The sequence below is a fragment of the Lolium rigidum genome, chromosome 6, assembly GCF_022539505.1.
Source record: "Lolium rigidum isolate FL_2022 chromosome 6, APGP_CSIRO_Lrig_0.1, whole genome shotgun sequence".
NCBI classification, from domain to species: domain Eukaryota; kingdom Viridiplantae; phylum Streptophyta; class Magnoliopsida; order Poales; family Poaceae; genus Lolium; species Lolium rigidum.
This window is the reverse complement of record NC_061513.1, coordinates 11,610,469-11,679,867: the sequence shown is the minus strand read 5'-3', so window position 1 is coordinate 11,679,867 and position 69,399 is coordinate 11,610,469. Positions and strand designations below refer to the sequence as shown.

Here is a 69,399-nt window from a genome sequence, read left to right as displayed (position 1 = left end):
AAGTTGTCGTCACTGCCGCCTGTGGTAACAGGCGGCAAAGAAAATGTATATGAGTTAACAGAGGCAATAAAGAAGACACTCCAAGACAGGAGATGCCTGGTGGTGCTTGATGATGTGTGGGACAAAAAAGCATACACGCAGATGTGCAGTGCATTCCAGGGCGTCCAAGGAAGTCGTGTTATCATCACAACACGCAAGGAAGACGTTGCGTCTCTCGCTCCCCTGAGACGTCGCCTGCTACTCCAGCCATTGGGCAGAGCCGAGTCATTCAAGCTGTTCTGCTCTAGGGCTTTCCACAACATCCCTTATCGCAACTGCCCCCCAGAGCTCCAGACGGTGGCCGTTGCTGTTGTTGAGAGGTGCCATGGCCTGCCATTGGCCATTGTATCTTCAGGCAGCCTAATGTCCACGAAGCTACTGACGGGTGACGCCTGGAACCAGATGTACAATCGTCTCCAAAGCGAGCTGCGTGACAACGACCATGTGCAGGCTATACTTAACCTAAGCTACCATGACTTGCCAGGTGATCTCAGGAATTGCTTCCTGTACTGCAGCCTGTTCCCTGAAGACTATGCCATGCCGCGGGAGAGCCTGGTGCGGATGTGGGTTGCCGAAGGGTTTGCAACCCAGAAAGACAACAGCAGCACGCCCGAGGAAGTTGCCGAGTGGAATCTCATGGAGCTCATCGGCCGCAACATGCTGGAGGTTGTGGAGAGGGATGAGCTCAACAGGGTCAGCACCTGCAAGATGCATGACATTGTCCGCGACCTGGCTCTTGCCGTTGCTAAAGAGGAGAGGTTTGGATCCGCTAATGACCAGGGCGAAATGATGCGCATGGATAGAGAGGTCCGGCGGTTCTCAACATCTGGTTGGACAGACGGTAGCACGGCTGCTGCAGGAGTGGAATTCCCACGGCTCCGGACTGTCATCTCACTCAGCGCGGCTTCCTCCTCTGCCAACATGATTTCCTCGGTTCTGTCCGGATCCAACTACCTCACCGTTCTCGAGCTCCAAGACTCTGCAATCAACCAAGTGCCGGCGTCCATCGGGAATCTGTTCAATCTACGCTACATCGGCTTAAGGCGCACCAATGTTCAGTCACTGCCAGATACCGTCGAAAAGCTCTCTAACCTTCAGACACTAGACATCAAGCAGACGAGAATAGAGCATCTTCCACCAGGAATTGTCAAGGTCGACAAGCTACGTCACCTCTTGGCTGACAGGTTTGCTGACGAGAAGCAGACGGAGTTCCGCTACTTCATAGGAGTGGAAGCACCTGAAATGATCTCCAACTTGCAAGAGCTGCAGACTCTTGAGACCGCTCATGCCAGCAAAGACCTGTCCCTGCAGCTCAAGAAGATGAGTAAGCTGCAGACCGTCTGGATTGACAACATCAATGCATCCAACTGTAAAGACCTTTTCGATGCCCTGTCAAGTATGCCCCTACTCTCGAGCTTACTCCTTTCTGCATCTGATGAGAAGGAGATATTTAGCTTCCAAGCCCTCAAACCGGTTTCCAAGATGCTCCACAGGCTAATCATCCGAGGTGGCTGGGCCGATGGGACACTCAAGTGCCCGATATTTCAGGGCCATGGGAAGTATCTCAGGTATCTGGCTCTAAGTTGGTGTGATCTTGGGAAAGAAGACCCGCTGCAGCAGTTAGCATCTCATGTGCCAGATCTCACTTATCTCAGCCTTAACCGGGTGAGCAGTGCTGGCATATTGGTTCTTTCTGCAGACTGCTTTCCACAGCTCAAGACCCTCGTCTTAAAGAACATGCCCAATGTCCAGCAATTGGTGATTGAAAAGCGTGCCATTCCATGCATTGACGGGATCTACATGGTGTCACTCCAGGGGATGAGTATTGTCCCTCAAGGCATTGAATTCCTTAGATCCTTGAAGAAGCTCTGGATGCTGCATCTGCACAGGGACTTCATGGCTCAGTGGATTCAGAACCAGATGCACTACAGGATGAAGCATGTTCCAGAGCTCCGTATCTAGCCTAGGAGCGGCAGTCTACAGTCCCTTGTATTTTACATATTGTTGGTGTGCATGCTTTGAGCTATTTGTAATAAGCCTTATGGTATTGTGATAGTAACTCTTTTGTTTTGTCAACTACATCTTTTCATGAGTTAATGTTTGTTGTTCCTGAATACAAATAATCCTGAAACATTGGCATTTCTCGCCATCAGGAAATGGAATGAGTGAGTTTGTTTTCTCATATATAAAAGCTATCACTGCTTGTTTTGCTTCAAGCCATGTACAGGCCAATTACTACCAAATCATTTATTATCCCTTCTCTATGCTTCTAGCTAGCGCACTGCATTACTACCTGTTTGGAGCCCGTCATGAGTAGAGTCTCAATTCATTTTTTTTAATGAAATAGCAAAGCTTGGCATGGTTTATCCCCGAATTGCTTGCAGAAAGTGGTTCAAGATGAATGCTTCTCCATCCTCTTAATATTAGAAACACAGAGCACCAAATATATCCTTAGCTAAACTCACACAACTGAGCTAATACAGAACCAAACCAAGTACTGATATCGATGCCCCTTCAGTAGCAGTTGCCATTTCGTACAACAACAAAGGATCGCCGATAGCAAATCTAGAATTACACATCAAAAAAACAGTATGCAAAACTCCATTATGATTCAATGAGCTGCACTGCAAAACATTAAAAAATGCAAGCAAGCGGTTATGACAAAACTGAATCTCCTGTGCAAGAATGTTACCATAACAGCAAACGATCTGGTCGAATAGCGAGAACACCAGTCACCTCCTTGTAAATGTTGTCCGCAACACATAACCACACAGTAGGAAGGAAACAAGATATCACATTGATGCAATTAATTAGGTGAGAACCCGCCGCATCCATTCCTTCAACCCAGCCTGGAAGGTACAAAATGATCAAGTGTCAGGGACATGATCCTAGTAGTTGGCAGTGGGGAACGAGCCAACATGACTTCATGACATCCAGCGAAAGCAGCGCTAGGAAGATCTCGCTTCAGGCCATCTCCAGCGGCGCGACGCATTTCGGACGCTCAAAAGTGGTCGTGAGCGTCCGTTTGTGTCGCCCCGCGGACGCCAAAATGATCGCGAGGGGCGAAATGTCTGTTTGCGTCGGGGCTACCTCCAGCCGGTCCGACACATTTTGGACATGCAACTGTTTTTTTTTTTTTGTGCTACTTCTTTTCAATTTAGTTGAATGATCAAATTTTAAACGCAAAAAAGATGTACTCATGATGTCATGTTGGTCCAATCGAATAGACTATAGCCTAAACAATTAACCGGATACGTCAATCGACTAGATTCAAACATATTTAACATACAAATAAGAAGAAATTTAAAAACATATAAACTAAAACTATTTTTTGGTCTTCTTGTTCGAAGGTCCTGCGTCGTCGTCGTCGTGGAAACTCCTCCGCCTCTTGCTTGTCACCTCGTCGTCGGAACTGGAGGACGACGCGCCCGTCGAGGACTTGAAACTGGAAGAAATGGCGTCTTCTTCGTCGTCGTCGGTGAACGTACGACGACGCGCCGCCCGCGCCAGCGCCCTGGACTTCTTCCTTGCCGCCGCCTTGTCGTCTGCCGCCTCATGCGCCTCCAATCGGGCGAACTTGCTGTCGGAGTCCTCCTCCTCCTCCTGGCCCTCCTCCTCGTCGTCGGCGTCGGCCGGCGGCGCCGCCTCCGTCCTCCTCCTGGCCTTCGCTGCCATTGCCGCCTCCCTCCTCCTCGTCCTCAGTCGGTGTGGAGGTAGGGTAGCTGGGCGTGGAGCCCGAATCGCTTGGCATCGCCGGCGATTCCCACCAATGCAGCCCTCGCTCTCCGAGTCGGACGGCAGCGTGTAGTCACTCATGACGTGCCGGTGTTGGAGAAGAAGAAGAGGAAGAAGAAGGAGGCGGTTGAACTTGAATTACCGTAGACGCGGGGGTTATAATGTGCGCGGATTAACGGCGGAGCGTAAAACGAAGAGGCCAGCGGTTGCTCTTCCGCGGCGGTTCGGCGCTCCATTGCGGCGGTTGGTCGCCGCGGTTGCCACACCGGCGCGCGTTGTGAATTCGAGGCCGATCGAACCTAGGTCGCTGCCATGATGGCCCGTGGGGACGCGAGCGGACATTCCGTGCGACCGCCGAGCGTCCGCGGAGACGCAAACCTGACTCATATTTGGGCCAGGTTTGCGTCTCCGCGGACGGCCCGGTCACTTTGCGTCGCCCCGCTGGAACAGGCCCCAGACGCATTTCCGGTCACGGCGGACACAAACGGTCGCTCAGCGTCCATTTGCGTCGCGCCGCTGGAGATGCCCTCACTTGCTGGCTGGTACCTTGATGCCGATCTCTCAAAAAAACAAAAACAAAAAAAAACTTGATTGTGCTGCTATTTTTTGACATTGATCTGAAAACACCTGAATTAGACACACGGATCCAAGTACTTTTTCTGCTTCCTGTTTTGTAGAACCAGAGGATGTCAAGAAGATACGGCAGAATGTAGCTATCATCCAAGACAGCCGATTCTTTATGACTGTATCCATGTCTAGCTTGATTTGTAGTATGAGTCCGATTTCACTAATGAACTCCTCTACAGGCACAGAGGTGAACCTCGTTAGGGTGTCGACAACCAGCCAGGGAAGCTGACTCTCCAGCAGCATTACTGGAGGCAGCTTCTAAACCAGTCATTGTGGATACAAGCTTGGTTAGAGTGGAAGCAAGACACCAACGACTGGAGGCAGCTTCTGATGGTTCGTGCAAGCAAACATATACTGTAGCCGTGTAGATTCCTACTGCCTCCCCTGGAAAGAAACAGCTACCACCGTAGTGTTTTTTTCTAGGCATCAGATAACATGCTTGCCACAGCTAGCAAGCCATTTCTCTCAGGTCTTGCTATTGACACTAGCCAAGTCCTGTCAAATAGTACTAGTCCATTTTAGTTCATTTCATAAAAACAGAATCTACTTGACAATATATATTATAATCTACAGGTATCAATATCGTAACTTACTAACTTTTCATTTGCGTGCATCTGACAAACTAGCTCCACCATGTAATTAAAAGAAATGTCAACTTAATTATACAAAATCAGATGCAATGTTAATTTGCAGTCTGGATTATCGTCCGTTATCTATGGCTGGTCATAAAATACACAAATAGGATTTACACAGATAGAACATTTTAAACTGGAATGAAGAACCTCCTCCAACAACATCACAGAACCACACACAGCAAATACAGGATTACATGTGAAAACAATGCAAAACGAGGCTCCAATGTGAATCAAACAAAGCAGCAGAACAAATATTAGACAAGTTGAACCCCCATGTAGATCTTGTCACCCGGCACATAACCAAACAAGCGTCATGAAACGCTTAAAATTAATTTCTTGGTTTAGGTATCCAGAAACCTCTTATTACAAAAAATACAATAGAAGAAACTTTGGTAGCCTAAGGCATGTATCCGGTGGGTTCATCCACATAACATATAAAAACTGCCGGCAATGTTGATGCAACTAATTCGGTGACATTTCCCCTCACGCCAACCTGGAGGAAACAAAAATAACCAATCTGTGAGTGCACGATCCTAGTAAGTAGCACATATGCTGCATACATGTTTTAATTGAAGAACAATATTACTCTGACACAAACCCATGGTCAGCTACTCATCAAACAGCAAAATAAAGAGTCCAGTATTCATGCCAATACCACATAGGATTAATGATGACAGCAAACTAGAACCCTGAAGCATTTCAACGACGCCATTCCATTTGTGAGAGGGAAAAAAGCGCAACACCGCACCCACTGTTTGTAACAACAAAACGTGTTACCAGAATTCATCTCAGGAAGAATAGCTGGCTAGGACAGTCAGGAAAGAGAACTCTAGGTATATGACCAGACATAGAGAGCCAAAACAAGGAGCCATGATTTGGAGGTACCACACCCTCCGAAATTACAGATCGAAACAACCGCAATAACTTGAGCATACAGGCGCTAAGGAGAGGACGAAATGGTGCGTAGGATAGCACGGCATTTTAATGGCATGAGCTGCTACATATCCACACAAAACATAGGTAGGTATCTGCACTCGAACGGTGAAGCCATAGGGGTCAACACAAACAAAGCAATTGCAGATCCTAGTTGAGTCTTGCCTCGTTTAACCTCGGCGTATCATCATTCGCGTGGCAGTACGAGATCTAGCCTGGCAAAACCCGACCGGAATCAGGCAGGAGGGGGACGGCGCTGGATCAAATCGGATTTACGCGAGGACCTAATTAGGCACCGGATCGGGGTTGAGAGGCGGGGTAGGGAGGCAGGCTGACCTGAGTTCTCAGCGCTTGTGCTCCTGGACGAACTTGGAGTTCTTGAGGTCCTCCTCGGTGAAGCCGGCGGTGAGCTTGGTGATGAGGATGCCGGTGACGGCGAAGCCGGCGAGGAAGGGCCAGTTGCGGCCCCACTCCCGCTTGAAGAACACGGGCCACGGATCGAACTTGGCCATCTCCGATCCGCTCTCCGGCGATTTCTCGCTCTCCTGCTGCTGCTCCGCTCGTCGGGATCGAGGTCTGGTTGTTGCGGCGACCGTAGGAATGGGGACGGAGATGGAGGAGGGTGTGGGGTTGTGCGGGTGGTTGGGCTGACCTAGTCTATCTGCTCGGACAGGGCCGGGCCGGGCCGGACGTCCTGTACTATGCGGGCCTAAAACTGGCCTTGTAACCTTCTTTCTAAGCTAACTGTGCTTTTTTTTTTTTTGTCTTCAGAGATTTCTTTTGCTGAAAACATTCGACATTACTTGATGAGAAAAACGAAATTCATGGTAGGGATGTCCTACGTGCAGTAGTGGCTAGAACTAGGAGAATAGCAGATTTCTAGGGGCAGCCTTTAGGGAGCGAGATTTCGAGTAGGGCCGTGGCAAGCTCAACGGTGGCTGAGCAGCTCCTCAGAGATAGTGTGATGTTGTGGAGTGTGAGAAAAGTTTTTCAGCAGCACGATTTTTAAATCCTTTATTTCTTGTTGGTGATCTGCTTCCTCCACTACATGTGACCCGGGTTAAAAACTGGTGGCATCCTTCATATGGTTATTCAGTGCAATCGACACAAAGTGAGCACTGATTTTATTGTCGTAATTGCAAAACTTATGTTGATTTTTCATTCCCCAACTGTCTCTCTATTTAGTTCTAGCCACCATTCAGCGACTACATGAGTTTCTTTATGTTTGATTCAAGTAATTGCACCCAGATGTACTCTTACATGATGAAGTTTAATGGTGGTAATGATACGTGTTTTCCTTGTTGTGCTTTGTGTAGAACTTACTTTGAAAAGAAAAGCGTGAAATCTAGATGCATGTACATCACTAATTGTTCACCCGAACCACATATTTATGAGTGATCCAACTGTTGCAGAAACATATTGGAAAAACTACACTTGCGTATATGTTTTTGAATTTGCAACCTTGCAACAAGTGTCGTGGGGATAGAGTGACTAATCTACCGATTCAAAAAATTTGTGCATATACTATTTGAGATTTCCTATTATATGTTCAAGTTTCTAATAAACTTATCTATGCATATATCCAGATTGTATGTCTTGTGTCACATCCAAATTCGTCCTGATGACCGTGGGCCCAATATTATGACTAAACGTTGGTGCCCTTTAGTTGTATTAGGTTATCTATGAGCAACATTTAAATAATAAATTATGTTGCAAGAATAAAAAGGATACACCCATACATAAGAGGGGTGATGAAGATGGTAATTTATCAATTTTTGAATTGAGTGCTATCTTTGTACACCTAAGATGTTGGCATTCATTCGTTCATTGTTCTTAGTAAATCCATCGGTTAGGTAGTCATGTTCGATTTTTTTCTTACAACCCAGAATGGTAGGATGGTTATACGCTGCTTGTTTGCAAAGGGTATCATGTTTGCAGCAGTTGGCAAATACATACGACAAGTGACACCACTCACGTTGGATTCCTCTTTGGTTAGTGATATTATCCATAGTGTACGCAACTGAAACAATGACAATGATGTTTGATGATGCCAAGTAATGCGTTCTTTTAAATGAAGAAATGGGAGGAAGATGAGACACTCACGTCCAGTCGTCACATTTATGAAATCGTGAGATCATCAAAGTTTTCATGCAAGATAACTAAAGTTAAGCACTCTTCAATAAAACAAGTCCTTAATACTTTTATGTTCCGTGGAAACGTAGGGGCATTTTAAAGATGATATTGGTAGGGATAACAACAAACAAAGGGATGATGTAGTGACCGCCAGTAGAATTTGAGGTATAGCCCATTGGAGTACACAACTTTTGTTGGAGAGGAAGGTGATAGGAAAATGAAACCGATGTATGATGAGAGGCGCGGTCAAACAACAATTTTCCATGCTCTTACATGTACATTTTATGGCCCGAGAGTAAGGTGGTAGGAGAAAGACATTGATGCGGTGCAACAAAAACAACAATATTGCATGCTCTTGCATGTAACATTTAGAAAACTAGAACGATACCCCGTGCGTTGCAGCGGATATCTCTTTAAAAAATCTAATAAAACACATAAAACTTGGTTTATAGAATATGCAATATTTAGTTGGCCATAGTAGTTGAGACACTAAATTTAATAGCCACGAAATGGATAGGTATTTGAAAATTTAAAGATCGTTATATTTCAGAGGTATACGTGATTGATTTAGATAAGGTAAAGAACCAAATGATATTGATGGCTTGCATGAAAAATGCATGCACATTGCTACATGTTTTTAAAAATGTCATATATGGTTACATATAAGAGCACAAAATTACCATTGAGTTTAATTCGTAAAGAGTTCATTTGGTTGCCAAATGATACGTCTCAAACGTATCTATAATTTCTTATGTTCCATGCTACTTTTAAGATGATACTCACATGTTTTATACACATTATATGTCATTATTATGCATTTTCCGACACTAACCTATTGACGAGATGCCGAAGAGCCAGTTGCTGTTTTCTGCTGTTTTTGGTTTCAGAAATCCTAGTAAGGAAATATTCTCGGAATTGGACGAAATTCACGCCCAGGGTCTTATTTTTCCACAAAGCTTCCAGAAGACCGAAAGGGAAACGAAGAGGGGCGACGAGGCGCCGACACAACAGGGCGGCGCGACCCAGGCCCTGGCCGCGCGGCCCTGGCGTGTGGGGCCCTCGTGTCGCCCCTAAACCTACCCTTCCGCCTACTTAAAGCCTTCGTCGCGAAACCCCCAGTACCGAGAGCCACGATACGGAAAACCTTTCAGAGACGCCGCCGCCAATCCCATCTCGGGGGATTCAGGAGATTGCCTCCGGCACCCTGCCGGAGAGGGGAATCATCTCCCGGAGGACTCTTCATCACCATGATCGCCTCCGGATCGATGTGTGAGTAGTTCACCCTCGGACTATGGGTCCATAGCAGTAGCTAGATGGTTGTCTTCTCCTCATTGTGCTATCAGTTTAGATCTTGTGAGCTGCCTATCATGATCAAGATCATCTATTTGTAATGCTACATGTTGTGTTTGTTGGGATCCGATGAATATTGAATACTATGTCAAGTTGATTATCAATCTATCATATGTGTTGTTTATGTTCTTGCATGCTCTCCGTTGCTAGTAGAGGCTCGGCCAAGTTGATACTTGTAACTCCAAGAGGGAGTATTTATGCTCGATAGTGGGTTCATGCCTCCATTGAATCGCGGGACAGTGATGAGAAAGTTCTAAGGTTGTGGATGTGCTGTTGCCACTAGGGATAAACCATCAATGCTTTGTCTAAAGATATTTGTGTTGATTACATTACGCACCATACTTAATGCAATTGTCTGTTGTTGGCAACTTAATACTGGAAGGTTTTCGGATAATAACCTGAAGGTGGACTTTTTAGGCATAGATGCATGATGGATAGCGGTCTATGTACTTTGTCGTAATGCCCTGATTAAATCTCATAGTACTCATCATGATATATGTATGTGCATTGTTATGCCTTCTTTATTTGTCAATTGCCCAACTGTAATTTGTTCACCCAACATGCTATTTATCTTATGGGAGAGACACCACTAGTGAACTGTGGACCCCGGTCCATTCTTTACATCCGAAATACAATCTACTGCAATTGTTCTTTACTGTTCTTCGCAAACAAACATCATCTTCCACACTATACATTTAATCCTTTGTTTACAGCAAGCCGGTGAGATTGACAACCTCGTTGGGGCAAAGTACTTTGATTGTGTTGTGCAGGTTTCACGTTGGCGCCGGAATCCCTGGTGTTGCGTCGCACTACACTCCGTCACCAACGACCTTCACGTGATCGTTGACTCCTACTGGTTCGATAAACCTTGGTTTCTTACTGAGGGAAACTTGCTGCTGTACGCATCATACCTTCCACTTGGGGTTCCCAACGGGCGTGTGCTTTACGCGTATCACCAAACTATCTCGGTGTTCAAGTTGCACATGACTTAACTATGTAATTATATAACAGGAGCGTGCGATATTATCAATCGAGCGGAAAAAAAGATGATATTGCTAGTTTAATGGTTAAAAATAGGTAATATAAATATCTTGCTTGTAGAGATAGATAATAAATAAAAACTATTAGTGGGATGAGGTGGACAAATGATTGGCTAAGGGAATAGGTGATGTGGTCAATTATCGATTTCTTTATATTTTCTTAGTCCGTAGCAACTCATGTGTATTCAGCTAATTGTTTCCAAAAATAGGCAAACACACTCTTAAACGAACATTGGATATACTTGTTTGGCATTTTTCCGTTTCTACTTATTTTAGTATTTATCAAGTTTAGCATAAATACGTTAGCACATCTTTATGGCGAATCCGCCTATCGAACAAAGCCCTCCCAAAGCAGGGACATGGTACGCAAAAATTCGAAGGAGTTTTCCCTGAGGCGATTGTCACTTAGACATCCACCTCGCATCTGCGCAAAGTAAATGGATAGGCGAAGCTGGACCACTCGAATGCCAAGACCATGGGTGTTCCTAAGACCTATATGCGCCTCTTTAAGCCACCCCAAACCTCGGGGGCTGCTGACGGGATATGGAAAACCCACCACCCCTCGAATCTAGATAAAGGTAACTTAGATGGCATGCTGGAAACCTTCAGACCCTAGCCAACATGGACATGCGGCAACTAGATGCCCAAACTACCACAATTTGGTCAGGATCCCTCTAGCCCAGTCAGGACCGGCCCAGGTCCTCCAAGTCGGGCGGGTAATTAGATAATAAAAAACAAACATACGCGACCTGCGACCAAACAGATGGCCACATCAAGATGTGACCATTCGACATGGCTACACCCTATAAATACCTCACCTCTTCCTCTAGGAGAAGGGACCGATCATTCTCACACGTGGAGATTATAGTCATTTTGCTCTCTTTCAACCCCCGGCATAAGAGAGATAGCCTAGAGGCCAACTAAAATCACTAGTTGGCGATCCTTTTGTAGCACCGAGCACCTTATGTTGGTTGAATATATATATCCCACCCGATGTAAGTCTATTACCGGGGATATACCTTGGGGCATATATAATAAGACTATATAATATTTTTGTACCTAAGGTTATTAGCCCATCTTATTGTGGCCACACCCTACGTACTAAAAGATCACTCGATCAGAGTCAAAACCCCGATATTGACCACAAGGTTTAATTAGGGAGCGGAGAACAAAATCTTACGTGTACCGGACTCCATCCTTGCCCTAACTTGACAGAGGATGAACAATGAGGTAGCGTTGGTGGGTAAATGCCCAAGCCCCGCGAAAATCATTGAGTATGAGAAACTGAGGATGGAGAAGAGTCTCGAAAATCGATGGGGGTGAAGATTGGTGGGTCAAGAAGCGCTCTAGGCAGTGCTAAATACCTAGCTAGTTAATAATTTGATGTATTGGTACTAGTTATCTTCTTCGTCATGTGCCAAGTATTCGGAAACATTTTCCTTCTTGTTCTTTGCTAACTATCTTCATTATACTACACTTAAATTCCCCACGAAGTTGAATGTGGCTACTATTCTACAACATCTAGCCTTAATTTTTTTTTACAATATTGCTCTTTTGCATGCCCCTCACCTTTTAACAATAATACCCACCCACACTGTTTGGGCCGATGAATGATTTTGGTTCCCCAACAACTAATCTTAGCCACTGCATGCTAGTGCGGGTGTGTGTGTGTATGGAGGGGGGGGGGGTTTCCAGAGGCATTGACGACGAATGATCAAGCCCTTGCATAGCCCAAGTCTATGTGAAGGTGACATATGAAAGCGATCACCTACTATAGCGTGACTAAGTGTTACCTAGGCACGCCGACACCAATGTTGCAAACAAAAAATAGGTTGAACCAAGAAAATACATGAAAAAACTCAAGAAAGGAAAAAAATAGAAAAAATTGTTCTTGAGAGTGGAACTTCAAAAACGTATTTTTGGAAAAAATGATATTCCCTTCATCTATGAACACTGCAACTCAAACCTCCTGAATGAGTTGGTCGAAGCTTGCCATGACTTTAGCTTGATGGCAATCGATAGTGCATAGTCTAGAGAGGTAAAGTGGGGTGGCATAAGACAAAGTTCATGGAGATCTTCCTAATGGCGGCCTGAACATTTGGAAGGAAAGGAATACTCTTATGTTCAATGGTGTCATACCGGATGTAAGCTCTTGGCGACGAATATTCAAAGAGGACTTCCTACTCCTAGTTCAAAAAACTAGAGAGCAGCTTCATCTTTTTATTTCCGAGTTCACGTAAGCCCTATAACTTTACCCTAGAGTATTTCCTCTATGTCTCTCCGTACATATGTAACCTTGTTTATATGCTAATACATTAAGAGGCAGTAGAAACCTTTCCTACTGTGACCGCCTTAAAAAACCCCGCCTAAATGAGCCAGAAAGAAGAGCGTTGGAACCAGCCAATCTCGTCGGCCGGGTCGTCTTCTTCCTCAAACGGCTAGGCTCGACTCGAGCCCGATTCTCATCAAAGGCGATGTTAACATTAGAGATCTGGTGAAGAATGTCGATGAATGGAGCTAGTTGCGCAACGTGGAAGCTTGGCCATTACATGAGAACACGGGAGAGTGGCGGTTTCCCGATGCATGGACAGCGAAGTGATCTAGTCCTTCCATAGCTCGCATCCGTGCCAAGGTGATGGATGAAGCCAGTCACCTACTGCAGCGCGGGCGGGAGAGTGTTTTCTCGACCGACACCAACGAAGAATTGACTGTAAAACCAAGAAAAGACATGGGAACATAAATAAAGAAAGAGAAAATAAAATAGGAACAGTATATAGAAAAATATATACTCCTTATGAACTGTATACCATAGCAGATAGTGTTGGAACCAGCTAGCTAGGTAGGGTGGGGTCGTCTTCTTCTTCCTCAGACGGGCAGGACCATCCCCCCACGGAACCACCTTCCTCCGATTCGAATCCCTGGAATCACAGCGAAGCAGCAGCATACGAGAGACACAAAACTGACACTGCCAGCCCCAGCCCCGAATGCTCCGGGCCTTCCTAGGGTTTCGCCACCCATCGGAGATCTCGCCCAGATGCCGCTCCACGAGGCGCCCTCCAAGCGGGTCACCAGCTCCCGCCACCACGCCGGCGCGGGCGCGCCCGGCGGCGTGGGGCAGCCCCCGCAGCAGCGCCCGCCGCGCTCCATGTCCGCCGTCCCCTCCTTCTCCGCCGCGCGGAAGCCGCCCGAGCCGCTGCGCCGGGCCGTCGCCGACTGCCTCTCGCCGCCCGCCCCGCACTCCCACGGGCCCGCCGCCGCCGCCGCGTCAGCCGCCACCGAGGCCTCCCGCACACTCCGGGTCAGTCAGTCCCCCCACACGCGCGATCTCCTCCCTTTAAATCCTCATCACATCCTCCGGTTGTTGGTACTACATCTAGTCACACAACGACCCGGCTCACTTATAGCTCCGGATCATCTGCCCCTGCCGAACCAACCGCGAAATGTTAGATTCGGTAGTGGTGCTCGACGACGCTAGGTGCTGCTCTGAATCCCCAGTTGCAGAGCAACCAGCAGCAGCTTATATTTTTGGTTCAGCTGTCTTCTCCTATATCTCATGACAGTAGTACCTAGCGTGATGCGTCGACTGATACACAAAAATGGAGCCTACATTATTATTAATTCGAAGCATTTTCCGACTTATGTCGGTGACACTGAGAAACGGTTCATCTCCAGCCTCCACGTGCTTGCAGCGTGCCGGCTTATAGCTCCGCGTCACGCTGGTTTGATCTGCCCCTGCTAAGAGAATTGCGAATGGTTAGATTTGGTAACGTCGTTCGGTGCTAGTTGCTGTTCTGGATCCCAAATTGCAGAGTCATCAACAACTTACATTTGGTTCAGTTGTCTTCTTGTATTTTACGGTAGTACGGACTACGTAGCATAATGGATTGAGTGGTACACGGAATTGGCGCCTATAGTATTAATTGAAGCGTGTTCTGACTTGCTTCAGTGGCACCGCGATGTAATTGTGAATGGTTAGGTTTGGCAATGGTGCGCTATTTGCCGTTCTGGAGCCCCAATTGCGGTGTGTCCAGCAACTTATCTGGTTAGATTGTCTTGTTATATGTCGCAGTAGCAAGTACTAAATTGCATAATGCATTACATGAAATTGGCGTCGATTGTAAGCGTGTCCTGCGACTTATTTAGTCGATGGATGACGTCGCTGTGGCATCCGTGCTGGCAACGCCCCCAACTTATAACAAGACGTGTCCTACATCACTCCGATTCCCCCCTCCCGCCAAGAGAATCGCAAATGGATAGATTAGGCAATGCTGCTCTGGCGATACTTGCTGTTCTGAACCCCCAATTGCAGAGCAACCAACGACTTCTATCTGGTTCACTTGTCTTCTCCTATGCCACGTCGCGTAATAAGGCATTGAATGATAAGCAAAATTGGCGCCTATCGTATCTATTGAACCGTGTTCCGACTTATTCCTGTACACGTGTGATGTCACTGCGTAATTTATCATGATCACGTTCTGGTGTGTATAGCTCCATGATTGATGAATGAAACACGTGTCACTTAAGACCACCGCTCGAAATAAAAGGGTGTTACCGGCTTACTCCATTGTTTTTGTGGATGATAGATACACATGTTGACTAGTCTGTTCGCCAGGCTACCTATATGAGGTATACCCAAGGTGTTTGCCAAAGAAACTAGATGGAAGGTTTGCTTATTCTTTGGCACATCATGGCACGCAAGTTACACAAATATTATGTCGTGACATTTTATTTATCAATGCGCATCCCTAATGACATGCACGTCATCCAATCTGAAGTTTCTTTTGCAAGTAGAGAATTATCAAGTCCTTTTGACAGTTTGTTAATATCGATGTTTGGTTGCTCAATTTGTTAATTGTTTGATATATCTGCATAGTTTTTATAGCCCGCTATAGCCCCTCTATAGCTCCGCTATAGCTGTTTAAGCATGTTGCCGCTAAATAAAATCATGTACAATTGTCTGCTATAGCTTCATTTAGCTTCGAGCTTCGCTATAGCTGTTTTGGAGGGCTGCCCTAAGTTTCCATAGCCAGGTATTTAAAACATTGATATCTGTCATGATTTATCGCTGCCCATCATGTTTAGCTTCTCTGCTTTCGCTGTTACCACTGTTCGTGTTGTTAGTGTTGCACTATTGGTAGCAAACAAAGTTTTGTAAAGCAACACGATTATTTTACCTTTGTTATCACCTCAACACAACTATTTCATATATATGTCATTTCTTAATGAGGTGATCATACGCTGGCAGGATTATATAGCCAACCCATCAACCATCGATATGGCTTACAATGTCCTGATTGACCATGCGCTTGCAGAAAGAGATCGCAGGTATGCTTTTAGCTTCCATATTTCAATTCCTTTCCTGGCTCTTTTCCCATTTCCAGGTCAGAAGGGGTAAAGAACTTCTGATTGTTCAGCATAATGTTTTATGTATCTAGCTGCAGTGTTATTCTTGACAAACTTATCTAGCCCGTCTATCACAAGCTACACATCTTTCGCTTTTTTCTATACGACATACAGTAAGTAATTAAGTAGGAATGAGGATATTGAATACTCGAAATTATGGACCATTTCCTTGGTGCATCTTAATTTCTAGAGCTGTGTTCTCTACAGTGCCCCTTAACATTGAATATTATGATTTTTCAACCTGTTCCTAACGCTGACGATCTTTACAACCAGCCCAGCAGTTGTCCCAAGATGTGTGGCGTTGTTAAAGAGATATCTTATCCGGTAAGCTGAGTGTCACTTGTCAGCGTCTCGTACTTATTCTTGAAACTTGCTTGCACTAACACTAATACCCTATACAACTTTGCATTGTAAGGTATATCCCAAAGGTGCAAACACTACGTCAAATCGATATCTTTTGTGCAAACACGATAGCAAAGTATGACCCAGGGGCAAGTCACAGAGCATCGTCATTTGGCCAGAACTTTGGATCATCAGCAGCTTTGCCAAATTCCTCTCTTGTTGCCCCACCAATATCGAACTTTGCTTCAGCATCTCTTGTGAAGTCTTTGAACTATGTCCGCTCGTTAGTCGCAAGGCACATTCCAAAGAAGTTGCCATTCCACCCAATTCATCAACCTATTTCATCAACCTCTACAAAACAGTCACTTCCTTCTCTTTCATCGTTTTTAAGTAGGTCCCTAATTCCTCCATTGAATCCAGAAGTTGCTACCAATAGAGATCATCTTGAATCAAAGGAAAGCCATACTGCGCCTGATTTAATATCATCAGTAAGTGAAAAGGTTGACGGGGGAGAGCATGGATATGATATCAAGTATATATCCTTCGACATTCTAAATTGGAGATGGCATGTATACGGTGAACGGCAAGCATCAGGTTCTGCCAAAGAAAGGTATTTCTTTTGTGAACAACAAACATCAAGTTCTGCCAAAGAAAGAATGTTTTGCCAGTAGAAAGTGCAATGTGTGCTGCACCTGTGTTTTTGTCATGCTGGAGCATCCCAGTCATTCTGGCTGGAATGGAATTAAAACGTATCATACTAATAGTCTTGCAAACACTGACTGCTTTGTTTGTTTCCTTTCTCACCAGCAGTGATTTTGCGGGCCTTCAAGATTTTCATACACAGGGTTTTCTTGAAGTTGGTGCTGCAGCTCTTCTAGTAGGGGATATGGAGGCAAAGATCAATGATCAACAATGGAAATATTCTGTTATACAGGAATTTCCTGATATCGATTTGTTGCAACCTTCAACTTCTACAGCTAGCACTTTTGCATCATCACAGGGTCATCTGAAAGCAATAACTGCCTCAAAACGCATGAAATCGGGCCCAAGCCAAGTTTGGTAAGCTCTTTTTTTCTTTGGGTTATTATGTCTATCAGTGCTACATTGTGGTGAAACCATATGTTTCGTTTCATGCATCATTTTAGTATTTCTTGTGAATCACATTCTACTCCCCTTCCCTGCATTTCATTTCCAGTTTCACTGAGAAACAGTGTTCGGCATCTGTGCTGACGTTTACCATTTCATTGCGAACCAGCTCATTATTTTTTCTAGATTTTTTTGTTAAGATTATTGATATCAATAGTTCAAAAGGGTCTTATGTGTGGAAACATGTACTTTTTGTGTAGGATGAACATACCTGCAAACACATTCCAGCCTCGAGCACGTCCCCTTTTTCAGTATAGACACTACAGGTATTCCCTTGTTTCATTTAAGTACTTTGCGTATGATCTAGCATAGTTTTTTCTACAGGAACGTTGTTGTACTTTTTAAGGTCACTGTTGCATGAAATATCCAAAGTTGATTGTGGCTGGATATTTTTCTATCACCATATCAAAACAAGATGAAAATAAGTAGACATGCAATTTGATGGGATTCTGACTAACATTACTTGTTTGCCAAAGCCATGGAGCGATTCCAAATTGTAATTTGGGAAGTAACTCTCATTCGCTTCGATGTTAAACATTTTCCTATTTATAGTATATCATACATTAATGCTCCTGTAGTCCTGTGTAAACCATATGGCTAAATAACACCGTAATTCAGTTTGAATTTCACATGCCTTTTGAATGTGTTGCATCATGCCTAACGATGTGCTCACTTGCATCTACTGTTCTTTTTGGTACCCTCTTTCAATAGTGAGCAGCAACCATTACGATTGAATCCTGCTGAAATTTCTGAAGTCATTGCTGAAGTTTGTTCAGAAACAACTTCAAATCAGTCCAATGCTCCATCAAGATTGACCACCCAGAGTCGGCAACCTTCAGCAGATGTGGCATTCAGTGTCCTCATTAAGCTTGTCATTGACATGTATATGATCTTACACCCTTTTTATTCTTTTGCCCTCCGGTTCATACATTGTGTTTGCAAATCTTTTGAGATTTTTTTTTCTACTGCTGGCTCCATTATTGGTGGTATGGTTGCAGCGTGACTCTGTACTTTTATACCTGATATTGATATCAGGCCTGAACAACCTTTAATTAACTGACAGTATATTTTCTATACTAATGGCTGCATTTCATGAGCAAAACATATGCTTTAATGCCAAGTATTTTAGTACATGACTATCTTTGTGATCTGACCTGCCACATTCTCATTATTGATCTGAATTGCCTATTGTTCTGCTACTTTTTTTTTTTCCTTTTATAACCATGTCTCTTTTACTTGGTTGTCAGCAGGCTGCACGCTTTGCTTCTATGAAATGTACTTGTAGGCTGATGCATGCATACTAAATTTCCATGTTTGTCGTATTTCTTTTATCACATTAGTAGTTTGAGTAATGAGTTATGCGGCGTGAGGCTGCGTGCATCAAAGAACAATGATTGCAAATGTGAGCAAATATTTGTTAAAAAATGGAACTACACTTATTTTAGGCTTGGTGCTAATCCCTAAAGCTTTCCTTTGAAACCATAGAACTACAATTATTTAGCGTTTTGATGTTTTCATTTCTTTTCTTTGGTCCAGGTATATGATGGACTCTGAGGCTGCTGCTCCTCTGACACTTTATATGCTTGAGGTGTTATACTCTGCTCAGCTGTATCCGAACAGAACATGTGAACTATCTCTAACATTTATTTACGTGTCAGGGCATGTTAAGTTCTCAGAAATCACCTGCCAGAACGAAGGCTTTTGATCTGATTCTAAACCTTGGGATACATGCACATCTGCTGGAGCCTATGATAGTTGAAGATGCACCACCTGTTGAAAAAAGTGAAACTGCAAGCAACTCTTATTTGAACAATGAGTATGGACCAAGTATGGATGAACAGAAGGCAACAGAACCTGTAGAAGAGCAGAGAATTAGTCCTGCTATTGATCAGTTTGAGTCATGGCTTCTGAAAATACTATTCGAAGTTCTCCTTCTTTTAGTTCAGGTGGTTACTTACAGAATATTGAACTTGATATGCATTTTGGTAGTAATGTGGATCCTCATCTTAAGACCAGGGCAAATGTGTGTGCATTATATATTCATCTATGTGCATGTGGAAGCATCTTTACACTAAACATGTATGAAGACTGCTCGTTTTATGCTAGGCTGATACACATGATAGTTATTTGATATTGTCTTGTAGATGGAGGAGCGGCAGGAGATTGTGTGGGCGTCAGCTTTAAGTTGTCTATTTTACTTTGTCTGCGATGGAGGGAAAATCATCAGGAGCAGACTTGGAGGTTTGGACATAAGGGTAAAGACGTGTCTTTGTTCATTTATTCATTAATTTAGTGTGCTTGGACTATATTTGCAACATTGCCAATCCTTTATTCATGTGCCTTTGCACTATGTAACAGTGTTGAAGACTTCACTTTTAATATAGGAGTTGTAGTTGAAGTTGTACACCTATGTGTCCTATTAGTGCTAAGCATATATGAGTTGGGCATGTAGTATGAATTTCTGATTACTAGGCAAGATGTGCATGTTATTATTATTTTGTATTCACAAATGTAAAGTGTAAAAAAAATAGCAGATAGCAGCGCTGCTGAAAAGGTTGAATTTACAGGTTTGAGTATATTGCTGTAGGTGTTGATGTGTTTCTAATGTAGGGGTTTAGCCTGTTTGACAATGTAGGGGTTTAGCCTGTTTGACATTCATCTGGCATAGTTTTTTTAGCATATAGTCTGTTTCCTAGTTTAGTGCAGCTTATGTACATTGTGCTTTCTCCTGCTTACAAAGAAGGGTCTGAGAACCACTTGTGCATTTTAAAAATCCTGAACAGGTTGTGAAGACTCTTCTTGAGATTAGTGTGGAACACTCATGGGCAAAAGTAGTGCACAACAAGCTCATTTGCATGCTGGCAAATATGCTGTACCAAGTACCAGATGGAACTCAGAGTGGTGCACTTGATACACATTTTGTTCCTGAGCGGATTGATCTTCTTGGTGGAGTTGACTATATTTGTCTTGAGGTTAGTGTTACTCTTATGTTTAGAGAGACTATGCTGCTTCATGCATGGCTATTGATGACCGTTAACAACTGATTTTCTGTCTATGACTGCGATATCGTAGTATCTTAGTATGCACAAAGTACCAAGTAGATCGCTCAGTAGGTAAATAAACCCACTAGTGCATCAGCTGTCACGTAGTTATGTAGATTGTTTCCAGGGACGGTCCTGAGATTTCGGGGGCCCGGGGCGAATTTAGGATCCAGGGCTCACAATATAACCATTACAATAATAATTAATAGTTTTTGTGTATACTATTTAAATCTTACTAATAAATATTTCAAGTGCATTCTAGCACATTCTTCGATATACTGTAATAGATATTACATTAAATTATCGATAAATATCTATGTGGCCCAATCAACTCTTTTTTAATTTCACAGCCGGGTTATTATTTAACGACCATGAAGAAATTTGTGAAGCCTAGACGGGCAGATGGTTGATGAAACTGAACTAACGATTTGTTATTTTTCCTTATTCTGGGCAATGGACAAATAACAAACCTTATCCTTCTTTAATTCATGCCCTATAATAAGCATAAAAATAATAATTTTATGCTATATGGAATTTTACCAATAAATACTTAAAGTGCATACAAAAAATATTGCTATCAAATAATTTGTACGAACAAATATTGAATATTTCTTCTAATATCATGTCAACTTTGCCTGGAATCGCCTTGGGCTCTTGTTTAAAAGACGATGAAACAGTGTCGCACACGGTGCCTTGTAGATGGGAAGCTAGACTCTACCATTAGAGAGATCAACACGCCATGGAAAAAGAAAGTGTGTTGACAGTCAACTGTGCGCTGCAGTTCCTTTTTTTAAGCATTGGCTGCTGCCTTTCCTGGAACGCCATGGTCTAACTACTTTACCCCAGCCCACTTAATCATTGTGCCTAGCTAAATGAAAACAAAAAATCCAATCTTACCAGAGAAAAGGCCCAAAGCTAACCAAAGGACAAAAAGGCTCAAGCACCAGCACAGCAGAAGCAGCCTAGTGCTTCATCCATAACGTTTCGTCCCTGTACCTGTCAACTGTACCAAAGAAGTTTCTGACCTGCTCTAATGGTGATGTACATGAGTTCATCTGCAGCATAGCTGCTTGGGAATTCGGGGCCCCTTGATTTCGGGGGCCCACGTCGGCCGCTCCACCTGCCCACCCTTAGGGCTGGCCCTGCTTGTTTCCATCTGAAGTAAATCTTACCTATTCCATTCTGTTACTGCTGGAATGTCCCATTCCGTTCAATAAAACTGCCTATCAAAGACTCCATTTCATTTTGTCTCAAAATACTGGTCAATGTCGTCCAGGCTGAACGATCAGTGCATAGTCAGTACTGAGTGGCGAGTGGCGACTTCAACCTTAAGCTGATTTTCTTTTCTTGTAGTTCTAGGTTCACACGGAACCCCAAATCAGCATATTGCTATGCCCATTATTCCGAAATCCCGGTACCTCAGACAATACTTCAAGATAGATTGGATTTAATGTTTATCTGCATCTATTTTTCCTCAGTGTGGAGTGTGGACGACAGGATGGGTAAGCCAGAAAAACTGGTCAGGCGTTGCGTCCTTTATCTGATACCAAAGTTCAGTCAGTCATAAGTCCTTAATATGTGTGCCAATGGTCACTACTACCTCAGACATACAAATCTTACGAGATAACAGATGGTCCTTGTAGGCTTTTGGGGAAATTGCGGATGGGTTGGTCACTTGGACCTCCACACCCTCTCATATATATAGCTCAACTTAGGCTTACATGTTAACTCATACACTAGAATAGTCTAGACACTACTACTATACTAACACTCCCTAAAATACTCTAGACTTTGCTAATAAACTAACTTAGATTCTAGCACACTCACTGGAATATTCTAGACTTTCCTAGGAGACTACTAATCTCCAATTCCCCTAGAGCATTCTAGACTCTACTAGAGTACTATTACACTAATCTTAGATTCCAACACTCGCCCCTCAAGATGGGCGATGGATATCTATCATTCCCATCTTGTTACATGCCAACAAACATTCCTTACTACCTAATCCTTTGGTTAGACAATCGCTATTTGTTCTCTAGAGGTTACATGGCTTAACTTCAAGGTTCCTTCGTCAAGCCGTTCTTTAATGAAGAATCGATCTATTTCCACATGCTTTGTTTGGTCATGCCGAACGGGATTGTTAGCAATGTTTATTGCCGACTTGTTGTCGCACCAAAGATTCAATGGCCCTCTCCGCAGTAGCTTCAATTCCGATAAGAGGCCTTTCATCCATAACATCTCACACAAACACACCGCCATTGCTCTATACTGCGCTTCTGCAGCTTGATCTTGAGACCACATGCTCTGCGTCTTGCTCCTCCAAGATACCAAGTTTCCTCCTACGAAGACACAAAAGCCCGATGTTGACCTTCGTCATCAAGGCAACTTGCCCAATCAACGTCACAATATCCCTCCACACTCAAGTGCCCATTGGCCTTGAACCATAGACCTTTTCCAGGACTTCCTTTCGGATAGCGTAAAATTCTATAAGTCTGCCTCTAGATGTCCACTTCTTGGGTCATGCATGTAGCGGCTCACCACACTCACGGCATAAGATATATCGGGTCTCGTATGGCATAAATAGATAAGTCGACCAACAAGCCGTTGGTAGCGCTCTTTATTAACCTGGATCTCCCGACTCGAGCACATAGCCGGTGATTTTGCTCAATAGGAGTTGAAGCAAGCCGACACCCAAGCATACCGGCCTCATTGAGTAGATCCAACACATATTTCCGTTGAGATAACTATTCCTTTAGGAGATCTCGCAATCTCAATACCCAAGAAATACTTGAGTTGTCCTAGATCCTTAACCTCAAATTCCGTGCTCAATCTCATCTTCGATCGGCTTATTTCATCATTATCGTCTCCAAGTGATAACAATGTTATCCACATAAACTGCAAGGATGGTAATACGACGCCTCGAATGCCTATAGAACACGGTATGATCCCTATTACATTGCTTGTAACCCATATTGCGCATGGCTCTCCGGAACCTATCAAACCATGCCCTTGGTGACCGCTTGAGACCATATAAAGACTTCTTCAATCCGCACACCTTCCCCGGGTGTTGGAGTTACTAAAGCCGGTGGAATGTCCATATAAACTTCTTCCCGGAGATCTCCATGCAAGAAAGCATTCTTGACATCCAAGTCGATGCAAGGGCCAACCAAAGTTAGCAGCACAAGAAATAAGAGTTCTTATAGTACTCATCTTTGCAACAGGCGCAAAAGTCTCGTCATAGTCAATCCCATATGTTTGACTGTAACCCCTTGCCACCAACCTTGCCTTGTAACCCATATTGCGCATGGCTCTCCGGAACCTATCAAACCATGCCCTTGGTGACTGCTTGAGACCATATAAAGACTTCTTCAATCTGCACACCTTCCCCTGGGTGTTGGAGTTACTAAAGCCAGTGGAATGTCCATATAAACTTCTTCCCGGAGATCTCCATGCAAGAAAGCATTCTTGACATCCAATCGATGCAAGGGCCAACCAAAGTTAGCAACACAAGAAATAAGAGTTCTTATAGTACTCATCTTTGCAACAGCGCAAAGGTCTCGTCATAGTCAATCCCATATGTTTGACTCGTAACCCCTTGCCACCAACCTTGCCTTGTATCGTTCTATTTTCCCTTCGGGGATTGCTTCACGGAATACACCCATTTGCAAGTAACTGGACGTTTTCCAGCTGGAAGAGTAACAAGATCCCATGTATTGTTCTTCTCAAGAGCTTTCATTTCTTCCAACATGGCCTCGTACCACTTTGGGTCTTGTTTTGCTTCTTTTCAATCTCTTGGGATCACCACAGATTGCAATGATGCGATGAAGGCCCTGTAGTTCGTAGATAGAGATGCATATGATACATAATTAGCAATGTCATGCTCCTCCCGGTACCAATTTGGAGGTTTTCTAGCTGCAGCTCGGGTTCCTTTTCTTAAGGCAATGGGCAAGTCCATTGAATCCCTCGTAATAGATGGACCTGCGTCATCGGACAATTCATCGGTTTCAACACCTGTTGGAGCATGTTGCTCCCCCGCACTCCGTGTGTCACTTGTCGTGGGAACTCGTTGTTGCACATGTTGCTCCCCCGCACTCGTGTGTCACTTGTCGTGGGAACCTGTTGTTGCTGCTGCTCATGCTGCGATTTTCTCCGTGTATACACTTTCAAGTTCTCTTCCTCGTTTGGCTTTCTCCATCTCTCTTTACTTGTAGCTTGTCTCCTTGTAGACACCCTTAGATTTTCTTCCTCATTTGGCTTTGTCCATCTCTCTTCACTCGTAGGAGATGGAATTGAACCAACAACAACTCTGGATGGTTCATGTTCCTTTGTCCTCAAAAGTTCACTCTCCCCTCTCGACTAGCTTGATTGTGCTAGGAGAGTCAAAGTCAAACAACGAGCCGAGGTCCGTCTTCTCTCCATAGAACGGCTCGGACTCTCTAAATGTCATATCCATGTCGACAAATGTTCTCCGCTCACTAGGGCTCCAACACTTGTAGCCTTTTTGTCCGAGATGGGTATCCAATGAAGATGCACTTCACAAAGACGAGGATCCAATTTTCCCACCTGAAGGTCTATGGTCTCTAACAAAGCAAGTACACCCAAACACCTTTGGCGGAACGATGAACTCATTTTGGCCATAGATCATTTCATATGGAGTCTTCATCCCAAGCACTCTTGAGGGCATCCGGTTGATGAGATAAGTAGCTGATCATAACCGCTTCACTCCACAAGAATTTGGGCACATTCATGGTAAACATAAGTGATCGAGCCACCTCCAGCAGATGACGATTCTTCCTTTCAGCTACTCCATTCCGTGGAGAAGTATCGGGACATGAAGTTTGATGAAGTATTCCTTTTTGGGAAAGAAAATTGCCAAATTCATTGTTCACATACTCCGTCCCATTATCTGTCCTGATAATTTGAATACTAGCGTTGAAGCGATTTTGGACATATGCATAGAAGTCCTTGAAGCATGTAAGCACCTCACTTTTATGTTTCGGAAGATATATCCAAGTCATTCGGGAGTAGCAATCAATGAAGGTGACAAAATACTTCATCCCGCTAACGAGACCACCTGGGAAGTCCATACATCGAGTGAATCAGTACAAAGGGCAACGTGCTCCGCAGTCCACGACTCACATATGATGTCCTGGTGTGTTTTCCAAACTCACATGCATCACACACAAGTTTTTCTTTGTCCACCTTCTTCATTTCTTCGGGAATATCTTACTCATAGTATCAAAGGACATATGGCCCAATCGACAATGTTGGAGTATCAACCTTGCCTCATCATCATTGGTAACAACTGTGAGAGCAAGTGCACAACGCTTCATCGGTTTCCCTTCTATCCAAGTACCACAATCCCTTATGTCTCACACCTATCCCAAGCCTCCTTCCAGTCTTCCTCTCTTCAATTATACAATTATATCGATCGGCAATTATTCGACAATCAATATCATCAACCAAAGAGCTCATAGACACCAAACTCACTGGAAACGATGGAGCATATAATACCGAAGACAATGTAATGGACGGAGTGCATTTCACTGTGCCGACCCCTTTCACAGGTTGATAAGTTCCATCGGCTGTTTGGATTGTCTCTTTATGCATGGGTGGATGTGGAGTATATGATGCTCCCGAATCCAGAATCCAATTTGAACAAGTTCCATTTAATGCAGGGGCCTGACTTGAGATTGCTTCTTCTGTTTGTGCAAGATTCACACAATTTCCTAGGACAGTTGTTTTTCCACTTTGTTTTGGAATTTCTGCACTCTCCCTTGATTGTCTCAACTTCTCAATCCCCTTGAGCAATTGAGTCATTTTCTCAAGTAGCTTCTCAATTGTTTGATTCTCCCCCATTGTTGAATATTGCTGAAAATCACCAACAAACCAGCTTATGTGCTTCTTCTCTTCTCTGCTATATTTGACCTACTCTTGCAGATCTCTCGACCCCTCTGGATCTTTCTTCTGGCTGCACACGCAGCTTAGGTCTCTCCTCCGTCCTCTACTCGCACACGCGAAAATCAGCACCTTTGCTTCTCCCTCTTCACCTTGCAAGCCACAAGCAGCTGCACCTCACCCAGCTGCTCCCTTCACCACCACACCGAACTTTGCAAGATTCACCACCACTCCGAACGCTGCAGACGGTTGGCTCCGCACCTCTGCATAAGCTCACATCAACACTTCTACCTGGGCAGCACTCCACTCCTCTGCCCGTCTGTTGTATTTCCCCTGGATTTTGCGGAACTCCACCTCACTCCACCGAAGGCAGCCCGTAGCACACACCATCACTGCCTCTAGCTCTGATACCATGTAGGCTTTTGGGGAAATTGTGGATGGGTTGGTCACTTGGACCTCCACACCCTCTCATATATATAGCTCAACTTAGGCTTACATGTTAACTCATACACTAGAATAGTCTAGACACTACTACTATACTAACACTCCCTAGAATACTCTAGACTTTGCTAATAAACTAACTTAGATTCTAGCACACTACTGGAATATTCTAGACTTTCCTAGGAGACTACTAATCTCCAATTCCCCTAGAGCATTCTAGACTCTACTAGAGTACTATTACACTAATCTTAGATTCCAACAGTCCTTAAATCTTAATCTTAATCATTATCATGCAATGCTAATCCATTTTAGAATTTGTTCCTTTTTTTTCGAGAAAACACTAAGGAATCTTTGTGTTTCATTTCATTGACGAGATAGAGTTTGTTACATGCCTCCTAAGAGGTTTACACATATTATTATTACAGAATTCTTTCCTACTAGTAATGCTGTTATTTTTCTTCGCCTTAATTGATCAGTTTTCGGTTATGCTATTTTGTTACGTGTACTGTATTATATGTAAGTGCAGCTAATTTATCTGTATCACCTTTTCATTAACAGTATTCACGAGCCAACTCAAAGGAAGAGAAGCGGGATTTGTTTTTTGTTCTTTTTGACTATGTAGTGCATCAAATAAATGAGACATGCTTGTCTGGTGGCCTTTCAGCATATACTTATGATGATGCTCAACCCCTCGCTTCCCTTCTTGCATCTGCTGATGCTCCAGAGGCATTCTATATATCTGTGAAGCATGGTGTTGAAGGTGTTGGGGACATGCTTACAAAAGCTATATCAGCGTCATTATCACAGTCAGCAGAATACGAGCAATTAAGTGTGGTAATGTCTTCTACCCCCTGGTTGTCCTTCAATAAGGACAACTATCTATTTTTACAAAGCTAATAGCAGACAGTGTGTTGTACGTCAGAGTAGACAGTGTTAAGAGTCAAATTAGTAGTTAGTACAGCTGTGGAGCCTTTATTGATTGGTCTTTTTGTGCCACAAAATAGAACACATGTAAAACATCATGTTCGAATTTGCGCATAGTAAGTTGTATCCACAACATTGAGGGCTCCTGCAATCAACTCTGTAGTGTGTATCTCATGTGATGGTCCATACATGTGCACATAAGTAGCAAGTAGTCATCACCTAGAATCCCCATTCTAATTTTAATTAACTGCTAGATCATGCAACATGTTACAATTTGTATTTATCATGCTCTTTTGACTTCGTTCCACGATAAACAGTATGCAATATATGTCAAGATTCCCTTCTCTAAAGCAGCACGGGAATTTGCATTTTTTCATTGAAATACTGTTTACTTTATTGTTTCTGATAAAAAATTCAATATTTGTAGCTTCTGGACAAGGTTATCAGGAAACTTGATGGAACTGTCAGCACATTTTCAAGGATTGACAGCGAGTTTACTTATATGATCCAAGTAACAAAATCCTTCAAGGGTTTCAGCAGCATTAAAGATGGATCTGAAGATGGTGATGTTGCATGTAGAGCAAGGTTTTGCTGGGCTACTTTGCACTCACTTCTTCACTCGCAAATTTCATCATATAGGCACCATGGATATATTTGGTTAGTTGAATTGCTCCTCTCGGAAATCAGTGAAGAAACCGATGGTTCTGTTTGGTCTAAAATCCAAACGCTCCAAGAGGAAATTAAAGATGCCGGAAGCCAAGATATCTCATGTTCAGAAGTTTCACTGCCCGTTTGTCTGCTATGTGGGCTTCTGAAATCAAAATACAACTACATTCGTTGGGGATTTCTATATGTTTTAGAGAAATTTCTGATGCGCTGCAAGTTATTATTGGATGACAGTGATATGCAAGAACACTCAGTTGCTTATCATAGCAAAAACCGCCTGGACAAAGCTTTCGCGGTTATAGATATTATGAGTACTGCTTTGCTACTTGTGGTTCAAAATAACGAGACAGACCATATCAACATCTTAAAGGTAATTTTCTTTCACCCAAGTGCAAGCATTTGACCTTTGTGCTACCAGCTAGCACTATTTCTGAATGTTGAAGTTCCTTTCTTGAAAGTTAGTAGCGACAAACGAAAGGTTTACATAAAGTAACCTATGGCATTAAATCAAGTACTATTAATATCATGATGTGTCTTGATCATTGACAAATGATAGACCCTCTTTGTTTTCTTTGTGTTAGACATCTTACAATTGATAGCAATGAACTTGCCTGGTTCTAAAGCTTATGCGGTTCCATAGAAATTAGGATTGCTGTGTAAATGTTCTTACATTTAAGAACTTCACAAATGTTTCCTGTGAATCTCATTTTAAGGTACTCACGGGTAATTGAAACTGTACATCAAGCCTTAAAGTTAGATCTTGCAAAATTTGATGTTAATTTTGTACCTGACTCTCCTGATTAAAGATTATAGTGCTTTCTACATCCAATTAACTATGATCTACAATCATTTTTTAATTTCTGAAGATAGTCCTTGGATCCCCTGTTTAATGACATATGCCATGTTTAAATCAACCATTCTTCTTCTTGATTTTTATGTTTTTATCCTCTCTAATTCGAACTTTCCTCATACAGATGTGTGACATGTTGTTTTCACAATTATGTCTGAGGCTTCCGTCCACAAATGTGATGCAACTAGGAGGCCTTCAATCCCTTGGTCAACTTTTTGGTTGTACAACTAAGAACATGGAGAGCCATTTGGAGACCCAGGCACCACACCAAACTGTAGGAACCAAGAATTTTTGCAGGAGTGAGACATTGCAAGATACAAGCATGAATCAATCTACTCAATCGACTTTGCTTTGCGAAACATCAATGGCAGCACTACTTCTGAAAGGTCTCGCGATAGCTCCGATGCAGCTTGTAGCCCGTGTGCCAACTTCGTTATTTTTCTGGCCGTTGATGCAACTTGAAGGCGCTGCCAGTGACGATATTGCACTGGGTATTGCTGTCGGTAGCACAGGAAGAGGCAATATTCCTGGTGCTACATCAGATATTCGAGCGGCGCTTCTTTTGCTTTTGATTGGTAAATGCACGGCTGATCAGGAAGCACTTACCGAAGTAGAAGGCAATGAGTTCTTCAGGTAATCTTTTGTAAGCTGCATACCTTCTTTGTTTAAAGTGTGGCCCATAGCTAATGCTCGATGCTTGTCCCTTTTCCACTCGACACCAATAGGGGGCTTCTGGATGATACAGACTCAAGGGTAGCATATTATTCTGCAGCTTTTCTCTTGAAGGTATGCACTCGTTGCACTTGTTGATTCCTTGCTGATAGTTCCGTTGCACTTGGCCTTAATAAAATTTGGCTTTACAGAGGATGATGACAGAGGAACCAGAGATGTACCAAAGGATGCTTCAAAGTCTCATTTCAAAAGCTCAACAGGTTGATGCCCCTTTCCTTTCTCCTCTTTTCTGGGTTTAAATTTAAATATACAGGGATATTGTTTGTATGCAGCTGTTATCTAGATAAGTTCCTTTTGTTTTTTAACTGAAAACTTAGAGAGGCCACAAACAGTATTTTTTTTTTGAAACCCTTACTGTAGGGGAAACCCCTACGGTGTAATCAAACAGTAATTTAGACTAGTAGGCAGTGCAAGTCTGACAGTAAATTTAAGTTGGCACTGACATTTTAATTTTATGTTGTCTCCAGTGTAACAATGAGAAACTTCTGGAGAACCCATACCTTCAAATGCGAGGAATATTGCAGTTGTCAAATGATCTAGGAGTTCAATAGTCACCACCGGTTTGACATTCCAGTGTACAAAGCTTTCAGTGAGAATTGGTACCATCAATCATGTTTGTTGCAGAAGAAACTGTATGTGTATTCCTCTGCTCCTAACAATGAAAAGGTGCATGCTGTTAACCCCCCTTCCCATCTTCACTCACCCGTTCCGCACAATTTTTCTCCTACTTTGAGGTGGTAACAACTTTTGATAACTTTACAGGTGTTTTTTGAGTGGACCATGTAAATTACTGCTTCTCCCAGACGCATGACCATGCTTCTGAATTTCTTTATTCTTTATTAGATCTGAACCATTGGATCAATATCCATCTTGGGGTCACACTGTCATTTGCAAGATGAGTTGAAGATCATCTGGTTTCCTACCCTTGTGGCTATTTCAGCGAGGCGACGACTGAGTTAGGATGAGATGGTGTTTCATACACATGACAAATTGACAGCTGCAGTTTTCCAAAGCAGCATTGAGACCGAGCCGGCGCAACTTTTTTTGTGAGGCATGCTCGGTCCAATAATCGTAGTTCATAGTCTATGTGTGTTTACTTTGCCTGCCTCTCAATAACGGAAGGCATAGAATGTTTGTATGCTAGTGTAATTGCTATCTGGTAGTAAACTGACTGGAAACTTCTAGACAACTGTTGTTCTGGATTCATAATAGATTTGTATCGGGATAAGTGTAAATTGTAGGGTGAACAAAAAAGATTTAACGTTAATTTGATAGCATCTCTTTTAATTACTCCTTGATGGTTCTGAAACACCCTTCTCAAATTTTTGGAGTATAACATCTTCCTGAACTTTAACTTTACTACTCTGTACATGTTCTAGGTACAAAATGGCGTTGGTTCTGGAATATTCTGATCAAACTTTTTTTGGGTGATCTTTCTTGAAAACTTCCATTCTTTGGCTTGGCGTCCTCTCTATCCTTGCCCAAAACTCTGTGCTTCTCCTAACCAGCCTGGAGACCACCATTATCCTGATACCCCCATTTGGGAAGATATAGCTGCTGGGCTCGATGCCTTCCGTTCTGTCTCCAAGGATGTTGTTGTTGGGAATGGCTGGTTTGACCTTTAGCTCGGATCTACCCTCTCCATGTCCGCTCTTCCTGCCTCTTCTTCCACTCCAACCACCCTCGGGTCAATCAGGTTAATGTTGCTACCATCCTCCACTCTGGCCTTCATGTGGCCCTTGGATCGCGCCTTTTGATCGCTGCTGTGAGCTCCGTGTCTTTACCTCCGAGCTTAGCTCCTTGGAGATCTACGATAACCTGGATTTTCGCGATAGCCGTCTCTCTAACAAAAAACTTTCAAACAAAAATTTCTATGACAATTCTTTCAGGCATTTGCAAACTGTTGAGCTGGCCACGGCGATCTGGAGGAGCGCTGCCCCTCTGAAGTGCAAAGTTTTCTACTGGCTTGCTAGGCGCTGGTGTCTCCCAACCAATGAGCGACGGTTCCGGCACAACCTCTCCCCCTCCGCCACCTGCCTCTCATGCCCCGAAGACGGAGACATCGATCACCTACTGCTCTTATGCCCTCGAGCCAAGGAAGTTTGGAACTTCTTCCACTAGGACTTCGACACCCGCGTGCTCGCCTACTTTGCGGATATCTAGCTCGCGCACGACCATACCTACGAGGAAGCTACGATCAACACCGCCATCACTTGGACTATCTGGAAAAGGCGAAACACTCTCACATTTAATGGAATTGCGGAAGACCTCCCGCTGCATTGAGGATACCAGGCTTTGGGCCAACGTTGTAACACTCCCTCCTCTACCTATGCTCTTAATTATTGGTGTAACTATGAGCCCCGTGATCACTTCCTCACTTTCTTTCCCTCCACCCTCTAAAATTGTTATAATGTTCCCCTGTTTCACTCCTTTTTGGAGAGCTTTAATATAATCGTTCAGCCTGGAAAAAACTTCCATTAGTAGTTAGTAATTACCAGTAGTCCCCACATAAGCATATTCCGTCCCTAAAATGATGAAACCTTTTCTTGTCCCCAACCACAATCTCCCTCCCTGTCACCTTGGAGATGAGCTTAGCGGCATTGTGGCAGTCATATTGCACATCCTGCTGTTCTTGAACACCCTCACCATCGTCGTCCCGACCGTCCTCAGCAGCCCGAACGTGATGGCCTGCTTCTCGCTGTGCCATCGCAGCACCTCCACCTTTTCTTCCTCCTCCAGCTCGTGGAGCACAACTGAGGTGTCAGGAACGTATCAGATCTCTCGGATCCTTTGTTCGAGACCGTGCCACATCCTCCTTACCTCGTCCATCTCAGGGAAGTTCTCTCCGGCGACGAAGCTAGAACATATAGAAATCTTGAGGGTGAAACTATGTACCCATCTTTATCGTTGATATAATTTTCATGTGCATAATATTTGTCTTCTGTTTTTTTTCAATGGGCAAAACGTTTACACATGCATCCTTGCAGCTTACTTCCAGCTGCGCGCGGCCAGCCTGCAAATCTGTTGTAGTCTTCTTGGTAAACTCACATGCCGAGTAGTAATTACGTGGAAGCAAGCATGCGGCGTGAAGGCAGTGGCGGACCCAGAACATCAACCATGTGTAGTCATGTTAAAGTTGTGCAGTCAAATACATGTATTTGTATAAATTTATAATTATTTTTACACATTTTAAGCTTGTATCGCCAAGAAACTGTGTAGTCAAGTGACTACACAGCCTTAATGTGGCTCCGCCACTGCGTGAAGGCGACGATGAGATAATTGATGACACATGTACGTTTAGGACAGTTAAACCGGGCGAAATTTATTTAATTTGGGGCGCACATATGCATGATCTGCTGCAGATGCAGAGCAGGGGCACACATACATAGGCCCTCGATCAGGGCAGCGTTACATGGTGGTAGCAGGCGACCAGTGGATGGTCGACCATCTAGCAGGTGCAGCAGGAGCAGCCGCAGCTGGTGCCGCAGTTGCACTTGCTGCAGGTGCAGCCGCCGTTCTCCGCCTCTACCGCCATCTCCATCCCGCCGGCGCTCCTGCATCCCAATAAGACAGTTAGTATGGATCAACATAATTAACTAATGGAACTAGCTAGCTAGATTAACATATCCGGTGCTTGATTCAGGATGCATAGATTGATGAGCAAGGACGTACGCCTTGTGGGTGGCGGCGGCGACGAGGAGGACGTTGCCGTTGCTGGCGGCCTCGACGTCGGGGTACATGCCGCAGCCGTTGCAGCCGCTGCCGCACTTGCAGGCGTCGCCGCAGCCGCACTTTCCTGAGCAGCACGACATCTTCGGTTCGAGCTTGGGACTGGATGACCCGAGATGGAGATGGAGGCTTTGATTGGATTCTTGATTGCTTGCTGGCTTGAGGAACTATGGCAACGCAGCGAGGACTATTTATAGGCCGGAGGAAGAAGAAGAGATTAGGAGATCGAGTTGAGAGATGCTGCACGGAGACGCGCACTTTGGCAAAAGGATGGAGGGGAGCGACCTAGGGACCACCGCACAAGAGCGCTTTGGAAAGCAGAATAAGGATAGGCTCAATTTGATTCCTTTTGTTTCTTCTGCTAGCTCTACTTTTTTTTACAATCAATACAATGTATAATTTTTTTGAGAGAATACAATGTATATTTAAAGTAGAATATTATGGTATAAGTACATGAGCAGTCTCCATCTATTACAAAATAAACCCTAAAAGAAATGACTAAATCTTCTTTTAAGATATAATCTTGTACTTTTAAAAGGCACTTGTAGAAAAATGACACCAAATCTGTTAAGCTTCATGCACTAGCCACTTGAACCAAAAGTCCGAACTGATGGAAAGGGCTAGGCAATCTACTTGTACACTTCACAACACCCCCACTTGCGTGTGACGGGAGAAGAGAAAGTCAACACGTGAAAGAAGAAGAGCACACAAACAGATGGTGGCTAAAGAGGGAGCAACAACAATTTTTAGGCTTAATTGCGAAAACCATGTAAGAGGGGGCAACAGCAATTTTTAGGCTTAATTGCGAAAACCATGTGAAAGCCAGGATTTGAACTCGAGACCTGGGGCTCTGATACCATGTTAAGCTTCATGCACTAGCCACTTGAACCAAAAGTACGAACTGATGAAAAGGGCTAGGCAATCTACTTGTACACTTCACAACAAAATCAACCACTTATTAATACTAGTAGAATGCCCGTGCTTCGCCACGGCCCTTTAACGTAGTGTCAAATGCATAAACGTGTAAATAATGCATGCAAATATTAATTCTTCAACGCAGTTTCTTGGAGGTGCTCATAGGGGTAGGGTGTGCGTGTGCGTTCATAGGGGTGAGTGTGTGCGCGTATGTATGAGCGTCTTTGATTGTACTGTGTTTATTAAAGTATATAAAATAAATATATAATACTTATTTAAAGATCCACTTCGCACAATTCATTTTGTAGAAGAGAAATGACTGAATGCACTATTTATTAAAGTCATGGTCCGTTGACGCGTCTAAGGTATTCTCGCACGATCTCAGGAATGTTGTCTTCAACTTCATTAGCCAGATACTTGAGTATGTGTATCAAAAACTTTTTCCTTAGCTCGTAACCATCCTGCACAATTGGTATATCATGTTAACATGAAGTTTTCTTCCCACAAAAAATATAAGATTGTGAATATAGAGTACTCACACTGCAAACTGGATGAACAAATCTTTTACCATCCCATGAAAGCATAAAACTAAATACTAAGTATCCAGACAATTTTCTGCAAATAAATGGAACATATCATTATCTTGGTCATTAGAACTTCCGAATAAAATAAGCTGCTTGTAAAGTTAACTGAGAAAAATCACCTGTCGGGGCTTGTTGGTATTGGGATATTGTGAGGATATTTACGTGGCCAGAAATAAATATTGGAACCAGGCAGGTTGCGCTATCTCAAGAGCATCATTTAGATAGAATGAACACCTTTGTAATTTTAGTTGGTACCTCTCTTCTGATAGAGTTTCAGAACATGGGTCTAAAATACATACACGACACTCATGTTTGTCGATGGTGAACAAGATGAAGTGGCCAAGAAATGCGTGTGGCAAAAAAATCTGCAAGTGGTGAGCATTAAAACACATAAATCATGTTAATAATGGAAAAGAGACTAACTTACCATGTTGCATGATGATATATTATGGTCTATCCCAGGCCAGCTATGAAAAAATGTTGCCAACTCCTTAATATCTGGCTTAACACGCCAAAGTGGATGTTTTCTACCATGGAGTATCGCCGACTGAAATGAAAAAAAGGTTTAGAACCATAACAGTGACAATAAATATGCGATTATAATAACTTACACAAAATCTTAAGTCCATATTGTGCACGGGAGGCTCTATCAAAAATTGTATCTCATCACATGCCACTATGCGCACAGCCATGTTGTAACAATCCTTGTCCATTGGCTGGTCCATCCTGAGTATTTCTCCAAACTGTTTCCTTAATGGAGTTTTCAGCCACCCTGAAGGCATTGCTAATGCTGTTCTTGACAATGTATGCCAACGATTATATCAACATATTTGTTTGATCATGAGCAATCATACACCTATGAGCACCAGTACAACTTGCTCCTGGGCCTTGCTGCCAGGCTTCTGGTAGGCATGACCTTGCTGCAAATTTTATAAGTTGATAGATCTGAACTGTGCTTATGTGTTTTTGTTTTACCTTGAAATAATAGAAATGTGGATTCTGTGATTGCGCTATTCCGTGTTGATTCCAGTGGTAGGGGTGAACTTGCAGAGCGTCAGGTATTCTAGTGTAGCTACCTAACTACGTCAAAAGATCAAGCAACTTATGAAACTGTATGTGCTCTGGAACTACAGCAAAAAACTGGCTCAGATGCTGAGAAGTTCAATGTTGCAGTGTACATCACCAACCAAAGTGTGCTTTCTATTGTGATTGCGGATGGATTAAAATTGTGAAAATGGATTAAAATTGTGGACATGACGAGGAACCTAACTGTATAAGACGGAACCGATGCGAGGAAGTTCTCCTTGCTTTGATGAAGATGATGGCCGTGAGTGACGAAGACGGTGGCGAGCATCGACTTTGGTCAGGGTGATGAAGACAATCGAGGTTATAGAGACGGCTCCTGATGCGAGGCAGTGGCGGCCAAGGTCCCCTTGCTCGATGAATACTATGGTTGTGAGTGTTCTCCTGGTGAAGACGGTGGCCGGCAGCGTCTTTGGAGAAGGCGATGAAGACGATGACCGGCATCAGACTTTGGTCAGTGTTATGTCAGGGTCTTTGCTACGCCTAGTCAGCGGGTTGTTTTTTTAAATGTTGTTGTGAAACATCCGGAACGCATGTTTGCTGTTAGTTGTGCAAAAAAAGTAGCGAGCTAGCGGGATGCTTTTTTGAAATGTTGTTGAGAAATGCCTCTTAGTTGTTGAGAAATAATAGGATCCGGACGTTTTTTGAAATGTTGTTGAGAATGTGTAGGAGTGGTGCGTCAAGTTGAGAGTAGGGCCAGTTTGTTGAGAAAATTATGTAATACTGGTGCGTGAAGTTGAGAACCGTAGAGCTGGTTTGTTGTGCCATTTGAAATTTTGAACAGCTAGGCCTAATGGCGTGGATGGGTTGTTTTGTTAGTTGCGTTTTCTTCGTGACGTGGGGGGTATTATTGTCCATCCTGAAAATGTGACACCAGACATTCACCAGTTTGCTCTTAATAGTAGAGACAAATGAGGGCTCTCTCGTAATTTTTTAACTCAAACCACAATGCTAAGGCTACGTGCACATTAAATTAATCAACCAACATGGCTAGAGCACAAACAACAATATTCTAAGACAAAAGCACCCGAACATGCTGGTTGGTGTTGTCGGGAGCCAAGAATACGAATGGCATTATCGAGGACGTAGCATCCATGAGTAATATTATTCATCCATTGGAGTCGAGAATACTATTCATCCGCTGGAGCGAGCCCTATTTGAAATCTGACCCTACGACGTCGATGACGCTTCCCGCAACACCGAGCGACGAGGAATGCTCATCAAAAGGCGCGAGGTCGATGCAACCGAGAGTAGAATTTCAGTAAGGCATGATGCCGATGTGAAAGGCTGCTAGCGGGAAGATCATGCGAGTCATTTAATAGAAACAGATAAACGGTGCGAACATCGCATTTCGAACGAAATCATAAAATAGCAGAAATATATGACGACCAAAAAATTCACCAACAATTTGAAATAAAAATATTTAAGATGATGCAAAGAAAAAGGAACGATGAAGATAAAGTAATCGCCGCAAAAGCATTACACACGATCCAGCCTTCGTTTTCCGTGTGAGATGACATGCGACAAGGATGATGGTTTTACAATCTTTCGGCCGTGTGTGATACTCACACAAGATTCCAGGATGCTTCAGTGTGTCATGTACCCACGGAGAAGCCTGCTTAGGCCACGTACAGACAGTCGAATTTTTGGAGCGTCAAATGTTTTTACACCGCACATGGAAAGGACCTTCCGTGTGCAATGGGGACTGAAAAGGCCTGATATGTAAGCATACATATGCCATGAATAGTAGCTAGCTCAGCTTAGTATGCCTATTAAATTTTGAACCGGGTACTGTTGGATCTGTCTCCTATATATATATATATATATATATTTCTGTGTGTGGTTGAATCCGTATTTGAAACTTTTGTGTCAGACATGGTGTGTATGAATCATGTTGGCGTTTTTGTTTTCATATTCGTAGAAGAATTTTAAGTTTTTTTTTTGGTTGCTGCAATTATGCAATTGCAGCACAAGTAGCTTGAAAAGGATTCTTCCATCAGATGTATGCATGTCGTTGTCTACTGAGGACTTTTCATTTGTGCAGATCTTCGAATTTGGCAATGCTACTGGTCATTTCCTAATTATTTGTACGCATGGAGGACGTGGGCATAGCCCAGTGGTTGGAGTCGTAGTGGCGCTATGTCCGACGACCAGGAGTTCGAATCCTGTCGAGACGAATTTCGGAATTCTCACGCCGAGGTCCCGCTTCTACTATACTCCCTCCTTCTCAGGGCATAAGGCGTAATATTTTTTTCAAATTTTCGCCATAGCATAAGGCGTATGGCTGGTTTATCCCAATTCTTCCAAGACTACCCCTGGTGGTTGTTAGCCGAACCTAAATAATCGGGAAAGAGGAGCTAATTCAGGCGATGGGCATTGGTTGTGGGTGGTGCATGCAGCCTGAGGTGCAGTTATTGCACGTTGGGAATGAAAAAATTAAAGACATGCATGCCATGCGGGGAGAGAGAGAACCAATGACTGTTTCCATTGAAAAGAAACCGTAGCAATTAATCTCAGCGTTAGTAGGGGCATGCTGGGAAAGAATTTCAATCGCTGGCCTTTCTTAATCTACGAGCCCAAATTTTTACGCCTTAATCCTTGGTATGGAGGGAGTATCATTTAGTGTCTAGTTCCTCCTAGCACTAATTCATTTTTTTTTTATTATTTGTACGCATGGGAAGTATCCATGAATCCATTACTAGTAGCTGCTTTAACTTTCAGTCAGCTTTTTTCACAAGAATTAAATTATTTTGCCTGAGCTCTGAAGCAGGTGACACTCTGCGGTCTGCGCTGTTCAACTCTCACGTGCTTCGATCGTTTCTTACATCTCAAATTAAGATCGACATGAAGATGATTAAGACGTACGTACTGTAGTATGTAGTTAAACCGGGGGAATTTTATTTAGGCATACAAATCATGCGAAAACATGCAGGGGCGTACAGACAGGTCTAGCATGTGTAGCTTAGACCTAGATCGATCAGGTAGCAGTGCATGGTTGTAGTTAACGTAGACGGCCAGATCAACTCGATGGTTGACGGTCTAGCAGGTGCAGCAGGAGCAGCCGCAGCTGGTGCCGCAGTTGCACTTGCTGCAGGTGCAGCCGCCGTTCTCCGCCTCCGCGGCCATCTCCATCCCGCCGGCGCTACTGCATCCCAATCAAGACAGTCAACATGGATCAGCATAATTAACTACTGGAACTAGCTAGCTATATGTATATGATCTGTGCTTGACTGCATGATGCATGAGGATTGATAAACATGGACGTACGCCTTGTGGGTGGCGGCGGCGACGAGGAAGACGCTGCCAGTGCTGGCGGCCTCGACGTCGGGGTACATGCCGCAGCCGTTGCAGCCGCTGCCGCACTTGCAGGCGTCGCCGCAGCCGCACTTTCCTGAGCAGCACGACATCTTCGAGCTTGTTTGGGGTTGGATGGAGGCTTTGACAAATGATTAGCTAGGAGATCTTGTGCTTCCTTGCTGGCTTGAGGAGCTATGGCAAGCCAGAGAGGGCTATTTATAGGGGAGCGACCTAGAAGAGGAGGAAGAATGGAGATGAGTGATGTTGCACGTACACGCGCACTTTGGGAAAGGATGGAGGGGAGCCAGCTAGGGACCACCGCCGCAAAAGCGCTTGGGGAAGATGAATAAGCTGGATAGAGGCCTCTCACTCAATTTGATTCCTTTTGTTTCTTCCTTGCTTTGCTTCTTCTTTCTCTTTCCTTTTGCGAAGGAGCCGAAGCTTTATATTTATCAAACACTGCAGAAAACTCCATCTTACTATGGCAAGATAAATGCTCAGCTCTGACACTCAAGGATACTTGGCCAAGTCTCTAATCATTCTGCAAGGATGAATGAATCTCTATCAAACAAGCATTACTTGTGCTAGAGCCTTTGATCTATTTCATTTGCCCTTATCTGAGAAAGCATTGCTGCAGTTTCACCTCTTTCAAGCTTTACTCGTGGACCATGAGCCAGCTATGGACACTGAAACTTGGACAGTTTTTGGTGATATGGTGACAATAAAGGTTTCCTCTACTTATAGCTCCTTGATGGATTTTGGTAGCATAATTTTTTCCTTGAAATGGATGTAGCAAGGCTAATGTCAGCAAAAACATAAAGTCTTCTTTTGTCTCATGGTTCATAATCGCCTGAACACCACAACAATGCTTCAAAGGGAGATTTTTTTTATGGATAGCTACTCCTGCATTATGTGTGATGATGATGAGCTGGAATCTAGAAACCATGTGTTTTTCCATTGCCCCTTTGCTAAGTTATGTTGGCAATATCTCTACTCTTCTTGGACACCGCCTTAGCAGAATGGCATTTAAAGTATCATTGCCAGTCTAAAAAATGAATTGAAAGTACCTTTCTATATGGAATTGATTATGTTGACTGCATGGACTATTTGGACGACCAGGAATAATTTATTTTCAAGGAAAACACCCCCAATCTTTACAAATGCAGGAAAAGATTCAAGGAAGAGTTGGCTCTTCTTGTTCATAAGGCTTCTAGGAAGTCTTATGCTAGGCTCAAGAATTGGGTTGAGAGATTTAGATAATCTGGTAGCTCTATTTTCTTTTCTCTCTTTTTTAGACCTATGGCCTTTTAGATAGTTTCTTGTTGTTGGTATCCTCTAGCAATAGCTCGTTGAATCATATAACTTTTTGAAAATGATAAGTATACACAGTGGGGAAGCCCACTGATTTTCCTAAAAAAAGGTTTTTAACCGGATTCAGATTTTGAAGCCAACATCTTAATTGAACCAGTTTCCCGCTCAGTTTATCTCTCCCAAATCACTTGAAGTGTTGCGCCATAAACCCTCGCTGACCAAAACCCTAGCACCACTCTTGCCCCTCAACCATGACTCCAGATGAAATCACGCAGAAGGAGGCCGAGATTAAGTCTCATGCCGAAGCCCTGGACGTGCGTGAGGTAGAACTCCATCACCAAGCTAAATCTTCCTCCCGAGAGGTCGATCTACGTTGCTAAGAAGCAGAGCTCAATGCTCCAGAGGTGGCGCTCGAAAGCTCATCGTCATCAGGGTCACTAAGGGCAAGACCATTGACAGCAAAACCGCACCTCTTACCCTCCCAAATCCATCTACATATGCCACCTCCATCAAGTTGCATGTCCTCATCACCTTGTTCTCACCGTCCCCAACTAGACCAACTCGTGCGAATTGTTTCTCGTCCCACTCAGTCGCTATAGCTTCACAAGCCACATCATCGGCGACGCCGGTGCTACTCCTTCCAACACATCACCCACGTCAGATTGGGGTTGGGATGACTTCACCATGCTCTCTTGGATATATGGATCCATCTCCAGCGACCTCTTCGTCATTTTCATGCGCATGGCTCCAGGCCGCACAATATTTTGGATGCCATCGAGAGCCTCTTCCGTGACAACAAGAAGCACTACGCTATTCAGCTAGAGGCGGAGTTCAGGAACACTCCGCAAGGCGGCATGACCATCAACAAGAAGCACTACTGCGCCATGCTCAAGGCCCTTGCTAATGCAAGACACACATGAACTAGACACTGAAATAACTAGACACAGTCCAACTCGACATTGGTTCGGAAAAATAGGTAGATGCACGACATAGAGAGACACAGACTAATCCCAGTAGATATCCAAATTGTTTTTGGTGTCCTCGGACGCGGTTGACTCGATGATATCTAGACACCTCTCAGAATTCGGGTCGAGCGTCGATGACAGTTCGGTGGCGTACTCCCCCAGAATGGCTCTCATCCTCTTCTCTGGCCTCGCGGCTCTACTCTCCGTCTTCTGCTCCCTACAGAATTGGCACTCGTATTCCACGTCTTAGGGATGGTGGAGTCGCTACTGCGCCCTAGCCCACTCGCCTGACTTGGCAACGGCAAGCCCCCGCTGCCCCTGATGTTCCTCTTGCGTCACAAAGCGTGGTTGCAGAGTGACCGCGTCGGCTTGCTCCTGACAGCCAATTTCCAGGAAGTTCATGTTGCGGCGTGGCTGACCAAACCTCCATGCCGCAACGTCATATGCACGAGCGGCCTCATCCTTTGTGTTGAAGGTGCCAACCCACACCCGCTCTCTGGAGGCGGTGATTTCTACCCCGAAATGCCCGCCCCCTCGGCCACAAGCGGACTCGGTCGAAGCCCGTCGAGCTCAGATCGGCGTGACAACGAGGAGACATCTCGACGGCGGCTGGAAAACGACCCTGTGGGGTCAGCGCTGGCGCGGAGAGGGTTTGTGGCGGCAGGGGCCAATGGAGGGAGAACTGGGTTTTGAAACTTTGTGTTGGATACATGGCTTTATGTAGTGGCGCGAGGGCGAAATGATGACAGAAAAATATGGCAAGAAGGAATTGGCGGGGAGAAAGTGGAGAAAAAAGTAGGCAGGAAAAGACTTTGCCATATACGAGAGAAAAGCACATGACAAAGGTGTGTCTTTGCCGTGTGTATTTGAAATGCACATGGAAAAGGCACACCTTTGCGTGTGCTTTTCCCCATTACACCGCAAAGAAGACATGGTAAATTCTCCCTTGCGCGGGAAAATTTTGGCAGGAAGAAACGCCACGCTGGGGAAGGGGACGTCGAGTGACCCTAATCTTATGGTGTATCCATTAGAAGACACATGGAAAAGCCATGCCCTTGTAACGGCTCCGGCAGATGCAACCTGTAGGGACACGTGGCGCCTAGCTTTGCCGTGTTTTTTGCTCTTTTGTCATGTACTTTTCTTTGACTTGTGTTTTGTGCGTTTTTGCCGTGCATATATCTTTGTCGTCTATTTTTGTGCTCTTTTTTTTTACCGTGTATCTACATGTTCGGTACATGGCAAATGCAACCTTTGCCATATTCTGCCGCTTTTTAGCACACAGCAAAAGAGTGGCACGCGACAAAGAAGGATTTTGTAGCAGAGACGAGCGGCCTCATGGAGATTGGTAAGCTTGCCATAGAGGAAGGAGAGCGTACTCCCTGACGCGCTCTCCCTGATGGCATCGATGTCGTCACCGCATATGTCGCAGGCCATCGCGAGTCACGAGAGCTCGTCAACGTTGTCCAAGCGGCACCCTGAATTTGTATTGCTTGCATCTTACCTCTGTTCACATCACAAAAGTCTCATTACTTTCTTTGTATTGCACGGTGTATGTATGTCTATTATGTTGATATTTTGTACAAAAGTTTCATTATTTCCTTGGTTGTCCAGCTATGCAATGGCAGCACAAGTACCTTGAAAATGAGTGGGTTAATTCCTCCATTGGATATATTCGTGCACTGAGATATATTTTTCATGTACGGAGCTTTGAATTTCTCAAGATTAATTTCTTGAGCAACACTAACTTCATGTTCCAAATATTGCCGTGTTACGATGCCAATAACTTATTGTATGTGCTCATGGGACAGATCCATCTCTGCTGAAATACCGCTGCAACTTCTGTCAGATTTTCCTCAAGAGCTTAATTACTTTGCCGGTGTGACACTATGCGCTGTTCAAAGTGCTTCCGAAGTTTCAGATATCCCAAATTAAGATCGATCCAAAATTGACATGTAGTTAAGGTTGGGGGTTTTTATTTAGGATGCGACATGCATGCATGCAGATCATGCAGACATGCACGCAGCTTTGGGGCGTACAGTGTACAGGCTTAGCATGTGTAGCTTAGCCCTCCATCAGGTAGCGTTACATGGTGGTAATTAAGTAGTGATGCAAGCCGCCAGATCAACTTGTTGATTGATGACCTAGCAGGTGCAGCAGGAGCAGCCGCAGCTGGTGCCGCAGTTGCACTTGCTGCAGGTGCAGCCACCGTTCTCCGCCTCTGCGGTCATGTCCATCCCGCCGGCGCTCCTGCATACATCATCCCAAGATCAGCATATTAGTTACTCCTTGTGCTCGAGGTAATTAGTTACTAGTATAATTAACGAGCACGTACGCCTTGTGGGTGGCGGCGGCGACGAGGAAGACGTTGCCGGTGCTGGCGGCCTCGACGTCGGGGTACATGCCGCAGCCGTTGCAGCCGCTGCCGCACTTGCAGGCGTCGCCGCAGCCGCACTTTCCTGAGCAGCACGACATCTTCGAGCTTGGTTGGGGCTGGACGGCCGGAGATGGAGGATTTGGTTGGCTTCTTGCTGGATTGCTTGAAGAACTATGGCAAGGCGGCGAGGCCTATTTATAGGCGAGGTAGGGGTCGAGCGGGACGAAGAAGAAGAAGAAGATGCTGCACGTACTGGCGCACTCTGGAAAAGGATGGATGGGAGTGACCCAGGGACCACCGCCGCCTGGGGAGGAGGAATAAGGATAGGGGCATCTCACTCAATTTGATTCATGTTGTTTCTTCTGCTTTTCTTCTTTCCTTTTTAGAAAAAACTGAAAATATAGGTAATACTATTATTCTCACAAAAAACCAAAGGATAAATTCATTAGCTTCAAAAGAGACTATCCTCCTGATCTTGTTTGCCAATTTGATTCCCTTTGTTTCTTCTAGCTTTCTTTCTTTCAAGTAACTGCATAAATAAGACTACTATTATTCAGGAAAAACTATGATATTTATTAGCTTAAAAAGATAATGTTATTTGTTGGTAGTACTGATTTATAATTCATGTTAAGAGAGGAAATATCTTGCGACCGTAATTAAATGATGGTCACCAAGCCTTGCGTGCTTTAGGAATTGTCAGGAAAATGGTGTTTCTTTGCCAATTTTTGGTGTTAGTTCAAGTAAGCACCATAACTTTAGAAAAAAGTATCCATATTTGAAACAACCTTTCAAGGGATAGTTTCATGGTTAAATATCATGGATGTAAAAAACCTTCAAGCCTTTTGCTTCACAAGAGGGATACCTTTAATCTTGATTCTACCTCTAGACTCTAGAGTAGTAAGCGTAACAGTGGCTATACCCACATAGAGGTCATGGAAAAGTTGTTGGAGAGAGGTCACCTCAAAGCTCGGTAACCGTCGGTTGCGATAGGGAATAGGAATACGGATAGGGCCTCTCACCGCATAATTTGATTCCCTTTGTTTTCTAGCTTGTTCATTTCTCTTTTTTCTTACAAGGAACTGAAATAGTATTATTATTATCAGACAAAAAGAACATATAATTTTATTAGCTCTAGAAGAAGATGGTGTTATTTGTAGGTATTTATTTTTCAGTGATGTTACAAAAAGAATTATATTGCCAATACGTGATGTGTTATTTGTAGGTATTTATTTTTCACTGATGTATTACATTGGAGTTGGTCGTAGCTCGTACAACGCGTTTGATGAAGGAGATTAGGACCATCTGGACAGTTCAATCGACATCTAATGGTAGAGTCAGCCGTTGTAATCTTTAGCTCAGCTAATGACGGTTTTCTGCCACCGCTAAGTGGAGATTACCAGTTTAGAACACCCAAACGAAGGGCCCGACATCCTCCCAAGCAGGATGCATAAAATTGTTTTTTTAATAAAACTGAGGTATTTATTTAAGTCAAATTCAAACTAAACACTATACCTTTAGCAAAAAGTACCAGTGTTCCAAATACCCCCTCATTGGATAGAAATAATGATTATTGCGCCCCAAGCCTTTTGACTTACGGGGATACGGGGAGGAGACTTTCCTCGTAATCATGCTTCTCAATTTGATTCCGTTTGTTTCTTCTTCCTTGCTTTATTTCAAGTCACCGGAAAGATAATAGTACTATTATTATAGAAAAATGATATTATTAGCCTGAAAAGATAATGTTATGTGGAAATATCTCATGCTAATAAGCGATGGTTATGTTTTACCTATTGGTCTCATGTTAGTTTGGGTGGATTATTTTTATTTCTCATTCCTTCGGTAGTTAAGAAAATTGATTTTATTTTTCTCAGGCCTTCAAATTTACGAAAAAAGTCAGCCATATGAAATTCAGACGCTCATATGACCTTTTTTTTTCTCATGCCTTCAAAGTTAAGAAAAAAAGTCAGCCATATGAATAATTGAGACTCTCATATAACCTTACTGCATGTGCATATTAATTAGATACAGATCGCAGATCAACTCGCTTGTCCATGGAATTTTTTACACCTGAAGCTTGAAAACATGTGTTTTTGAATTTTAGAAATAAAAAAAGCACATGTCCTCAGGAGCAACATGTCCCATTCTGTACATTTACATTATTCATCAACTATTTGTTCAACCTTTAATTGGCTGGGAAACTTTTCGTTTAATTTACAGATGAAAGCAAAGCAAAAAGGTGAAAGGAATCTGAGTGGGTAGTGCCAATTCTTGTCCACCCTGCGGAAAGCTCCATCTATGGCTACGCAGTTTTTGACTAAATTATTTCTTACAGAAGTGGCTCTGCCTTGTGTGGAGATAAATATCACACATATTTCCCCGTAAATTATCACAGTTATTTTGCATGGCGTCTCCAGTGCTCCACGTTAGCCACATTAAATTTATCTTTTCATACAGACACAAAAGAGAGGGATACGGTAAGATCATTAGATATCCACTGGCGGAAAACGGGCCTTTAACACCGATTGGTAAGGGGATTATTTACCGGTTACACAAACGGTACTACGCATCTAGTGCTAAAGGCCCCCCCCCCTTTAGCACCGACTCAGTTACGAACCGGTGCTAAAGCGGCACCACATGGTGGTTGTCGAGCGCCCGGGCGAGAGGACCTTTAGCACCAGTTCGTAATACGAACCGGTACTAAAGGGTCTACCGCGGCAGGAAAAACGTCCCAAAACGCTGCCGCGGCAGAACCCCGCTACCCGTGCCTTTTTTTATATCCAATTTTTTTTCGAATTATTTTCCACTCCCTTTTTTTCTACTTTTTCAGAATTTCTAATATTTCAGTTATTTGATAAGGTTATCTCTAGTCAAATTACTTACTCGTGGTCAAACTTTCCGCTTGGCCACCCATCCTCCCACTACTCCGGCACTAGCACGCTTAACTTCCAAGTTCCTTCCCGTCCCGCTTCCAAGTGGTTCGCGTGCAAGCAAGTATGTGATACTAGTATCATATCAATCCTATTAACATGTTGGTCGATGTCATATTTCTTTATTATTTGAAATTCAAATAATTATTTTAATAAACAAAAGTAAGGATGTAGTAAATTACAATCTTAGCTTTGTAAAGCCATCAGGTAATTTACAAAACTAAGAATTAGCTTTGGCATAAAACAAACTTAACATACTTTTAAGTCTAGTATCTTGCTACCTAGCAACCATTAGTGTGTGGTATCAAGTGTATTTACATCAAATAAAAGGCTAATTGTTATATAGAATATTTATATTTACTTAATTATCTATACTAATCGGGCGACCCATCGGGTTAGCCACGGGCACAACCTTATGCCCATGCCCTACCCATAACTAATCGGGTTACCCATGGGCATGACCAATGGGCGAAATAGTCGACCCATACCCTACCCATTCGGGTCGGGTGCCCATGGGCGCCCGGACCCATGGGCAAGATTGCCGGCTTGAGTAGTAATAATCTAGAATTCATAAATAAACATTAACTTTATTAATTTTTATTATTTTTTATTTTTCAATTTTTTAATATCTTTTTTGACCAACCTAAAACCTGAAAATTTGAAATCTAAAAATTTGCTAAAAGTTATAGTAATCTTTATGCATGATGCAATTATTAATTTTAATTTTAAAAAAAATTAAAAATATATACAATCCTGAATTTCTAGGAAAAACTAAAATTTTCTTGTTTTCATATTTTTATTTGGAATTTTGAGAATCTAAAAATTGTCTAATTGGGTAAACCCAGGTGAATTCGGATGTAACTTTTTCCCACGATCATTTTGATATATTATACGTTTTTTTCCGACGCCGTACACAAAATTTAATGCCATTTTACCTTTTTCTATACTTTTTATGGAAAAAAACTCAAAATTCAAATTTGTTAATTTTCCCTAATAGTAGGTTGCTTAACTTACATGAATATTAAAAGATTTTTTTTAATTTTCTATCATTTTCTTTTGTATTTTACAGAGCTAAAAAAGGCGATCGGGGGGGGGGGGGGTGGAGGTGCATGGGGAGCAGAAAAACCTTTAGCACTGGTGCTAAAGGGTTCGCGGTTGACAAAGGTCCCGCATGAACCGGTGCTAAAATTCTAGCCTCTCGAACCGGTGCTAATGCACCATTTAGTCTGGGTTCGTAGCCGATCCGGTGCTAAGGCTCCAGTCAGCTCTAAACCAAAGCCTCCTTTTCTACTAGTTGCTCCAAACAAGACACAAGATTTGGTTGTGTGCATTTAAGATTAATTTTTCAATGCAGCTATAGACATGCAAATGTCACAGTAACTATGCATTTAGAGCATCTCTAGCAGATACAGCATATCGGTTTGCAAACACCGCGGCGGGACGATATGCGGATTTCAGACGTTTTTTGGGCTAGACCAGACCCCAAATCGGTGGTTTGGCCCAGAAAAACTATCTAGGCCGCAGTCCAAATCGCCAAAACGCCCGCATATATAGCGGTCGGCGAGGCGGATGGGGGCCAAACCCCATCCGCTCCTCCGCCTCCCGTCGACGAGCAATCACCGCCTCCTCCGGCGAGCAATCGACGTGTAGAGTATAGAACCAGCGTCCCCACCTCCCGTCGGCAACGATGGTGGCAGGGTGCGGGCACGGGGGCAGCCAGGTGGGCCGCGGCGGAGGCTCCACCGAGCGTGCTGGGAGCTCCACTCCTCCTCCCGCCGGCGAGAAGACGGAGCGGGAGAAGGTGAAGTCCGACGCGGCACGCATCGGCGGTAGCTACCTCTACCGCAACCACGACGTCGTCGTGCCGCCCGCCTTCGCCAGGCGCGAATCGGAGCGGTACCGCCACGAATGCGCCACCTCCTCTTCCGCGGCCTCGTCGTTCTCGGGCTCGAGCTCCCGCCAGCGCCCGCCGACGGTGCTGGTGGTGAAGATGGAGGTCGAGCCGGACCCGGAGCCGCCGCGCCTCACCCACTTCGCCGAGGGCGACTACCTCGACGACGAGCGTCTTCGTCAACCTTGTCAGCGACGAGGAGTGAGCCAACGCTCCGCTGCAACGGCACAGGACTCCGGTGAGCCGATTTTGCTGCACTATACTGTCGTGGCGGATTGTTTTACTTTTGCTGTAATGTAGTGCTGCAATTTAGGATGAACTACAAGCATCTGAGATGCAAGAATCGAATTGTGCTTCTCTTGCGCACGTATTTTTGAAATTTGCAGTTTCATATGCCTATCTGAACTGCGTGTGTGCTTTTGGAACCCCAAATCCGCGTTGGGATGCTCTGGATAGTCAGATTTTGGGTTTGGGGTTTGCCATATCTGCTAGAGATGCTTTTAGTAGCCATTCATCCGGATTACCCCATTTACCGAAAACTGAGCTAGTTCTTACAATACTTTAAAAACTGCTCAATGGGGGTGAAGTGACGTTACCAATATCAAACTAGAGGGTGAAAATGGAAATCTCTGAAAAGAAATACAGTTGGAAAAGGTATTCAGAGTTCAGACTCAAGTGCGAGAACTAGGACGAAGAGAAGTGATAATGTACGGATTATCTAATGGTTAATCAAGCGAGGTGATGCAGGTAGTGGGCGGCGGTGGCGATGGCCGCCCCTGTGATGGCATTCCCGACGACGTGGTTCCTGTCGTTGCTGTTCACCGCCGACACCAGGGCTCCGGTCACGGCACCGCCGATCATCGCATTCTTCTGCAAAATCCCAGCTTAGATCATGAATCTTTCAAGCAATGCAGTGCAGGCAAGAACTCAACAAGGTACAGAGATGCTAGCTAGTGTTTGACAGACTGGTATTACCCAGTCCCTGTGGCCACGGATCCTGTCGACGCCGTACTCTACGCCCACGTACACCCCGGCAACACTGCCTGAGAAAATTAATCAACGTACGTGCGTGTGTTGATCGGAAATGGATTAATTCCTGACAGAAATCAGATGTAGTTGTGGCAATGATAGTTACCCCAATATGCGCCTTCCTTGCACATCTTCTTCAGCTGCACTTGGAAAAATTCAGAAACGATTTATTTAGTACAGACTACAGAGGCCGTGTGAAAATCGGTTCTTCCTCTGAAAGAATTTGTTCAGCCAGTGCAGAAAGTGTAGCAGATGAATGCACTTACCGCGTTCTCAACTTCGTGCCTTGAGACGTCCCCTGCATCCATCCGCAATTCCGCATTCGGCCAGAGAGAAAATGAAGCAGTCATGTGATATGTCTGATGATAGGAATCCGGATGGTCTTGATCCATGTACCTTTGTGTAGGCAGTGGAAGGTCTCCTCGGCGGCGACCTTGCAGGCACCGACGGTGCCGACCTTGAGGAAGCCGTCCGCTGTGCGGTTCAGGAACGGGTGTCCCAGGTCCACCGACAGGAAGCCGCCGTGAGCCATCGATCTCTCGCCGGCAGATCTCTACGTTTTGCTTCTTGATCGATGATCGCTAGTTTCTACTCTCGGGATCGACGGATCTAGCCTACCTACACTCATCGATCACCTGTATATATGGCCTATGGGGTCGTCTAATTTAAGCATATGCATGCACAAGAGCGATCAATCTTGGATGCAGGAAACAGTCACGATCCGCGGGCTTTCTTCTCTTCTAGACAAAATGACTCACTCCGCCACGGAGACTTACATATCGTGCCAATCAGAGACCCTCCGTCAGCCTCCACTTCGGCTTGAGAAATAAAAACAGAGGAAAACAAATTTAAGAAAACATACCAATACCACTATATAGTTGCTAGAACATCAACTAATAAAAGGGCCTATTAGCTCAGCTGGTTAGAGCGTCGTGCTAATAACGTGAAGGTCACAGGTTCGAGACCTGTATGGGCCAGCATTTTTTATTTGTTTTTCTCGTAACAATTATAAGATCAACCAAAATAAAAATAATTTTTTTTGGCTTCGCCCGGGTGATAACCAACTACACCACGAAACCAATTGTACATTTAAAACACAAACATCTTATAACTACCGGATGACTTACCTTGGAGTTTATTCTCTCCCCGTCCACGATGAGAGAGGCAACTTTTGGGCGACACCTCGCGAAGCACCTCGCCGTTGTCGGATCTGCGGGCTCCTCAACCTCCGGCGGCTGCTCCGGCAGCGGGAGGATGGGGAGGCCCCGATCTACGACATGTACATAGTGTAGTTTCGGTTTGGTGCCTAGCCGGCGGCGTTCGGGAGCGGGTGGCGTGGCCGGAGTGGTGTTTTGAGGCGGGGATCTTCCCATCCTAATAAAAGGGCCTATTAGCTCAGCTGGTTAGAGCGTCGTGCTAATAACGCGAAGGTCACAGGTTCGAGACCTGATGCGGCCTAAGACCACGTGGGTTGCCCGATCTCACGAATTGACCGAGGGAAAGGCGGGGGAGAGGAAGAACACGAAGAACACGGCGATGAACACGATGAACACACGCAAACACACACCAACCCGATACAATTCCGGTTTACTCCCGATAGCCCGAACCACTATCCCGATAGAATCTCTCAAGGGAGAGACACGCGGTAGAATCCCCGAGAGGAAGATCGGTATACGATCGGTGGAATCACACGAGTGAGAGACCGGTGGTAGAATCACAAGTGTGAGAGACTAATCATATAAGAAGTGCCTTGTACAATAGATTTGGATAATCTAAGGAGGGGGTTTCCCTAATCCCAAAGGGATGGTGGAGGCATGAGCCTAGGTTCTCTCAAGTTCAACTCTTAACCTAATGAAGGGGGAGGTGGGAGCCTATATATAGGAAGCCACTAAGGAGGGGTAGTTTAGGAAAACAAAGGGGTACATGGGCCTTGGCTCGAATTGACTTGTGGCAGGCGTCTTCTCTCCTAGGCAACCTCGGACGCTCTTCTTCCTTCTTCTCTTCCATGCCTCCGTGACCTCGGCCTTGAGTGTGGTTCTTGACGTTGACGCACATGATGAAGCGAAGACCGTAGGTCGGGCTACATCATCTCCCCCCACTTGAAAAAGAGTCGTCCTCGACGATGAGTCTTCGTGAATGTGTGGAGGAGGTAGATGACACCAACGCTTGAATGTTCCTTCACTTGTCGAGAGCCCTATCAATAGCACAAGAAAAGCAAAGGAGCAATCAAAGCGTAGCCAAAGTTCATTGGATTTAGCAAGAGAGCGCAAGTAGAAGGAGGTCACCTTAGCAAGATGTCGGTGTGCTCTCATTGAGAGATCTTGTGTAGTCGAAGTGTGCGAGCGAAACCATTCATTGGAGCTCACTTGTATCATGCTCTCAAGAGCTCTTTTTGTCAACTCGTGCTCAATCGAGGTTGACATTGGAGTTTGGGTACCTACACACATGTTAGACAACAAGAACAACGTGTGTGCGTGGTATATGAACACATCATCCATCATGATGGTCCATTTCTTTTGCGCATCACCATTAGCATTAAGCAATTTACCATAGTAGATGTGGTGAATATGCGGAGTAAACATGGGAACATGCTCAACATGGATATATGCAAAGTCTCCAAAATGTGAGAGAGCTATGGGGGCAATCTCATTTACAAGCATATTAACACTATTGCAAGCCAAGCATTGGAAAGAGAAATTGTTCATCATTTTGGTTGCGTTAATGGGAGAATATTGCAAGCATGTAGCACAAAACATGTTCAACATTTGATCATTGTTGTCGACAAACCTAGGGAAAGAGCAATTGTTCGGCAAGGTTGTCACAACACAAGCATCATTATCAACATTGCAAGCAATACATGGGAAAGAGAAATTGTTCGACATATTGCAAGCAATAGGATAGAAATCGAAACACTCATAGCATGGCATGGTCCAAGTGTCACAAGCAACTACTTCCACATGATCAACAATGTCACAAGTATCACAAGGGAAAGTGAAAGAAGCATATGACATAGCAATAAGATCATCCAACTCATGCAAGCACTCACAAATCATCATGTCCACTAGTGGGATCATGGCATCATCAACACCCATATAGGTACCTTTGTAGTCCCGCTCATATGAGGTAGGTGTTGTGGAAGAGGTAGGCTCGATGTGGCCTCCATGTTCATCTTCAATCAAGCATGGTGTGATATCATCATCTTCATGCACCATGTACATCTTCTTCATGATCGGCGTCTCGTCATCCATGGAACCTAATGAGACACAAGGAAACACACTAGAGGTAGAGGGTAAGATGTTAGAATTGAAAATGGCCTCACATGACCTATCAACTACCACTCTCATCTCACTCGGTGTATCACTCATGCTCTCGAAGTGGAGGCACTCATCACGCTCACATATAGTGGAGTCACTCATCTCACATATAGTGGAGTCGCTCATCTCACATATAGTGGAGTCCCTCATCTCCATGGCAATGGCGTCGTCGATGTCCGAGAAACCTAGCAAAGAGGAAGACAACACAAGAGGAGTAGAGGTTAAGTTGTTAGAAATCGAAACATCCTCACTCGACTCATGGTGTGTATCACTCTTGCTCTCAAGGTGTTTGAAGTAGGATTTGCACTCGGCTTTGTCTTGGAGGGTCATTTTGGCCTCTCGAGCATCTAGCTCGGCGAAGTATGCTCTCATCTCAGCTTGCTCTTGTGGGGTCATCATGTATATATCTCACTAGGAAGGTGTATATGTATGTGGTGGAAGGAAAGCTACACAAGTATCTCACCTATCAAGAAAGTATCGGAAAATGGTTCAAGTCAAGAGCAAAGTCGAAATGTATCGGGTTACTCACACACACACTCAAAGCACATGCAAAAGGCTAAGAACTCTATATGTGGTGGGTAAGGGGTGGATAGCAAACGAAAAAGATCAACGGAAAAGTCTATTGTCAAATGTGGGTAAGATCCAAAGTCAAATGTCAAAAGTGGTGATCTATTTCAAGGAAACACGGAAACACACACAACGGAGAACAATGGGGTTAGCGCGGCCAAGGAAGTGAGCTAAGTAACAAGATGGTCCTAACGAAGACTATAAGCTCGGTGTCACGCCAACACAAGAGAGACGATAGCTCGGTTGCATAAGAGGGAAGAAACAAGATTTGCACAAATGCCACTCTTCTCTTTTCTCTCTTAGTGCTCACAAGCTTTGCACTTCTCGGTATCGGTGGACACACACTCTTTTCTATTTTTTTTCTCTTTTTTTCACTTTTTTTTTCACTTTTTTTTCTATGCTTAGAAGCTTTCTTTTTCTCTATGTATATGTCACACTTTTTCTTATTTTGTGTATCTTTCTCATCGAGCTTGCTTCGGAGCTTTGCTCAACACAACGCACACACACAAACCCTCTCACGGTCGTGACACTTGTGCAATGCTTCGCAACACTCAGAAAGCCACTCTCAATGGGATAGGTACACAAAGAAAAAAACGGGGCTACAAGGGGTGAGGGGTGCAAGTTATACCTAGATGAAAATGTTAGGCGGTGTCAAGCACACGAACTTGCGATGACGAAGGGGTGTCGATGATGGTGGCGAAGTTGCGCCGGAATCCGGGGTGCCAACGGTGTCGTCGCGGTGTTGATGTAGGCGCGGAAGCGGAATAGACAACCGATGCACTCCAAATCGGAAACCGAGCAAATTAAGTCAATGCCCGAAAAGTTGGGTCAAAACGAGCGGTCAAAAGTTGGTGTCCAAAAATTTCGGAAAAGGTGTCAAAATTAGAGTCACGATATTGTGAGATGGCTGTAAAAGTTCGGAGTCAAACGGAAAGTTGTCAAAATTTGGAGCAAAAAGTGGAGTCAAAATTGGACGAAAATTGGGTCAAAAGTGTGAAATCCGGTCAGGGGGCCGGTTTGACCGGGTCTGGGGCCGGACCATCCGGTTGCCGCCCGGTTGGCGGCCGGTCCGAGTAATTTTTTGCGAGATATCCGGCGTGGCGCCCGGATTTGCTCCGGTTTCAACCGGATTTGGGCGAGCGGCGGCGTGCGTGAGTGGAGGCCGGCGGCTCAGGCGCGTGGTGGGCTAGCGCGAGCTGGGGATCGAGGATGGCTTGCGCGCGCGGGGGGCGTGGCCTTGGCCTGGGGCCTGGATTTGCTGGCGAGCGTGGAGATCGAGGCCGGGGTGGGAGGGGCTTGGCCGCGGGTTGGGTCGGCGGCAGCTGAGGCGTGGTCGTCTGCGGGAGCGCGCGCGCGATTGGTGGAGGGCGGAGGCTGGCCTGGCTGCAGGGAGTCGAGCTGGGGCGGCGGCCTGATGGTGGGGTGTGTGGGGAGTGCCAAGGCGTGGCTGGAGGCGGCCGCGTGGGCTTGGTGGTGGCAATGCTGTGCGTGGCCGGGAACGGGAGCTGGGGGCGCGCGATGCAGAGCCAAGGTGGGGGGGGGGCACGAGACAGGGCAGGTCGAGCGGAGTGCGGGCCGGCGGCCGGCAGCAGATCTGGAGGTGGGCTTGAGGCGGCGACTTGGAGCAGCGGAGGTGGCCGGCGGTAGTGCCGTGGAGGGCCGGCCGGCAGTGCCGGTCAGGAAGAACTGGATGAACAGCGTGGAAATTAGATCAAAATTTGCTCCGATTTCAGAGAAATATGAAGAATTAGACCACGAAAATTGAGGGAATGATAGATCAGCACCAAAGACACCGGATCCATGGATCAAAACCACAAAAAACGCAACAAATCCGGAGATCAAATTTCGAGCTATTTTTTGGGGCAATTTTTTATTGGGAAATTTTTTTGGGCGAAATTGGAGAGATTCGAGGGTCAAATTCGTGGCAACCTTTGCTCTGATACCATATGATGCGGCCTAAGACCACGTGGGTTGCCCGATCTCACGAATTGACCGAGGGAAAGGCGGGGGAGAGGAAGAACACGAAGAACACGGCGATGAACACGATGAACACACGCAAACACACACCAACCCGATACAATTCCGGTTTACTCCCGATAGCCCGAACCACTATCCCGATAGAATCTCTCAAGGGAGAGACACGCGGTAGAATCCCCGAGAGGAAGATCGGTATACGATCGGTGGAATCACACGAGTGAGAGACCGGTGGTAGAATCACAAGTGTGAGAGACTAATCATATAAGAAGTGCCTTGTACAATAGATTTGGATAATCTAAGGAGGGGGTTTCCCTAATCCCAAAGGGATGGTGGAGGCATGAGCCTAGGTTCTCTCAAGTTCAACTCTTAACCTAATGAAGGGGGAGGTGGGAGCTTATATATAGGGAGCCACTAAGGAGGGGTAGTTTAGGGAAACAAAGGGGTACATGGGCCTTGGCTCGAATTGACTTGTGGCAGGCGTCTTCTCTCCTCGGCAACCTCGGACGCTCTTCTTCCTTCTTCTCTTCCATGCCTCCGTGACCTCGGCCTTGAGTGTGGTTCTTGATGTTGACGCACATGATGAAGCGAAGACCGTAGGTCGGGCTACATCAAGACCTGTATGGGCCATTATTTTTTATTTGTTTTTCTCATAACAATTATAAGTTCAACCAAAATAAAAATAATTTTTTTTGGCTTCGCCCGGGTGATAACCAACTACACCATGAAACCAATTGTACATTTAAAACACAAACATCTTATAACTACCGGATGACTTACCTTGGAGTTTATTCTCTCCCCGTCCACAGTAGAGAGAGGCAACTTTTGGGCGACACCTCGCGAAGCACCTCGCCGTTGTCAGATCTGCGGGCTCCTCAACCTCCGGCGGCTGCTCCGGCAGCGGGAGGATGGGGAGGCCCCGATCTACGACATGTACATAGTGTAGTTTCGGTTTGGTGCCTAGCCGGCGGCGTTCGGGAGCGGGTGGCGTGGCCGGAGTGGTGTTTTGAGGCGGGGATTTTATCTGTTTGCAATTTTATCTTTGTTCTGCACTGTTCTGTAAGAATCATGGTTGAATACTATCAGTGATTTCTCGCAAAAAAAAACTAGCGGATGATGACAAACAGAAGGTACTTTCTGATCTTCATTGAGGGATGCATTGATTGAATTTCACTTGTATTTCGTATCCGTGAACATATGTCTTTCTCGCGCTACACGTTTCACGGCTGATCTTGTGTAAGAGACACAACCCAACCATGCGCTCAATGTTGTAAATGCGGTAGAAAAATGCCGTTTATTTTTATTGCAAACTTAACTTGCTTTCTTCGAGAAATGCAAACTTAATTTGCTAAACAAAGAAAGCCAAGCTAGTTCGAGAAGACCTTGTACTCATCGTGCGTGCTTACTTGGTGGCACGAGAGCGGATGGATTAGGATAATTTACCTTCTTCCTAGCTCGTCACTTTGTATGGTTAGAAAGATAGAGTCAACCAATTTTAACTTCTTTTGAATATATACTACCTTTTTCTTAGCTCACCATTATTGTGCATGCATCTTTGAAGTTCAACTGTTGTTCGCAAGGTTTGCGCCGCGTAACACTGCTGGATATCGGATCCTAACTAGCGTGGGTTGCCGCATCAGTAGACTTGAGCCTTGTGTAAACGAGGACGTGGAACACCTCCTAGTTAGATATCAGTTCGCGCGAGGAAACTGGTTCTATGTGCTGAGTTGGATTAGTTTTCAGCATTTGACACCCCAATTGTCAGAGACGCTACATACGGGAATGGTGGCTTCGTTGCTAGGGACAGATTCCGGCTAAGCTTTATAGCAGGTTCAATTCAGTGGCGATGTGCATGCCTTGTTCCATCTGGCTCAAGTGCAACAGTAGGAATTTTGAAGCAACGATGTTCTCCCCTTGGCAGGTTGCTAGTAAAGAAAAAAAACGATTGTAGGGAGTGGAAACTGGTAAGAGGTGGTAGTCTAGCGAGAGTATATCCCTAGTGTAATTGTGTGGTGGGTAATAGCGTTAGCCGGCAACGGTGCTTGACCTCGCATCAATTACGTGTTGATATATTAGACAAAGAGGTGAAGGAAAAACCCAATACAATATGTAACAGGCCCCCTTAATCTAAACCTTTAGAAAGGCTGAGATTACCCTTGGATTTATCTAACTTCTTCATATGTAGAGCCTTTGTGAGAATGATCTTGTGAATCCATATCTTACCATTGGTTTCAGGCTGTGCTTTCTCAGCTACCAGACCACCTGGTCGATACTACCCTACTGGTTACATGACAACTTGGTACACTCGAAACGAAGTCAGAAAAGCCTCTCCCATTTGTGGAAAGTTCTAAACAATTTCTCAGTTACCTGGAGCTCATCAGTAATTCCAAAACTGTTCCCACTGATGCTATCATCAAAGGAAAGCTACCCTTGATCGATGACTATTCATGTACCTTTCGTTAGAAAAAAGGAGCATGATAAACAATGATCATTGCCCCCAACAGGCTGGGTCAAGCTTACTATTAACGGTTCCTTCCAGGCTAGCTACCAATCACACAACTGGTCTTGGTATGGAGCTACGGAATGATGTAGGGCTTCATATAATAACTTTTTGCAGATTCTTGGACGAATGTATAGTACTGAACTTCGTGAGCTTGTCGAGGGCCTTGAACTCCTGCAGTCCCATCTCTCCATCATTGTGGAGATTGATTGTTGCCAGCTGGTGGACGGTATAAAGTTCTATGTAAAATAGATCGTATTTCTTACATTGCATTTCCGAGATCAGGGCTTTAGCTAATCAAAGTAGAGTTTGCACCTTTCTAAAAGTGGAACAATCACATGTTAGGGTTGGTCTACCTAGCGAATCTGCAAGAGTAGAACGCTATACTAATACATGGTTAGGGTCTGGACCTGGAGCTTTTCTTCAGTTATTGGACCATGATCGAGTTGTATCCCTGCGTGTTGAATAAAGTTCCTATTTTAGCCGCCTAAAAAGTATGCTTGAAATGCACCATGCTTTTTTCTTCTTCTTTATTTTATAAAAAACGGCTTGTTCAGCCAGGATATATCATGTTCATCGGCCTTATCCTCTTCGGTTTAAGAAATATTAAAAAGAACTGAGATATATGTAGAAGTAACACGGAACGTATTATTCAATAGAAACGGTATAAAAATGAAAGGTTCAAATCGGCCTATTAGCTCATCTGGTTAGAGCGTCGTGCTAATAACGCGAAGGTCACAGGTTCGAGACCTGTATGGTCCAAATGATTTTTGTTATGTATCATTTTTTCCATAATTCTTCAAAATTTATGCAAAACAAAAATAAAAAATTTGGCTTCGCCCGGGTTCGAACCGGAGACCTTCAGTGTGTTAGACTGACGTGATAACCAACTACACCACGAAACCATTATATTAATAGAACACGTAATACTTTAGAAGACCTGTTTCCGTAATAAAAAAACCAGCGTGTCTTTTTCCACGAAGACTGATGCATACTGAACGGGAGCGGTGTTTTGGAACATGGGTGCATATGCTCCCTATATTTCGAAATGCATCTTACATACATTTTAATTTTTTTTTAAAATTGAAACTAAAAGTTCGCACGTACATCTTCACGTGCTACGTGCTCACAAAGTCGTTTCACAAAAAATCGACTTATCATGTGACGTGTGTAAAAAAGATAAAATTCAGTGCTAAAAATAATGCTTTTCACAGGGTAAACTTTCTCCTTTTTATATAGACCACACAAAATATTGGTTTTTCATGAAACTTGACGAACGCGCGTATATTATGGAAACTAAAAGGTTCAAATCGGCCTATTAGCTCAGCTGGTTAGAGCGTCGTGCTAATAACGCGAAGGTCACAGGTTCGAGACCTGTATGGGCCAAATGATTTTTGTTCTGTATCATTTTTTCCATAATTCTTCAAAATTTATGCAAAACAAAAATAAAAAATTTGGCTTCGCCCGGGTTCGAACCGGAGACCTTCAGTGTGTTAGACTCGACGTGATAACCAACTACACCACGAAACCATTATATTAATAGAACACGTAATACTTTAGAAGACCGGTTTCCGTAATAAAAAAACCAGCGTGTCTTTTTCCACGAAGACTGATGCATACTGAACGGGAGCGGTGTTTTGGAACATGGGTGCATATGCTCCCTATATTTTGAAATGCATCTTACATACATTTTAATTTTTTTTAAAATTGAAACTAAAAGTTCGCACGTACATCTTCACGTGCTACGTGCTCACAAAGTCGTTTCACAAAAAATCGACTTATCATGTGACGTGTGTAAAAAAGATAAAATTCAGTGCTAAAAATAATGCTTTTCACAGGGTAAACTTTCTCCTTTTTATATAGACCACACAAAATATTGGTTTTTCATGAAACTTGACGAACGCGCGTATATTATGGAGATGTACATGTAGAATTTTTTGTCTAAATTTTTCGATATTTCGAAATATAATTTTTTGGTAGAGGGAGCATACGCACCCGGGAGCCGAATTGAATTTCTGATACTGAACGCCTTGTCCTGAATCGATTACTCTCGTGCATACTGAATGCAGGGGATGATGTACGACACTTACATCCGCTTATAATAGAAGTAATCCTCCGCACGTATCATCCCCTTATAATAGAAGCAAGGTATGAGTAGGGTTACTACCTGTGCAATAGGGACTCAATTGTCATGAGTTCCATCGGTTGATTTGAGCACCCCACACTAAAGAAGTCACGTGCTCTTCTCGGTGCAGTAGCGAGGTCTTAAAACCCCGCGATTTTATCGAGCGGGAGCTCGGTAACTCTTGAGGTTGGAAAAAAAAAATCATGGAAACATACCCATATGTGATCTAGCTAGTTCTGTAGCCCTCGCCGCAATAAACTCAACAATGAAAAGGAATGGTAAATCAAATGTGTGTTGGTTGGCAATTTTATTTTTTAAAATGTGAGAGAATATTGTTAACATCACTATTATTTTGTGTGTGTGTGTTTTACATAGTACATGTTTTTTTCTTGATTGTAGATACCTGCTTGTTGACCCCACGAGTACAATCCAAAGCAATGCCAACGTGACGTTTTTAATCTCTCACCAAATAATGTCTAGACCAGGCGGGTAACTGAATGTGATATACCGAGAGTCCAAGCTTGGATCAGACAGGGTGGCAGCTGGTTCAGAATATAAGAAGTGTTGCAGAACATCTTGTTCCAAAGCAACAACAGGGACGGCCATGTAATGTGTGTGAGAAAGATGGATTGGCTGGCGAATGGATGGATGGAAGAGGTATGGGAAACACCTAGCCGGCCCGCGAAATGGGACGGCCACGGTTGGCAGATCGGATCCGACGGCTGGAGTGAGATGGATGGGATGCGGAACTTCCTAGGAAGATCCTACGCTCTTCCTATTTGGCTCCGAACGACGACTAGGAAAGCAGGCTCTCGTCTCGCCTCTGAGCCTCCTGGCCGTGGGAGTTCCTTGGAATGAACACGGGCTCTGCTTTTCTCTCCTCTCGGACTCCCCTCTGCGATGGGAAGATGGTCGGTGTCCAAAGTTTAAACCAAAGTTGACTGCCAAATGGAAACCTGCTGCATGTGACCAGGTATATATATGTAGCCCTGTGTTGGCCGCTCGTTACACTCCATCCGCATTGCAAATCTACCATTGTTCAGTCAGGTCGTCTGGCCAAGCTTCAGTTATTCCAAGGCAACAGCCGTCAGATAAAACAATGGGGGTGCGCGGCGTCCTGGAGGACATAGCCACTGTTGCGCAGCTGTCCGGGCTGCACGCCATCGTGCTCATCGCGCTGGCCCTGCATTTCCTCCGGATTCCGCAGTGCGAGGCGGAGTGCGCCAAGCTCGACGAGTGCGCGCGCAGGCTCCGCGCGATGCTGCTGTGGCCAGGGCCCGCTGGCGGCCGCGATGTGGCGACGCAGCTTCCGGCGATGGCCGCCGGGGCGCTGGTCGAAGCGGACGTCATCATGGACTCGTACCACCGGAGCACGCACTGGCGCCGCATCCGGACCGGTAGCAGTGGCGGAGCGTGAACAAAATATAAGAGGGGGTCAATTCATAAGAAATACAAAATATGCATGAAGAAAAGCCTAGCCATAGAAGAGAGAAAATGGAGGCAGTGTTAAGATGACACAAAAATAATTTTGGCGCTAAACAGGAGATATTGGTTCACATATATATGTACTACCTCCATTCATATTAACTGACGCTAATTGGAGTAACACCCGGCACAATTGTGTGTGTAGCTGCGTTGATTAATACAGAATAGAGGTAGTACCTGAGAATATATTTTTTGCAGGCAATACCTAAGCATTGTGGACCAGTACTTTTTTCTGCTCCAAAGAAAAGAGCAATGCTAAATGCTAATGACCAAAAAGGACCTGCATCTTTGTGTCCCCAAAGCTACGTACGTACGTGGACTCGGTCAACGTCCACCTGCCCACGAGGCGCAAAACGTTTTGTCCCTGCTCCTCTCTCCCAGGCGGCGGCGGCCAGATCCCATCTCCACCGGCGTGAGCTCTGGGCTCCTCTCCCTCCGCTTGCCGCTCCGGCGGCAGGAGGGGGAGGGGACCTCGTTCCTCCTCCGTTTTGTAGTTTGGGCTTGTCCGTGCTGTGGTGCGTCGTTGGGGTGGTGGGAGCGGCGCCGGGCAAATAAATCTGCCTCAACTCCACTCCCACATCGGCGGCGATCTTCACGGCGGCGTCTCGGAGTTGTTGGCAACGTGTGCTTGTCGATCTTTCGGGTCGGCAGCTTGGTCTTCTCGCCGTTCTTCGGATCCGGCGAGATCCGTTTCTCGACGTGTCACCGGCGTTTGTCGTTGTCCACGACGGCGCTAGGGGCCGGGGCGAGGTGGTTCTTCTCGGAGCGAATATGTTGGTCCGGAGGTGGTGGATATGCCGTTCTTCCTCCGACTTCGTCGATGGGAGGCGGCGTATCTTGGTCCAAGACAACGACGGGGACGTCCCCCGGTCGACGTGCCACAGGCGACATGTGCCTCGGCCGCTTACAGCAGGCCCGTTCATCGACTCACAAAGCCTCGTTGGCGATGGTGCTCTTTTGGGTCTTGCAGTGGTGGGGGCTCGGCGTCTCTTCTTGCGTTCGTCTCGGCGGCGTTGGAATTGGACGGCGGCCGCTGGCTACGGTGGTTGCAGAAAACCCTAGGGATCGTTTTGTATTTCTCGATCTTTTAGGATTTTATCTGCAAATTCAGGATAATCATTTTATCCCGGTTTGTCTTTTAGTTTCCACATGTGTTGCTTCATGTAACTTGATTTTCGATTAATGAAATATGTGGTTGCTCTCAAAAAAAAAAAAAGCTACGTACGTATGTAAACAAATTTGCATCAATACATGGAAACTACTTAACCTGGGCAGGGCATCAATTACAGCGAATCCTCAATGAAATAGAAAAGGGGCTTGCCTAACCTAGGCAGGGGTCTGGTACCGCGTCCTGCAGGACTGGGGCGTTGTTGGGCGACTGGGTGCCATGGTGGTTAGCTGCAGTGGTGCAGGCAGCTAGGCTCAGAGGCGGAGAATCAGCAGTACAGTGTGCCGGCGTTGGCTGGGATCGCCGATTGCGACACCAAGAAGACGAGAAAAAGGGGATTGAGGAGGAGGGCAGCAGAGACGAGTGACGGGGGGGATTGGGCGGATGCATCCCGGCAGATTGGGGGAGGACCTCTCTGGCTGACTTCGCTTGATCGCTATGTTTCGTGGAGTTAGGGAATATGGGATTGTCCACAAGGGCTGAGTATATACCTAGGAAAATATGCACTTTGGAAGCGGGGGTCGTGGCCCAGTTTCATCTCCACTACGCTCCGCCCATGACCGGTAGGAGCATGGAGACGCGGCTCCGGGGCATGCAAGACAGCGTCAACTGCTTGTGCGCGGTCGTGATCTGCGTGCACGCCAATCTCCTCACAGTTCATCCGGTCTCAGATACTAGTGCCACGTACGTGAGATAATCGATCCAGCCATATATACTCATACTCCATCGGCGTCGCTCCGCTGTGCACTAGTTGTCTAATACAGCTATATACCTATATAACTTTACTTGGTACTAGATGGACCCAACGCGCGTTGCTGCGCCGTCCTTTGATATTAGCGTGTTGCTTGTGCTGCGCAAGCATTTCTTTTTCACGGCGTAGATATCTTATTGAGATTTATCTTTAGGCGCAGCGCTTGTTGTCTTATTGAAATTTATCTTTAGGCGCAACGTGTATTGGAATTTGTTCTTTCTGGACTTGAGTAAACAACACATGAACATCCATGAGATTGATTTCACCACACATGCGTACATTCCTTAAGCAGGGCTACTGGTTGCTTAAACCTTGCGCGCTTTGCCTTGCTCGTTTCTGTTCTTGGTGGGTTTTTACCCTCCCCGCGTAGTAGGATTGATTTTATAAGCTACCATTGTTGCATGTGCAGCTATTAACTTTTACAAACATTAACATACCAGGTATATCAACAAACACTCGAAGTTCTGATGGGAATTCAACATGAGCAAATATTTAAAAGGACATTCTCATTGATATTGTGTTGAACCTTAGTTTCTAGCTTATTCCAAAAATATATCGTGTGTATCGTTCATCTAAAAAATGTTCTGTAACTGACTGCCCCATATCATTCAAGTTGTAGCCACTGTGAGCTTCGGAAGAGGAAACATGTCATCGTAGCTGTAACCCTTAAGGCGGAGACGCAGACGAAGAGATCGACGAAAAGAGGAGAAGAGGTGGCTGTGAGGGGGTCATGTGGTGGGTGAGGAAGAGCCGAACAGAGGACCAGAGTAGGCGATCTACATCACGGTAGCCCAGCGCAAAAACCAATCGACCATCTAGATTGATCGCACACATTGTGTGACAGCATCTGACAATATGACAACAAAACCATGCGGGGAAAAGAGAGCTGTCATTTGTTCACAATTTCACATTCCATTCGCACTGCAACATAATGATAAAGGCCAGACTAAGATAACTTCGTCAAGTACTCCCTCCGTCAAAAAATTATTGTCCCAACTTTTTCTAGATACAGATGTATCTATAGCAAAAATGCATTTAGATAAATCCATATGTAAACGAAACCAAACCGAGACACTTATATTTTGACAGAGGTAGTACAAAACAACATCAGCATAATATATCAATTTTTATTCTGTGAACATATTAACAAACTATCTCAATCAGTTTGTACAGCAGATGCGCCAAAAAATTATTGAACGCTCTGAGATCTTGTATGCTAGTAAACTTGAACTCGGAGCTAAATTCTACATCGCCGGCAACATTACTGTGAGAGCTTGGATTTTGTAGGACAAACCTTCAATCTAAAAGACCAGTGCACCAAAAAAAATACAACCAGGTCCATACATCCGCTATTGTCGCCTTCATTTCAGAAGACACCACTGGAGATTGTAAAAACAATATTCATCATTGGTATTCCTCTTATAGCTCTAATGCTAATACGACAAAAAATATTTGACACATGACATATATACAGAGTTGAGAATGTACCAGGTCTCACTGCCCAAAAACCTTCCAAGTGACTAAATTTTAGGTCTGAAAGAAACAAAGAACATAGACATATATATTCCGCGTTTACTTAGACAGGCTTGATAATTCGGATTCATACAACTCTTTGTTCTCCTTATTCCTCTATGCAAGGGTTGGTACTTGTAGCATTGTTTTCCCAAGAAATATCATAACCATAAGAGTTGAGAAACCCCATGAGCATAAACCATGTAGTGCGTGCTAATTTTCAACATCTCACCTGAATATAACTGAAGTAATACAGTATTTGACATTGTAAGAACTTCATCGTAGAGTTCAGCCAGCAACATTTTCAGCACATACCCACCACAATCAGGCCACGAAATTGATAATTAAATGCGCCTGTTTATATAAAGCTATGCAATCCTTCTTCTAATGAAGCATAGGTCACCTCATCAACATGTACTGCACCTGTGGCACCTGCTATAAATTCAGTTATTAGTTTGTTCACAACATTGATGAACTCACTAGGAAACATGCAATGTATAAGATAGCAAGAACAACAGAAATATATCTTCCTTACTGCACAATGTCGTCACGATGGGGAAACCATCCAAGTTATGCTTCCCAGAACAATTTAATTAGTTATAGAAAATAAACTTAACAAATTATTAGCATAATCCTATACTGCTTATCTAATACCATGTGATGGTGTAGATCCTTTACCATGGAAGAATTATTTTTATCACCAAAGAGGCAAGGCAGTGCACATGGCTGCTACATGAAGCTCACGAAACTGACTGTCTATATGCCTGAGACAGAAAATATCAAGACCGTAAATGCACTGACATATCTATCCATACAGTTGGTGAAAAATAGAGACTTAGTCTATACCCATGAAACATATATCCAATTTAACAGAGTCGGAAGAGTGGTGACAGATAAAAAAAATCTGGTATGAGGTTGCTGTGATTGTGCTAATAGTATATGTTACCAATTACTTCAAATAATGCATTGTGAAATCATAATGGAAGTTAAGATATGGTCCTTGTACCCACGCAAAGATTGATTAACGAAAAAATGATCCTCACAGCTACGGAATAATAAGCGGAGCTTTACAATCTGTAATATCAAAAATGAAAGTGATAAATTACCAAGGACAAATATTATATATCAAGAAGTAATGTAGTATGGTCCTGAAAACACAAACCAAAGATCCTCCTTAGTCTCCCATAGCACTGACCACCGCCTCCCCATAGAGGAACACCATGAGCACGTCGGCAACGGCCTGGTCCAGCATGCCATCGCACAAGGTGAACAACTTCTTAAGCTGCCGTTCCAAAGCAGACACGTCCGCAACGCTGATCTGAGGAGAGAGACATGAGCAAAAAGACACAATAATAATTCATTTGATCAAAGACAGATCACCCTATTCTTCCAATGTACAAATCCTTGAGGCATAATGATTTTAGGAGCACATGAGAAATACTATTCTAATACTAAATTAATTTCATAATCGCTATAGCACTATATTCTTCCGATATACATTTAAAATCGATGTCGCGACTTTCACATATATATCAAACAGGAACACTTTTAGTAAGCCATTACTTAATCTCACATGTAAGCTAACCAAAATATCAAACAATCTATGAAATTTACTGTCCGAGCTAAAATTTTGAGCATGAAACAATCCTACGGAGTAAAATAACTTTTCCACAAACTGGAGGTGCATAAACAATCGATGCATGTTATTGGTTCTTGCAGAGAAGTACCTACCACATAAGCTTGCCATCTCTGAGACATGGTATGGTGATCATGCCTTGCTACTACTGAATGTAAACTGACCCCTCCCACGAAAAATAATCAGCATGGAACCTGAGGCGTGTTGACATATTCTCGTGCACCTTTAGCTTCTATCTCTAGAAGTAGTACACAACAGATTGTTGCTCTGACATGCATTCCATCGAACACCTAACAAACAAATGAAAAAAAAAACTGAGACGGATGCTACTTGGTGAAGTTGTAAAGGCCATTGGAAGTGCAAGGTTTATATTATAAAAAAATGCGAGCTGCAAGATGAAAAACGTGGATCACCAATCTAGTACAAAGATTTGCATAATCGTTTCCTTCCCCAAAGTGGCGTTGGGCATTTAAAGATCATTTCCCAATCACCATGTACACTATTGTACATCGACATGGTGGATCTGCACAGGTAGAGAATCAAATCGGAGGCTGAGCATGAATGAGATATGGGTATACCGCCCACAGTTTTGCTCGTGATCTACATTTTGGGGCTCGTAGGGTTCATCAGTGTGTGTGTGAGACAGAGGTGGGACGGGACGCAGATTTTGTCGCCTTACACGACCTAACTCTGGAGGCGGCAGGAGTCCCGTCCAGCGGGGCTGCAATACGCCCTTGTTGGCAATACGACCTTCTCCTCCAAGATCCGGTGCATCTCCGTCGTCGTCCATTGCCTCCCCCGTGAGATGGATACCCAGCCGGGAGGTGGCGGACCTCCCGTCTGGCGCCGATGCAGCGCGTCCTCATCGGCTAGGCGGCACACCACAAGGTCCGTGTCCGCCTCCTGCAGCTCCCGCAGCACCTGCTCCTCGAGCCTCATGTGCGTCGCCGTCGCCGACCCAACCATTGCCTCACCGCGGGAGAGGATTAGAGAGCTGGGGAGTTGGGATGGTAGATTGGAGCGGCGCCGACTTGCAGGCAGAAATTAATGGGATGGGAGGGAGGAGGGGAATCGAGTTGGTTCCACTCGAGTATTTTTCTTTAGCTGTGAATGAGTCGGTTGGCACAGGGGCAAACGGGCCAGCGAGTAGGCCCCTCGACAGCGACCCTTGGAACACCCACAGGCCGTCGCACCCCTGGGAGCTTAGTGCTCTTAGAAGATAACCGATGATGCAGGAACCATCACGTGATCAGTGATCTATTGCACGGCGCAGAAACACGTGATGATGCTTCCGACTGTGTCAGGGAGACGATCCGCCTATGTCAATCCGAGGAATTGAATGACACACACATAACATAGAGTCAATTGTGCACTAGTCAATGCGTTGGGGGCTCAGTAATAATCTCAGATTGCAGGATTCATCTTTCTTACCGAGTACCGAGTATATTGCGCTTTACATCAGTTATTCACATTAGTTAATTCGTATAGGCTTCGGTTTCTCCAGATTGTTCCCTTATCCATGTATAAATTGTTTGTTGAATGTGCGGCCACACAAAACTTCTCGTAGCTGTCAGCATGTCATTAGTAAGGTCTAGCCACTACGGGGGAAATAAGACTTTGTTGGCAACTATTTGCACGGCAAAGGCTTTGTCGTGCGACGACGCACGGCAAAGATCGTATGACAATACCATTGACGACAAAGGCTTCTTTGCCGTGCGACTCGCCAACATTGCACGACAACGCCGCATGGCAAAGGTCGCTTCATTGCCGTGTGCCAAACATGTTTTATCTAAAAAAAAGCCTCAAACTGGCTGGTATGGGAATCAAACCTAGGACGCAAAGTAGGGAATGCGTGCCACCTTGCCGCTGGGCTATGTGTTCGTTTGTTGATAATTATACCACACCACGCCTTTCGATATGTGAAGAAATCCAGTTTTTACATCTTTATCGTGCGCTTACATTAGGCAAAAGCTTCTTTGCCATGCGTTTGTTAAAAACACTAGGCAATGGCTGCTTTGCCGTGCAACCTAGCTGCGCGCACGGTAAAGGGTGAGGCACGGCAATGCCCAACGCCTTTGCCGTGCGGTGTGTTGGGCCATAGCCGTGCATCTTTCTTTGCCGTGCGGCCTCTTCCGTCGTTGCCGTGAATCGTATCTTTGCCGTGCGCTCGTGTCTATCTTTACCGTGACCAAAATCTTTGCCGTGCGTTTTTATCTGTGCGCACGGCAAAGATTTCTTTGCCATGCGGGAGCACACGGCAAAGAAAGGCTGCACGGCGGCGCCTATTTTTCCCGTAGTGAGCGTGGTGTAGTCCTTCTGCTTATCAG

The 69,399-nt window shown here is 44.6% G+C and overlaps 7 protein-coding genes and 5 non-coding genes across 14 annotated transcripts in view; 5 read left to right on the top strand and 7 right to left on the bottom strand.

Annotated features, from left to right (window-relative positions):
- LOC124665976 (disease resistance protein RPM1-like) overlaps positions 1-2,001 on the top strand; it is a 2,799-nt gene extending 798 nt beyond the window's left edge. The window contains exon 1 of the mRNA XM_047203335.1: positions 1-2,001. This exon is cut by the window's left edge and continues 798 nt beyond it. Coding sequence (XP_047059291.1) covers positions 1-2,001 — 2,001 coding nt within the window.
- Positions 2,002-5,333: 3,332 nt separating this feature from the next.
- On the bottom strand, positions 5,334-6,585 carry LOC124661233 (ATP synthase small subunit 6-A, mitochondrial-like). Its single transcript, XM_047199095.1, has 2 exons — positions 6,306-6,585; positions 5,334-5,529 (listed from the first exon to the last, which is right to left on the bottom strand). The coding sequence occupies exon 1, from the start codon at positions 6,479-6,481 to the stop codon at positions 6,314-6,316; it is 168 nt and encodes a 55-aa protein (XP_047055051.1). The 5' UTR covers positions 6,482-6,585; the 3' UTR covers positions 5,334-5,529; positions 6,306-6,313.
- A 7,804-nt stretch (positions 6,586-14,389) lies between these two features.
- Positions 14,390-31,226, top strand: LOC124668212. 2 transcript variants are annotated; one of them, XM_047205383.1, is made up of 17 exons: positions 14,390-15,817; positions 16,169-16,219; positions 16,311-16,847; positions 17,045-17,296; positions 17,584-17,649; positions 18,095-18,265; positions 18,920-18,971; positions 19,042-19,329; positions 19,528-19,638; positions 20,167-20,355; positions 27,322-27,597; positions 28,115-28,723; positions 29,328-29,836; positions 29,929-29,989; positions 30,067-30,135; positions 30,403-30,601; positions 30,698-31,226. In XM_047205383.1, exons 1-16 carry the CDS (start codon positions 15,702-15,704, stop codon positions 30,484-30,486), a joined length of 3,441 nt encoding a protein of 1,146 aa, XP_047061339.1. In that variant the 5' UTR covers positions 14,390-15,701; the 3' UTR covers positions 30,487-30,601; positions 30,698-31,226. The 2 variants fall into 2 exon arrangements, with proteins under 2 accessions (XP_047061339.1, XP_047061340.1); XM_047205384.1 differs by having other exon boundaries at positions 14,392-15,817; positions 17,048-17,296.
- Positions 31,227-33,231: 2,005 nt separating this feature from the next.
- On the bottom strand, positions 33,232-39,726 carry LOC124659124 (metallothionein-like protein 2C). 2 transcript variants are annotated; one of them, XM_047197061.1, is made up of 3 exons: positions 39,654-39,726; positions 33,608-33,747; positions 33,232-33,489 (listed from the first exon to the last, which is right to left on the bottom strand). In XM_047197061.1, exons 2-3 carry the CDS (start codon positions 33,745-33,747, stop codon positions 33,384-33,386), a joined length of 246 nt encoding a protein of 81 aa, XP_047053017.1. In that variant the 5' UTR covers positions 39,654-39,726; the 3' UTR covers positions 33,232-33,383. The 2 variants fall into 2 exon arrangements, with proteins under 2 accessions (XP_047053017.1, XP_047053016.1); XM_047197060.1 differs by lacking the exon at positions 39,654-39,726 and having other exon boundaries at positions 33,608-33,847.
- Positions 39,125-44,378, bottom strand: LOC124659123 (metallothionein-like protein 2C). Its single transcript, XM_047197059.1, has 3 exons — positions 44,292-44,378; positions 39,514-39,653; positions 39,125-39,391 (listed from the first exon to the last, which is right to left on the bottom strand). The coding sequence occupies exons 2-3, from the start codon at positions 39,651-39,653 to the stop codon at positions 39,286-39,288; spliced, it is 246 nt and encodes an 81-aa protein (XP_047053015.1). The 5' UTR covers positions 44,292-44,378; the 3' UTR covers positions 39,125-39,285.
- Positions 43,773-44,292, bottom strand: LOC124659122 (metallothionein-like protein 2C). The gene is made up of 2 exons (XM_047197058.1): positions 44,152-44,292; positions 43,773-44,066 (listed from the first exon to the last, which is right to left on the bottom strand). Exons 1-2 carry the CDS (start codon positions 44,289-44,291, stop codon positions 43,961-43,963), a joined length of 246 nt encoding a protein of 81 aa, XP_047053014.1. The 5' UTR covers position 44,292; the 3' UTR covers positions 43,773-43,960.
- A 5,362-nt stretch (positions 44,379-49,740) lies between the features above and the next one.
- On the bottom strand, positions 49,741-50,668 carry LOC124662170 (outer envelope pore protein 16, chloroplastic-like). The gene is made up of 5 exons (XM_047200047.1): positions 50,437-50,668; positions 50,307-50,338; positions 50,147-50,180; positions 49,987-50,054; positions 49,741-49,881 (listed from the first exon to the last, which is right to left on the bottom strand). Exons 1-5 carry the CDS (start codon positions 50,570-50,572, stop codon positions 49,741-49,743), a joined length of 411 nt encoding a protein of 136 aa, XP_047056003.1. The 5' UTR covers positions 50,573-50,668.
- A 275-nt stretch (positions 50,669-50,943) lies between these two features.
- TRNAI-AAU lies at positions 50,944-51,017 on the top strand. Its single transcript has one exon. It is a non-coding gene; the product is annotated as a tRNA-Ile (tRNA).
- Positions 51,018-59,083: 8,066 nt separating this feature from the next.
- TRNAI-AAU lies at positions 59,084-59,157 on the top strand. Its single transcript has one exon. It is a non-coding gene; the product is annotated as a tRNA-Ile (tRNA).
- Positions 59,158-59,226: 69 nt separating this feature from the next.
- On the bottom strand, positions 59,227-59,300 carry TRNAV-AAC. Its single transcript has one exon. It is a non-coding gene; the product is annotated as a tRNA-Val (tRNA).
- Positions 59,301-59,707: 407 nt separating this feature from the next.
- TRNAI-AAU lies at positions 59,708-59,781 on the top strand. Its single transcript has one exon. It is a non-coding gene; the product is annotated as a tRNA-Ile (tRNA).
- A 69-nt stretch (positions 59,782-59,850) lies between these two features.
- Positions 59,851-59,925, bottom strand: TRNAV-AAC. Its single transcript has one exon. It is a non-coding gene; the product is annotated as a tRNA-Val (tRNA).
- Positions 59,926-69,399: the final 9,474 nt, after the last annotated feature.

What these genes read in the sequence shown, in the direction of transcription:
- LOC124668212 (XM_047205383.1), top strand. Translation starts at nt 15,702, where the DNA reads ATGTCATTTCTTAATGAGGTGATCATACGCTGGCAGGATTATATAGCC. An exon ending in TCGGGCCCAAGCCAAGTTTG is followed by an intron (nt 17,297 to 17,583) that starts GTAAGCTCTTTT and finishes CTTTTTGTGTAG; the next exon opens with GATGAACATACCTGCAAACA. An exon ending in CTGCAGCTTTTCTCTTGAAG is followed by an intron (nt 29,990 to 30,066) that starts GTATGCACTCGT and finishes TTGGCTTTACAG; the next exon opens with AGGATGATGACAGAGGAACC.
- LOC124661233 (XM_047199095.1), bottom strand. Translation starts at nt 6,481, where the DNA reads ATGGCCAAGTTCGATCCGTGGCCCGTGTTCTTCAAGCGGGAGTGGGGC.
- LOC124659123 (XM_047197059.1), bottom strand. Translation starts at nt 39,653, where the DNA reads ATGTCGTGCTGCTCAGGAAAGTGCGGCTGCGGCGACGCCTGCAAGTGC. An exon ending in GCCGCCGCCACCCACAAGGC is followed by an intron (nt 39,392 to 39,513) that starts GTACGTCCATGT and finishes ATTGGGATGCAG; the next exon opens with TAGCGCCGGCGGGATGGAGA.
- LOC124659122 (XM_047197058.1), bottom strand. Translation starts at nt 44,291, where the DNA reads ATGTCGTGCTGCTCAGGAAAGTGCGGCTGCGGCGACGCCTGCAAGTGC. An exon ending in GCCGCCGCCACCCACAAGGC is followed by an intron (nt 44,067 to 44,151) that starts GTACGTGCTCGT and finishes TGATGTATGCAG; the next exon opens with GAGCGCCGGCGGGATGGACA.
- LOC124662170 (XM_047200047.1), bottom strand. Translation starts at nt 50,572, where the DNA reads ATGGCTCACGGCGGCTTCCTGTCGGTGGACCTGGGACACCCGTTCCTG. An exon ending in CTTCCACTGCCTACACAAAG is followed by an intron (nt 50,339 to 50,436) that starts GTACATGGATCA and finishes GGATGGATGCAG; the next exon opens with GGGACGTCTCAAGGCACGAA. An exon ending in GGCACGAAGTTGAGAACGCG is followed by an intron (nt 50,181 to 50,306) that starts GTAAGTGCATTC and finishes TTCCAAGTGCAG; the next exon opens with CTGAAGAAGATGTGCAAGGA.
- LOC124659124 (XM_047197061.1), bottom strand. Translation starts at nt 33,747, where the DNA reads ATGTCGTGCTGCTCAGGAAAGTGCGGCTGCGGCGACGCCTGCAAGTGC. An exon ending in GCCGCCGCCACCCACAAGGC is followed by an intron (nt 33,490 to 33,607) that starts GTACGTCCTTGC and finishes ATTGGGATGCAG; the next exon opens with GAGCGCCGGCGGGATGGAGA.